Genomic DNA, 72,089 nt, shown 5'->3' on the forward strand with positions numbered 1-72,089 from the left:
TGGCAACACTGGCCTGTGTAGCTGTAAATGAAAATGTTGATTTAGTATATACATAGAAATTCAAGTATGTGGTTGTGTTACACTCCAAATAAATCAGGCTTACAAAGTGCCCATCACACACCTCTAGTTTTGACGTTTTTGTGCAGCAGAGTGTATCTTCCAAGCTGTGTGCCAACAGTTTGCCTGTCATGTTTCAGGGGATCAGTCTGGCAACCCACCTCACAAGTACTCTTCTGAAAGACATAACAAATATTTCTAAGATTAAGCCAGTCAGTCAGTCAGGGAACAAACCAACCGACCAGCCAGTCAGTCATCTAGCCAGTCAGTCATGCCATCTATGGAAGCTGGCAGATAGATAGAAGTGGGTCCTATTTTAGAATAAATCTGTAAAACGTAACAAAATGTTAAAGTGAAGGGGTGTGAATACTTTCCAGAAGCCCTGCATGTCTAGCCTCATCTCGTTACCTGTCTAGCAGAAGTTGGGTTCAACAAGGTAGGAACCGATCCTGGTCTAAGCCTCAACAACTTTGCAAACCCAGAGTTGTACTTCATCTGATTCTCAATGCAGTCCAGCGTGAAATGGGCAGTAGAGATGCAGGGATTGGCTGACATTCTCTGGGACGCTGTCTGGAAAGATGAAGTTGAGCCACTCCTGGCGCAAAGCTGGGTTCAAAGGAAGGTTGTGCAAGGACACATTAGCGGCAGTGCAGCCAGCCACTGCACAGGTTAAATGAGGCTTGCTCATTATATGAGGAAGACAGAAAGAGTAAGAGATGGGAGAGAGTGTGAGATGAAGAGAAAAAAGGTGGAGTGAAAGACAGGCAGAGAATGGCGCTTAAAAGGGCCTTTGTGTTGAGCTCTTAAAAGAGCCTTTGGGTCAGAGTGAGTGAGTGAGTGAGTGAGTGAGTGAGTGAGTGAGTGAGTGAGTGAGTGAGTGAGTGAGTGAGTGAGTGAGTGAGTGAGTGAGAGCGAGTGAGTGAGTGAGTGAGTGAGCGAGCGATGGAGAGATGGATTTGAAAAATGTGTGACAGCTAAAGTAAGTGTTGGAGATATATGCTGCAAAAGGAGAAAAAAATACAGTATATTAGTAAAAGTGTAGCTCTTTTGCATCAAATACATATAACATAAATGGCATTATAACAGTACCAGACTGCCAGGTAGACCTACTAACCTCACTAGCACCAACATGACCACACACAGGTCAAACAGACCCTTTTCTAAGCAGCCTTGTTGAGGTGTCATAGCAGGGTAAACACAGGTGCAATTAATAACAAAATGATGGCCCTGTTCCATTTAGGATTTAGGAGAGACATGATCCTGCAAATGTGCATAGTGGCTCACTGGAATGGCTGACACAATGAACAGAATGGGACCACAAATAATTTTATCAATTACACCTGCGTTTTTCATACTATGACATCAACATGGCTACTGGAAAAAGACTATTGGTTTAGCGAGCGGGAGACTAAATGAGCGGGAGAACACACACAGCTAACCACGTCCACATAATCCATTCCAAACAGCTAATATTAGCTTTGAAAATAAGTTTGGTCATCTTAGCTAGATAACTAAGGTTAGTTAATATCAGCACTAACGTTATATAGGCTCTGATCTATAATGGCTAAAAATAAACCGTGTCACGACTGTCACCTTAGAGACCAGTTATTGAGAGATAACGTTAGCATGATAACTAACACAGCTAAGCTAGTTACCATACCTGACATTAGGCTAACGTCAACATGCTGGATAAAGACAGATAGCTAGCTGGATCAGACAGCTTTTTAATAACTGTTGCCAATTACAGCTAACGTTATGGGTCGTTTATCTAACATTAGCTAGGTTGGCGAATCACGGAGAACATGGTAAAAACGAATTTGTATGACAACCACAAATACAGTTATAAAACGTATGTACAAATGACATTAAAATTAAAGGTGGGCATGATTGAGACTGCAACTATTCAATAATTATTATTATTCTCAAGATGAGGTGAAAAGGTTCAGAGCTGCCTTACCGTGTTCGATAGATGGTGAAATGGCGCAAAGACAGCAGGTGCGCGAGCCAGACAGGTTTCAGTTGGAGGCGGGTGCAGGGGAGTGGAGGCGGGATTTTCAAACTTTAGGGTGACGTCAACAATGGGAAAAACGTCACGAATTCGGAGTATTTTTACCCCGAGTCAAATTGGACTGAAAATGTTACGCTTCCAGTTTCTCAAAAACGACAAAACGGATATATTTAATGTTTTTATTGTGTTTCTTCAATGTCCTATTGTGCAAATAGCACGTTCAAACTCAAAAAAAGTGAAAATCACCATGTTAATCCTTTAAGGGAGTGCATCAGTCGTGATCCTTGACAGTAGGCTACCAGCCTGCGCTGCACTCAGCACAAAGTTGGATGAATGGATGGACTTATTGGAATCCTGGAAAATGTTGATTGCGCTCTAAAATCATGAAAGCATAAATGAGAAATGCAGCAACAGAAGTAGTCTAGATGAGATGGTTTTTTAAATGAATGGCAACACGTAGCCTAGAGGAAAACATAAATTGAGACTGGTGATAATGCTGATAATCTACAGTAGCTAGGGCTTACCTCTGGCGTAGTTCATGGTAACAACCATTCATCTCTTACACATGGGCCTATACAATACTTGCACAATCTACTTTGGACGTTAAATCCATCCATCTATCAATCAAACTAGCGAATTCAATCCAACACCTGTGGAATGGCCGGTCATGGCAAAGCACCCGCTAACGTAGGCTACCCCCCTCCCCCACGATCCAGGGCTAGGAAACCGGTCCATCCAGTTTATTTGAATATAAAAGAATTTGTGGGGGGGGGGGGGGGGGTTACAATAGTCTAGTCCAGGTTCGCTGGCGAGTGGCGAGCTAGTCAGATGGCGCATGCATGTGTGGACATTGTAGGCCTGTTCTCTAAAACCTAATGAATGAAAGTAGGCTACGTTCAACATTCATTGGAGTGGTCCAGTTGGATAGGCTAGTCTAATCTAAATAAATTGAGGACCTGTATTTTCAGTGTTTGCTGGTAGCGAATGCCACAGACAGACGGGGAGGAAATCTATTCGTTTCATTGTTTCATTGTTTGTGCTCTGTATACACAAGATAGTTAATGTTCGGATATAATTGGCAGTAGGGCGGGGAAAAACCCTATCAAAGGCCAAGATTAGAAGGGATTTGAAGATGTAATTGGTCATTTTAAATGGGCCTACTTTATCTTTTGATGCCTATTTGAACGGACTGCATCGATCAATGCAATGACATAACATGTTTTTCAGTTTTACCCTTTTCATCAATAAAACATCATTTTTACAACCATGTCTCATTGATTGGGAAGGCATTAAGAGCTGCCAGTCTATTAGCCTGCTTATTCGGACTCAGAGGATGGCATAACTGTTTATTGAGAAACAATTGATAGGCAGGCTGGGCTATATAAAGAAATACCACAATGCATGTAGTCTAGATATATTACATTATGGTTAGGCTATAGCCTACACTTTATGGTAGACTGCCCTCTCGCTCACTAAGCAGGCTACATTGTGGCTGTTTCGTTCATCGCAGAAGCCTATAGCCTAGGCTACACATTAAAAAAATGTTTTTTTTATATACAGTAGGCCTAGAAGGAATCAGAATATGTGGAAATTTAATTTTAGCCTATTTTAATACAATTCAAATTCTGCTTAGAGGGAATTATTTTCAACGGACATTATGACCTGAGCATAATTAATAATTATCTAAGTTAATATAGGCCTATGAGAACGCAACGCTTTTTACGGTAGGCTAGGCCTATGCGTCTTGTGATTGTACTGTAGCCTAGGCTACAACTTAAGGCTTATTAGGCCCTATTGAATTCCTTTTATAGCCTACTAGGCTACTCATTATTATCGAATTATCTAGTTGATATATGAATAAAACAATAAGCCATTTTAATGGCTATGGGCTACTAGTTGTAGCTATACACGAGTTGATGCGCTCTGCTCTTACGCACGGTTGAGGCGGCAGCTCAAATACACTTCGCACATATCCTCTGCACCTTGGCGGGGGTATTCTTCTGTGGACACTGCGAGGGGCGCCGCCGGTGGCTGTTTGGACGCCAGAGCGCGCAGCTCTTCAGCCAACTGGAGGATGTTGCGTCTGGGAAGGCTCTGCGTCTCTCCACCAGTCCCCAGCGAGTCCAAGCTCCCCCAATGAATAATACTTATTTATAATAGCCTACATAGCGCGAAACTGTGCATATAATAGGCTGTAGCCAGCGCGAAACTGCGCATTCCCTATAGCCGTTCATTGAACGGCTGGCAGCCGGTATAAATAAATAAAAACATACACGATATTTTGTTATGATCTTGAATATATATATATTCAAGATCATTCAAATAACAAAATATTGTGTATATTGTGCATTTGAACGCACTCACTGTCAAACCTGCCGCTATCTATGCACAAGATAGTTAATGTGCGGATATGATTGGCAATGAGTGATCTTTACTCATGGCGACTATGTCAATTTTGTATGGATCCACAAGTCGATCAAGCTTATTTTTTCTTTGTATCGTGCTGAAGCCATATAGCCTACTGCACTCAGACTTGGCTACATTAGCTGGTGCCCCGTCTTCAAATTTACTTCCGGGGTTTACGAGTAGCCTACCAGTTGAATGCGTTCCAGAAACAGAACGCAAAACCCCCACGTTCACCACATCTTTACTAACAAATATATTTACAATACTGTTATTTTGCGCATTTGACCTAAAAGCCACCACGTCTTGACCCAACGTCAGTTACCGAGATAGATAGGCTACTGTAGGCCTAGATATAGGTGTTCGTAATAATTAAATGACATCCAGATGGAGAAAACATGTGTTTGAGAACAAGGTAATAATAACAATTAAACGTTATTTGTATAGCACATTTCATACAGATAAATTCAGCTCAAAGTGCTTTACAACAGAGCATTTAAATTAAAGAATGTGAAATTTAATGATGCTTCATTCGTAGACTGTAGGAGAAAAACACTGAGCCCAGCCTGCTAAATCTACTCAAAGACGCCACCTGGTGGTGGTGCATCACTAAAACGAAATAACACCCGTCTGAAATCCCACGAGATTTCCAACGGGATTTCCCTGCCAAATACCGCGAAGGTGAAATGCTGCAGCATGTGACATTTCTAACTTCCCACATCTGTAGGTTATCACCGTTATCACTCTTCTCAAAAATTGATTCTGGAAACGTGAGAAATACTTGTATTGTAGATCGCTGACGCCACTTAATTGGTTCATGTTCTCCATGTCTCCATTCCAGATATCTTCCGTCAACACTCTTGTAGTGGTTTGTACTGTGGGGTTCAACTCTCTGTTCTTCTGCACCGTCAAGGTTGATTGTCACTGTCACTAATTTCGTTGTTTACTTTCTTCATGCACCTGTAGACTCCTGCATCACTGTCCATCAGACGTTGTATTTCCACAGCACAGATCCTTCTTTGACCTTCAAGCCATGTTCACTTCCTGCTTGACTTCTCCTTTCCTTCAACTGCACACGTCGATCTTGGGGACTGTCATCATCATCAGTCCCACTCTGTTCTTTATCCTCTTGATGGTAATAGGCGCTGTGCCTATACAGTCACGATAGTAAGACTGTACTCCTCTACTCAGCTTCAATGGAGTTCAGCTGTCTTTTCTTCTGGCTACAAATAGCCATTTCCACTTTGCACTCCATTCATCTTTCTGTGATTGATCTCGGTGACTCATCCAAACAGGGGTAGACAGAATCTCTCGATTTTCTCATTGCACCTTGTTAGATTGACCTGCTTAGCGGCCTAACTCCCAGCACAAGAGGCTCTGAGGCGAGGTAACAGTGCAACCAAGGGTGTAAATATTTACCAAAAAACAGGACATGACAACTAGAAAAATCATAAAGACATTAAAAATGAGACATGACTGTAGCTACGATCACCTAGGTCCAACATACAGCAGCGTCTGAATGGAACTGGCAGCCTTTTAAACTACTGCTAGGCAATTAACCTGGACCAAACAATGTCCACGGGGAATACTAATAACATTATCTAATTCCATATTACCACTACACATTCCACATCTCTATAAATTACAATACATCAACTACATAATCATACAACATTACATTTACTTCAATACATCAGCTCCTATGAATAATCTAAACATTCCCCTCAAACAAACACTCTACCCCCCCTCTACAATTCTAGCACATGGTTCCCACCTGGAACTATAAATACAGGTGCTCGGAGCTTTGGGGACTCTTTTGCCAAACACCTGCAGAACAAAGAGAGCATGGTAAGTGCTTGACCAAACAATTCTAAAATGTGTTCAGTTCAACCACTATATTGCACTAATCCCATTTTATGATACTTATGACATCTTTTGTTTGCTCTTCTCCAGTGAAGTTAACAATCACCAATACTGCTAAGCAAGACAAACATGCACCAACAAACAATTCAACAATCAATAAATACTATAAGTATTGGCTATGTCTCATCATTATATTGTGCAAATGTATGCTTGTGCAAATATTGCAGTTATGATAAATATGCACTGTGTATAGGTAACAAAGTACCACAAGTACCCCTTTGTTACATTTCCTCCCTCCTCTCCTGGCTTAAGCACAGTACCTCAATCCTCAAACACGAGACAGACAATCAGCCACGACGTTGGACTTCCCCGATCTGTAGCGGACAGTGAAGTCATAGGGCTGGAGGGCGAGGTACCAGCCTGCGATGCGCATGTTTGCGTCCCTCATACGGTTCAGCCATTGGAGGGCACGATGATCTGTCTCCAGGATGAAGTGCCGTCCCAGCAGATAGTATCTGAGCGTGTCGATAGCCCACTTCATTGCCAAGCACTCCTTCTCCACTGTAGAGTACCTGGTCTCTCGGTCCAGCAGCCTTCGGCTCAGGAATGCAACAGGCTTCATCTCTCCTTCCACTTCCTGCAACAACACAGCTCCAAGGCCCACTCCAGATGCATCGGTCTGCAGGGTGAAAAGCTTGTCAAAGTCTGGACTATGGAGAACTTGGTGGGAGCAGATTGCTTCTTTAAGATCTCAGAATGCTCGGTCACACTCATCAGTCCAGCGCACCTTGTTAGGGGCAGAGGCTTTTGTGAGGTCATTCAACACTGCTGACCTGTCTGCAAAATATGGGATGAACTTCCTGTACCAGCCGACCAGGCCCACAAAACCCCTCACCTTCTTCTTGGTCGTTGGGACAGGGAAGGTACGGATGGCTTCCACCTTCCCCAGCTGTGGTTTGATCTTACCAAAGCCAATGACAAACCCCAGGTACTGAACTTCCCTCTGGGCGATCGCACACTTCTGAGGGTTGATGGTCAGCCCAGCTGCTCGAATGCAATTCTGGACTGCCTGGAGATGGGACACATGCTCTTCCCAGGACTGGCTGAAGATCACCACATCGTCCAGGTATGCTGCACAGAACTCAGAGACATCCCTTAACACAGTCCATCAATCTCTGAAATGTTGCAGGCGCCCCGTGGAGCCCAAATGGCATCAGCCGAAACTGGTACATACCAAACGGAGTCTTGAATGCAGTTAGCCCCTTTGCCTCTGGTGCCATGGCCAACTGCCAATAGCCTTTGCTCAAGTCTAGTGTGGTAATGTAGTTCGCTCTGCCAACCCTCTCCACCATGTCATCAATTCGGGGCATCGGGTAAGGGTCAAAGGCAGACACAGAGTTCAGATACCTAAAGTCAATGCAAAATCTCAGTGAGTCATCCTTCTTGGGTACAAGCACTACAGGACTGCACCACTCACTCTTGGAGACCTCAATGATCCCCCATCTCCAGCATCAACTTCATCTCCTTTTTCAGCTCAGGGACCAACCGCTCAGGAATTCTGTAGCTCCTCTGCTGAGCTGGAGCATTCTCCTTCAGGCGAATCTTGTGCTGCACAAGGGAAGTGAAACCTGGTGTCTCCCTGAAAAGCTCTGGGTCCAGGAGGGGCCTGACATCCTTCTGCTGAGTCTGTGACAGGTGAGACAAATCCACCGGGCTGGGCCCTGCTTCACTGGTGGGAAAAAACTTTTCATTCACATCCTCATCCTGAACTGCACGTATAAAAAGCTGCTGCTGCAGAGTCTCTGGACGGACATGGAATTCTTTCAACAGGTTAACATGAAAGGTCTGATGCTTCCTCTTGCGTTCTGGCATAAACAGTTCGTAGGTCACCTTACTCGTTCGTCTGGTGACTTTGTAAGGTCCATGCCATCTGGTCAGCAACTTACTGTCACTGGTGGGGAGCAGTAAGAGTACCTGCTGGCCTGGACTGAAGACTCGCTCCCTGGCCTTCTGGTCATACCACGTCTTTTGGCGTTGCTGCGCCATCTCCATGTTCACCTGTGTTAATGCCGTCATCCGCTCCAGCCTCTCCCTCATCTTGACCACATAGGCCACCACATTCTCCCCTTCTGGCTTGGGGCTCTCCCAGTGGTCCTTCAGGAGGTCCAGTGGCCCCCTCACTTCGCGACCATACAACAATTCAAATGGCGAGAAGCCTGTGGACGCTTGTGGGACCTCTCAGTAGGTGAAGAGCAGGTAGGGTAGCCATTGGTCCCAGTCAGCACCTGTGCTGAGTCCACAGGCCCAGTAGTAACTTTAGAAGTTAATGGAGAGCAACTCATGTTTTTAGCTGACACCGGCGCACACTCATCAGTCCTAAGCTCCTCAAAAATTAATGTTGTTCCTAAACTAACAAATGAAGTTGCAAAAACCATTGGTGCAGCAGGTATTGAAAAATCTGAGAGAATGACTACGTCACTTCCTGTTGTGTTGGATGATGCTGAATTCCAACACCAATTTATCTACTCTCATTGTTGTCCTGTTAACCTAATGGGGAGAGATCTGCTGTGCAAACTAGGTTTTCAGATGTGCTGTGACTCAAATGGGGTCACCATTATCCGGCCTAAACAGGTAACACCACTGCGCGACCTCATGTTTATAGAACATATGACAAGTTGGACATATTCCTGGAACATTGAAAATAATGATCAGATGTCACTCCAACGTTCTAAGCTGTTCTCAAAAATTAACTCCTGTTATTCATATGACACCCCTCTCACACCACATACTTCATTACACTGCACTGCAAATGTATCCCCACTACAACAAGATCATGATTTTGAGAAAGTCTGGTTACAACCACAAAGTAGTGAGGTTCTTGAATGTGCTATGCTGTATGTAGATCCTGACCATGCAGCTCTCTCTGTGTGTCTGACAGAGACACAGAAACAGCTGTATGATGAAAAACAAGGTGTCCCACACATTTCACTGGGTGTCTCTGAGTTTGTTACCAAGGAGGAGACAGGCATGTGGCTGCAGACGGCAATGGAAGCTACTGACTGGGTTGGAGATCCACACCAAAGTGAGGACCGCCATTCCTGAGGCTAAGGAGGGGTTCCTGCATCACATCTCTCCAGGGGATTGGGTCCTGGTCCGCGACCACAGACGAAAGAGCTGGAACTCGCCGAGGTGGCTCGGGCCGTACCAGGTGCTACTCACCACGCAGACAGCGGTCAAAGTAGCTGAGAGGACTTCGTGGATCCATGCAAGCCATTGCCGACGGGTCAAAGCAGCAGACGACGGTCCACCAGGGGATCGCCAACACCAGGAGATCAAGGATGCAGCTGAACCAGAGGGCTCAGAGGCCAAAACCATGGGCCATCACACTGTCCTCTCCTCTGACGAGGAATCGGAGGAAAAATGACCTTGCTGGTCACCTCCTTCTCATGGTCGTTATAATGGCAACATGGAGAAACTCCACAGCCATGACCTCACAAGATGCACCACACACGCACACACACCTGCACACACTGCAACTAACATTGAACATAACTGATTCAAACAACGCGACATTGAAGTTGCGATCCAGAAGAGAAGACGCCTTGCATTCCCCAGTGACATTCTATTGCCCAAAAGAGAAGTGTCACCTAAATGACTGTTGGATATACACTGTGAACAAGAATGACTGGACTCTGTTACACTCTACAGATGTCAAAATCCAAGACGATGAGAAGTTCCTTGGATCTACCCTGGTGACTCTGACCAATGCTGATTGGAGAATGCCATATTGGTGTGTTTTAAGCAGAGATGTGATTAATGTAGCTCGAAGCAGAAACTATGGTGCTGATATTTGCAAACCTGTCCCAGATTATCCCTCTACTATGGTAGTTAATTGTAACCAGTATTTAACCAGGTCATCCAACTCAGATCGGAAGACCCATCCTAACACTGCTATAAGTATGGTACGGGAATTTGCATCAAAAATGAATTATGATGATTGTTGGATTTGTCAACAGGTCCCCTCTAGTACAACATCACCTATCCTATATCCTATTCCCTTAACAAAGGCTGAGTGGTTACAATATGACTGGCAAGGGTTAGCAACCCATACATTCTCCACTAGGGAACAAGTCTCATCTTGTCAATTTCATGCAGGAGTAGATAGATTAATTAATTCCTACAACGGTATAGAGAATAGCATTTTAACAGAGTTAACTATGCAGGTCAATCAACACCAGAAACCAAGAGAATTTACTCGACTAGAACTAGCTAGAGTTATACATTTTTCCAGAGTACCTGGACCCCAGTTAATTTATAATATTCAAGCTGTCTTCACACAGATATATACAGTTCCTTTAACTGCACAGTTAGTGTGTACTGGCTTATCCACAACTGTAGAATGGAGAAATTCAATTGTATTTTCCGGATTAAAATGTCAGATTATTGATTGTTTTGTCCAGTCTCAGAGAAAACTATTCAACCAAACTAATCTTAGGGTTCAAACAAACACTGATCAATTCAAAATCGTCCCTCTCCAGAAGGTAACAGGTTGTATTGACGTTTTTAGGAAGAACTTAGACTCAGCCATTACTGATTTAGGAACCAGCTCTTGTATAGACCCAGTTTTTGAGTATCTGTATCGAGGCAAGGAAATAGAACTCCCTGAAGGCATTTTCCTAGTCTGTGGAAACACTGCATACTCTAAACTACCTGAAGATAGTATGGGACGTTGTTATTTAGCTCATTTAATTCCTATGATCAGGAAAGTTACTCAGGAAGAGATGAAAGTACTCCACAAACAAACTACTATTAGACATCGTAGGAATCTCGCAATTTTCAATGCGGCACTAGGAATAATGATTCCTAGTTATGGTTTTCTTCAGAATAATGCTGAAATACAAATTTTATCGTATGTCCTACAAGAACACATAAATGCATCTGATAGAGTTATTTCTGCCCTTGGCCAAGAGGTAAATGAAATAAAGAAAGTCGTTCTCCAGAATAGGTTCGCATTAGATACAATCCTAGCCTCTCAAGGAGGTACATGTGCAATCGTAGGGAGTGAATGCTGTTCGTACATTTCTGACCCAAACGTCACACTAGCTGAATTTCATGAAGCAAACAAAAGAGGACTTGAGACCTTAAACAAATTACATACCTGGGATATTTGGGGACAGGTTGATAATGCATTTTCAGGTTTTGGTAATATTTTTAGGACTATTATTATTGTTCTTGTGTGTATTATTTTTGGGTTCATTATCATTTCAGTGATTATCAAATGTGCTACAAAGTGTTTAGTGGATATTCCAGCTCAAGCACTAATGGTCCAGACTTCAGTACCGAGCGGAGAAGTAGATGACCCCTTTGAAAATTATCTCGATGAAATGCATAATATCTATCTACAAGACTTACTGATAGATGATTTTGAAGTTTTACTTCTTTGGGTTTTTTTTTTCCTCTAAATTGACCAAGAGGTTTTTGCCCTTCTTACACTGGTAACCATTTATCTTTTTGCCTTGTTCAAAATTTAAATCAAGGGTTTTTGGTGAATGGTTGTCCACTCTTAGACTATACATGTTTTTGTTTACCTTGTTTCCTGTCAAATTTCTGAAACAAGGAGTTTTAAAGCGTAATTTGCATTTTTGTTCTTGCTCCACCTAGTGGAGAGATTACTTCCTTTCCACATGTATAGCATAGAGTTTTTGAATTTGTGTTTATAATTGATTTTTTTATTATTTTTTATTATTTTTTTTGATTATGCTTATTTTATATCTGATGTATATATTTTATGTGGCTGTTTCAGCCACAGATGAGGGAGTTGTCATGGAATTTAACACACAGTCTCAAGACTATTCAGATTCATATCTTTTCTTTCAATCATCAAGTCCCCTGCAACCTCTAGTTTCAATCTATTGTAAACACCTCAACTCTCCCTTTTGTAATTGTAAACACCTCAACTCTCCCTTTTGTAAATGTAAACACCTCCTCTACCTCGCTCTTCCTCCTCTCTTTGTTTAAGTCAGAAGGGCCACACCTTATGTCCTTCCGCCCTGGCTCAGACCTTTTGTTTTCTTTGTCTATATTCAAAGTGATATTCAAAGTGAGTTTCATCCCCCGCCCACTGTGTGGCCAATCAAATGACGCCTGTACTACCTCGTTGGCCTGAGCAAGATATAAGGAGAAGAATTGGCGATCTGATTCACTTCTCCTGATAGAATCACTCTGTGTTTTTACTTTGAGGTCCGTTTGCAATCGTATTGTTTTCTTAATAAACCTGACTGAACATATTTTTGAGCGAACCCAGGCTTTGGCAAATACTTTCATTTTTATTCAACTACAAGACATCGAAATGTCCACACCACTTTGCCTATCCGCAAGTCGAGTCCTATTGTCCGTCCACTCACAATCCTTTCACTCCACACACACACAATATGCAAAGCGTAATATATGTATGTAGGTATATATCAATCTACTAAAGCAAACCCTTAAACCAATGTGTATTCTATCAAAAACCAAGACACCTTTAAACCACATATCAAACAGAGCACCAATCACTCAAGAACCAAAGCTCAACACCAAACCATCTACATCCATTTAACAATTAAACACCCTCAAAACCACTTATATCCAGTATCAAGTAGAATTATTATATATATAATACTTATAATAATAAAAAGTTGAATAACTATAAATAATTAATCAAGTAATCAATAACATATTGAATAATTAATCAATTAATGAACTAACCATTTATCCTTAATATCAAATCAAGTAACCAAACCAATCAATCACCTTATCATAAAACACCAAGCCTCAAATGCATATCAACCACTCCAAATAATTAAATCAGGTGATCAGTCTAGTTTAATTAATGAGCATTAATCAGCAATTCAGGCTTACTTTTTGATGAATGGATGGATGGTCTGGAATTGGTGACATTATATTGATATAACTGCAAACATATTTACTCAAAGGGGAAAGAACAATTAATCACAAAGCAATGATAATTAAAAATATATTTGCTATCACAACCCATTATTCTAAAAATCAAAAGACTGTCATGTATGATAGTAAACACTAGATGACAGCACTAGACAACCTAAAATATTATACCTGCGATATACTTATAACAACCACTAGTGGGCGACATTGGACAACAGAGGTGAGAAGGATGAAAGATTTATTCATATCCCTAAAAAACTAGTCTTGTAATTGGTCAACAGGTCACTGAGCTCTGCCCCCCTCGGACATGGGGCTATTTTGGGTTCTTCCTGTGTCCTCCTAGGATCACGTTACAACTGTAGGCTAACTGACTTCAGAGGTGTTATATTTATTGACTCAGGGACAAAGGAATGTTTACTCAGGACAGGACATCTGTTGTAACCCACATGTTACCCACTTGTAACTACTTAAGTTAACACAGTTTAACCTAAAGTTAAGTTTATTAATAATTCTTAATAAAATGATTACTACATGAGAGTAATGCAAATGTATTGATGTAATACAGTATAATACAGTATAAAAATATACTACAAGCCTTTTAGGAACTTGAGCGGGTACGTTGCCATCAAAAATAAACATAATCCACTCAGCTCATCTGTCCACTGAGGTTGGGAGAAGATGTAGCAATTTATGCTGGTTATTACACCCAAGAACAGAGCATTTAAGGTATGCAGACATTATGCTAGCATGCGAGGCCAGCAACACTGCGAACCTTTATAGCCAGGTGAGGCAGGTAGGCGGAGATATTCAAACGAGGGCGGGATTATTGTAATGAGTCTAAGCTTCTGACGTCAGAAGCATAGATTGAATTGAGTCGCCCACTGGGAGCTGGGTTTTCTGCATTTCGCCAACCACAACAAAATGAATGGGTTGTCTTACCTGATCGTTTGTGTATTAGTAGGGCCATCAGAGACACAAATATATATGCAAAAACACTGAAAAAGGGTGTTTAGCTTTTTATGTGTCCTAGAAAATAACCGTTCTCTATCATGGCAATTAACTAAGATAAAACATGTTGACTGGGCTTTTCTGGTAGGCATACAGGCACTAACCATTCATTCTACTGGATTGTAGGGTAACGCTCGTGACATAGATTTTCATCAGTGACAGCCTACAGCCCCTGTAACCCTAGCCCCCTAATGCTAACTGTAGGCTACACAGTTACACAGAGCAATGAAATGCTCACTTGCAGCCAGGTAGCATAAGATTATGAACAACAACAGTAGGCCAATAAAACAATAAAAAATAATAATGCATTATACAATTACTTCTAATAATATAATAATGTAGTAAGTAAATTAATCATTCTGGTGCCTGGGGATAGATGCTGAGGCTAAATTGCATGATGTCTTCCAAGACTCAGTATTGTGATATTATGTGAATTGGCACTAATGTGTTGGCACAAAGATGAAAAACAAAATCAAAACAAAAACATCATATATCACTCACAGCTAAATAGGATAAGCAGCTACTGTAGGTTGTTAGCTAGCTACTGTATTTATGGCTAGTTGCCTATTTTGTTTATTAATTTACACTACATATTCTGGTACATAGAGTAAAAAAAATGTCTGTGCGTGCTATGCACACATACATCTAAGGTGACCTTTTCCTCCTTTGGGCCCATGCCCCTCTAACATCCTCTGCACGTCCCTGCATGGCCTGGTGGTTTTGGATGACGAAACGGTGACATGGCTCCTGGAGGTGTGCCCGGATATATAGCCTGGGTGACCCCTCACCCAGGCTCGCCGTGGTAAAAGGATAGCCCCTCGACCCCGAGCCTGGTGGGGAGAGGACAATAACAACCAACCCATATGAAGAAGAAGATCCTGCCCCTCCCACTCTCATTTGCCGATATTAGGGGTGGCCCAATGCACTTGAGTTTGGCGGCAATAGTTGGATAAACTTGGTCACGTGACTCATAATGACCTCACAGTCTTACTTTCCTCAGGTGACAGCCTTTTTAATTTGACAGAATTTATGCGATATTTATGCTTTACAGCTCAGATTCTGTCTCTTTGACCCTTCCGTGTCGAGATTTCGCTCCTGAGCCTAAATCCAAAAAAATGAATGGAGGTGAATGGTCGTATTTGGGCGTCTCATGAACCCGCCCTGTGATTTGGATCCACTCCAAAGTTTAAGGGATTCCAAGTTGGCCCATGGCCACACCTGTCGCTGAGCTTTAAAACACAATTTTTTCACACTATGAGCGGACTGTGAAATGATATGGTATTCTTGAGCATTGCAGAGTGGAAATCAAATGTTTAATTACTGATATCATTGTGAGTTTACTGCACATTCACATCTTTACATTACTGTACAGTTTGAAAAATAGCTGCATTCATAAAGGCACCAATTGGCTTATCTCAAGGATTACTGTTTGGTGGAGCAAGAAAGTTCAATCGTTCACCATTCAAGACATACTCAGATGGCATAAGTAGTTAAAAAGAGTGTTTCGGATTGTTGACTGGCCCTTGTTACAGTAGTGAGATGCTTCTGCTTGTCTCGTTGAGAGAGGTCAGGGAAGAATTTTTACAATTCACTTTTTTCAACCCCTGGGTGAAGTTTTTTTATGCTTCCCTCTGGAAAATGTAGGGGTATGATCTATGTATCCCCCCCCCACTGCTCTCTGTAAAGCTCATTGTGTTGTCTCTGTGTATGAAATGTGCTATACAAATAAAGTTTGATTTGATTTGCTGCTGCAAAAAGTGTTGTCTTGATCCATCAGAATGACGTTCAGAAATGGGCGATTTCATCCGTGGCTGCCTTTCTAGATGGGAGAGAACAGACAAGACAAGAGGGAGAGAGCATACCTTTAACTAGCTGTAAGACCTTCATGCTCTTATTCTCGATCATGTTATGGAGTTATGGTCATAATGGATGGATTTGACTTGACTCCCAATGAAGAGCTTGCAATCTCAATCTGCAAAACATATCATTCACAAAAAATGATACTTACCTTTTGTTTTTCCTGTTGTGGAGTATGATCGCTGCTGTCATTGTGATTAATGTTAGAGCTCCAATGACTGTACCAACAACACTTCCTGTGACATTATCTGTAATCCAACAAAGACCATTCATGTATTGTAACCATAGTGAATCTTGGGAGGAAGACAGCTCTGATTGATGTGATTGGCTGTTATTCAAACCCCTTTTTCTTTTCATTGTTTGAATAAAGAAGCAGTCAGTTTGTCACAATAATTGTCTCACTGCCAGCTGTCCTTTATTTGTTTGTCTTAGCATGAAAGGAAATAATGTAAATCATAGATCATGTTCTTTGATCAGCAGTCAAAGGATATATTTTTATTATTTTATTTTGGGAGACAAAGCAAATGTAGGAAATAGCACAGAAGTGCAATGGATATCAGAAGACCTCAGAGACCTCCATAGACTGAGACACAGGGGAAACCAAGACCCTAAAACTTTTTGATTCATGGAAGATAATAATTTTTTGCCATGAAGACAGATTCAACCATTAGATTCAAGTAAAGAGTGCTACGTTTGGTAAAACGACGTATCCTTTACCAGACACACAGTAAGTGGTTTCACCGGACCACTGGCCGCTCCCCAGGCAGGTCCGCTCCCCTGAGCCATCCAGGAGGTAACCGTGGTTACAGGACAGCTTCACCACAGATCCCTGCAGATATCTGGTCCCCTCCTTCTTTCCATTGTTGGGCGGACCAAGCCAGCCGCAAGACACCACTTAAGATGATGAGATGGGTTTCATTGTACTGTATCACCAAAAACCCAAAGCACTAACATGGTACAATAAGCCTGAGTGTGACTGATACTGAATGTGAGAGTTGTGAGAACCACATGGTTGTTATTTAGGAGTCATCAGGTCACCTACCTGGTTTAAGGTCCTCCACTATAGACATGTGGCTCTGAAATGATACCCTGCTGGCATTGCCCATTCCCAGACTTTGAGTCATCAGAGTATCATACCTGCAGCACAGATCAAAGCATTGATATGACTGAAATTACTTATGCAAAATAAAAATAACTTGAGCTGCAAAGAACAGTGTTTCCAGTGCTGATGGTACCTGCAGTACAGAGAGCCCTCTCCAGAGCACAGTTCAGAGGCCTGACTGACCAGTGGATCATCGGGATCCTCAGGGGCAGAAAATGCTGGAATGAAACTGAGGTCGTGTTTGGCAGCATGTAAATATGTATTCAACAAGTGTTCTGAGTCATATGTGAACAGGGAAGACGTGTTCAATATTGCCCCTAGAATACAAAGAAAAAAATACAGAATAAAAGGAACAGAATTATAAAGAATCAGGAAGGTCTAAAGTAGACTTACAATAGGTTGAAGCAGAAGCTTGGAACATGCTATTCAGCATATATAATTTGCCAAACGTTTTACTCACAACTCCCCCCAAATTGAAAGACCTCCTCCGCATTGTTTTGATTTGACACCAGTTGACCATCACTGTCAACGAGGTCATCTTTAGGGTCATCATTTATCTTTCCCAAAAGGCCGACAGTGGAGTTCATAAACTCTTCTGGCAGAAGCACGGTGGTTGTGATGGTTCTCTCTCTCAGTCGCACTTCAACCCCCGCTCCGGTGGGAAACATAACTGACACATTTTCCGGGATAGGCGAAAACACGAAAACACCTGGAAGGGTTCAATAGACACGTTCAATGTTCAGTAGAAGAGTTCAATAGAACTACACAGTGGCGATTTTAGCATGGCATTTCTGGAGGGGCAGTTTTATATTATGTCACCATCACAAGAACTAAAGGTAGCCAATTAGTCTACGGTAGGTAGCCTACATCAGAGCAGAGGCTACAACACACAAAGTTAACGACACATTAACACACGCAGAGTTACGTAATTAGACCCATAAGAGAGCACATGCCCGGTCTAGGGTTCTGAAAGCAACAAGTGACAAGTGTGCACCCATCAGACCTGGGCACTACGCATAACCTATTAGTACTCCACTTATATCACAGCCAAATAGTCTACTACAGTGAAGGCGCACTGTCCACATTAGTCCCCCTCACACATCGTCTCAAAAATGCACCGAAAAATGCCTGGGTTCAGTGAGTTCGCTGACTCGTCGTGACCAGGCAAACCCATTTCGCACTTCCCACAGAGTTTAATACAAGTGATCAGCCTCCCCAGAACATACCGATTCTCCTCGGTCTGTTTGTTGTGCTCCGCGATGGAATGGCGAAACGCATCATCTAGTTGTGCCTGGACGTTGAGCTGCCCCAGTAAACCCAGCTTCGTGGCACAGTTCAGATGTTCTTTCTGACAGATGTTTAATGTCTTTGAATCCAGACGATCCCCAAACAGAGTCTCCACCAAAAAGAATAAAAGGGAAACAGAACAGCGCACTTTTCGAGGTGCTAGCAGTTAGCCACTTCTTTTTCTCAAACCATTCCTTTTTGAAGGTACGGGTTACCTTATCTCCAGCCTGAAGCAGCACCAATTCTTCTGGTCGTGTGGCCCTAAACGTTTTATTTCCAGTTTCTCTTCAAGTTTCAATGTACTAAACCGCACATTCAACAAATAATCTACACTATTCATTGTTGCACCTGAAAACACTTTTAATTTCTACAAAACCTTAGATAGCAGCATTGGCTAATGTAGATCGACATCGACAATGACCCAATAGTTCAACTTTGATCAACGTTGTTTTATTATTCCCTGGCTAAACCTGTTGCCAGGTAGATTTCGTAGGGGAAGAGACTTTTCTGCCCCTCACCCAATTAAATCTGCGTGATATTTTTTCACATTACTCCCGACCACGCTCACATTGTCGCTATAGCAACAGTAGGGGAGAACGCTTCGGTGCCCCTCTGCCGAGTCAGAGCAGTCTGTGACACACTCATACAAAGGGAATTACTGCAAAACAGCACTATACATAGTGTCAGTCAGGTTTATTATATTTATACATGCTATTTTCATTTTCACCACTGAATCACTATTTTGTATTAATTATAAAATAGATTTTTCCGAAACACAGTTGTAGGCTAAGATGCATCTTGCACAACAGCGCCACCTGGTGGGGCACTGCCCCACCTGCCCCTAATGTAAAATCGCCACTGGAACTACATCACCCTTTTTGCATCTCCGTCTGCAGGACTGATTATTATGGTTGTCAATCCTTTCAAATGCTTGTATATCATCTAGGTCAGGGGTGGCCAACCAGTCAGAGACTAAGAGCCACAAAAATTACTGTGGTACCACCCAGAGCCACACCATATATACCAGCGTTTCTCAAACTTTTTTTCAGTCACCGCACCCTTCATAAGTACTTAAAATCCCAAGGCACCCCAGTCTAAAATAAGAAGAAAAACATTATTGTCCATTAAATATACATTTAAAGTTAATTTATTTAAAATTAATACATACAACAAGATATTTTCTGACATAATATATTTTGGACTGGGCTGGGTTAGGCTGGACTGGGCTGGGTTAGGCTGGGCTGGACTGGGTTAGGCTGGGCTGGGCTGGGTTAGGCTGAACTGGGCTGGGTTAGGCTGGGCTGGACTGGACTGGGCTGGGCTGGGTTAGGCTGGACTGGACTGGACTGGGCTGGGTTGGGCTGGACTGGGCTCCAGATTTGAGGCTTTGAAATGTCCCAATGATGTCTGGCATATCAGACAGAATGGCTTACCATTACGTTCTATGAAGATAAAATTACTCTCCCCACTCGGGTAAAAAATGTCCTGTGTTCGTCTTCATATTTTCTTTTAGCTGCCCATTTCTTTCCAGCCATTCTTTGGTTGTGTACAGTAGCCTAGGCTATGTTAGCTTTTGTCGTAAAAGAGAATGACTCACGCAAAGCAAATTATTTTGTTTACAATAGGTGCATTTACATGACAAATATTTTTCAATCTGGTTGATTTCAAGCTGATTTCAGCTTGAGCATATACATGGGATACAAAGTAAACTGGTTGGATGTTTACATGCGACAACGAAACAAACATTTAATGTTTCGAACGCGCACGCAGCCGTGACTGATTGCGTTACGATGGTTACAAACAGCTGACTACGGAACTGTCGAGCATGCCTTGATTACCCTACTAACACAGTACGTAAAACTGACGGGACACATTGGTGGTATTGTGGTAACTTTGCGACGGTACCAGCAGCGGACCTAGCTGACACCTAGCTGCCACTTGCCTTTTCAGTCGCAAAATAACCAAAATAGCCGTCCTCAAGGACACTGTAAGGGAACGTAGCCGCCACTGCTGCTTAAATCCATAACTACGATGTAATTAAATAACGTGACAATGTGGTTACATCACAGTCCCAATCTGACTTTATTGGAAATGTGTTACAGTGGGTCAGAACATTTGTAAATTACTTAGGTTTTAAAATAAATTTTGAAGTCATACAGTTACAGAATTGTAATAATGAGGAGAAATCCTGCATGTCTGTTTTGTGTGTAATTTCTCATTTACAGTTAATATAAACACTAAAGATTTGCAGTCTAGGCCTGATAAAAATAATGATAAAAAATATGCCTATGAATAAAGTCCTAATTTTGCAACCTAAATGTGAGCAATGAACGCTGAGCAGTGAACGTAAAACAAAGAATGCAAGGCATTGGGCTACTTTCTTAGGTGACACAATTGAAGAACTAGACAAACAAGTTACACACTCTGGTACAGTAGGTGGCTGTATGCACATTAAAGTTGTTTGCGATCCGCCACTAAACCCAGCGAAGAAGAAGAAAACGACGACGGGTTATACTTCCGTTCGAAACAGAAACGATTGAGAAAGACCAACACGCTGTCTTTGTCCCCGCGACAACACAGATCCTGTAAGTATCTCAATTTCAATGTATACATAGCTAGCTATGTATTTTGGTATCGTCCCAGATAAAACACCAACGTTATGTGCAAGCTACCCTTTTGTAATGATTAAATATATGGAGATGCTCTCTTTCCAATGTTAGCTAACTAGCTAGCCAGCTAATGTGATTAGCCTTTTTCTGTACATCATGGCTAGCTAAGTAGCCTACGTAAAATTACTCTGTCGCAATTATTGTTATAACTTTCGCTTTTGTGTAATTGTAGCTTAAATTATAATGTTGGCTTGGCAACGTGAGAATATTTCAGTTGTGTACACTATAACTTTTATGAAGTGTTGTCGTGGGCCATTGTTTCCTAATTACGGGCAATGGTGGAGTCTTCTCAAGTCTAGCAGGCTCGCGCGAGCTCCTGCACGTTCGTACTGTTTCATCGCTTGGAATAAAATGCGATAATTAGCTTACTCATTGATTTTGCATTAACCCACGACACCGTTAGTATGTGTTTGTTTTTAGGCATTCATTTTTCCGAAGTTAACGTTAACAGAATACTAGAAGCCCCAACAACGGAGCTAGGCTAGCTAGCAGGATTTGTTATAGCAGCCATCTTGGCTTTTTTGGTTCCAGCAGCCATCTTGGTGGTTTTGGGATGTGATTTCATGTTACTCTTAACTGTTGAAATGGTTGCTCATGCTGTCAAACGGGTAAATAATTGTGTACTACATTTTCACTCAAAAACAAATCCAAATTTTACATAATAGGTACTCATGATGTGGACTACTAATATAGTGTCTTGCAAAATCTATTTAATTACTGAGTGTGAAGGGTGGTAGACATGTTGCCCTGTTCCTCTAAACGTGTCAGAAATCACGTGGTCCTGTGGAGTGTGCATGTCAGCCAACGAGAGGGTCACCCACCCACTCTCTCTCTCTCTCCCTCTCTCCCCTCCCATGCTCTCAGTTGCCAACCTCCCAGTTCTTGTTTGAACTGAGCAAGAAGCAGGTGAGCGGGTCAGGAAGAGGCGCTAAGACCGGGACAGGCGTGGCCAGGGGCAGTCCTGGGACAGCACCACAGGCTCTGTGAGTCTTGTTCAGTTGAATGCCCTCATGAGTATTAACAGAAGAGCACCATATACATATGCACACATACACTCTAACATGTCGCTCTCTCCTCAGCTCAGCCCAATGGTCTCTGATGGTTCTGTCTGGACAGCCCTTAGGTGGAGAAACACCTGATCATCAATATAGGCAGGCACACGTACAAATGCACATACGTTTCCATAGACGGGATAAACAAATGGGAATATTGATATTGAGTTAATGTTAGCGGTAGACATGTGAGATTCATAAGACGCATCACTGACGCCAGTGACGCCACAATATCAGGGAAATTGAGCAATTGCTTCCCTGTAGTGCAAACTTGCGAGATTCGCTCAGTTATTAACCCTTCTTGCCTTTTTTGTTGTTGGTTTTCTCTCTCCTCCTTCCTCTCTGTGCAGTTCTCCTGTGTGCTGAGCCGCTATCCCATGTATTGCCACTGCTGACAGGGTAGAGCTCAGCCCCATGCAGAAGTGAGTGATGAGGAGAGGGAAGATCATTTTCCCGTTTTTTTTCCCTCCAGTTTTAGGAACCGTCTCAAGAATGTGTTCCCCACTTTTATGCCTTTAAATCAGGGTTGGAGTATTCCAGGTGTGTGGCCATGGCCATGAACACCAGTAGAGGAGGGAACCAAGTGTCTCATTCTCTCTCCACAGTTGTGTGGTTGAAACCCCCCACTAGCTACATATTCATTCAATCTTTATTTAACCTCGTGAATCAATTGAGAGTAAGCTCTCATTTACAATGACGTATAATCACTCTATATTTGAACTTGTACTACAGGTGAGATAATCCTTTTTAATGGTCTCTCTCATTCGCTCTCCTAGCTGTGATGTTAGAGTTGTGCAAGACTTGGGTGTTCTCCTGCTCTGAGTGCCCATTCTCCTATACCTCCCAGATCTACCTCCACAAGCACATCAAGAGGAGCCATGACAAACTCTGTCTCTGCTGAGGAACACACAGAGCATTATGAAGTAGCCAGTGCCTTGGCGAAGGTGTTTGAGCAGCAGTCATCAATGGATTAACTCCCAAGACACAAGGAAGAGACAGCACAACACGCGCTATGACTCCAGTGACGAAGGTAATATAATAAAGTGCATTCAACAGTCCCAAAAGAGTACTACTTAGGTTGACTAATCTGAGCTAATTTACCTCTACTATATGTTCCAGTGCCCAGGCAGCCGGTCGGCAGAACTCAGACCAGACCAGCTATGCCAGGTGCCAGAGCCGGAAGGCCTGCTCTGCCAGTTATCAATGCAGGTATCCATGCATGTTTGTGTTGGTGAAATGTCTATGCATATTTGAACACTTACAGTTAACTCAGGACTTTCTGAAGACTCATGTACTCAGTTCACTAATTCGCTCATCTCACATCTCACTACTCGGCAGTAGATGTCCATCGCCCGGGTCCTTTGAGCCAAGGCGCTGTGAGCCCAGGCCCTTCAGCCCTTCAGACGTCCAGGCACGAGCAGCATGCATCAGCGATTAGCACCCCGGCCAGACCAGGTCAGGGTCTGACAAGTCTCATGTCGAGTTGATTCTTCCCCTTATGCCAGAATCACTACGCCGCCAGCACCATAGTTTCCTGCTCATCCCTTTATCCTCTGGTTTTCAGGTAGTTCTCTGATGCCATCGCCTGTGAGACCAACAGCTCCAGCAGTGTTGCCATCAAGCTCTGCAGATGCTGGTATGCTGAATTTTGTGAACTACTTCATGCTGCATGTAGGGATATACTTTGAGTTGAATATCCATTATGGGACCGTACAATTACTTATAGCCACATCTGTGTTTAATATCCAGACTTCCAGAGGATGATGTGTCAGCAGTTCTCCAGCGTCATGCAGAGTCTGACGGAGATGGCACAGACAATGATGAGGCTGGAGCAGAGACTGTCCGGCGAGTCTGCAGACAGCTATCGGGGAGCAGTACTGGATGACCTGCACCCTGCTAAAACGGAGGAGGAGCTGCTGGTCTTGGAGGAGCAGCTGAAGGACAAGGATCATCAAAGGAAGATGGTGAGTAACTTCAGGGCAGAACTTTGTTCCTTATTTTTGCAGGGAAGTGTTAAGGAAATGTAAAAGTAAATGATTGTCTTTATGTTTTGCAGACACGATATCTGAGTTCCATTGGCGGCAAAGATCTGCCAGATGTGGTCCGGCGGGTGCTGTCAGCCATTGCCATACACAGAGTGTGGTGTGTCTACAGCGTCCATGGGAAGAGGGGGAAGAAGCCTCTGAAGAATATGACCCTCTACAATGTCATATTACGTAAGGGATTGTTCATATTTTCGCAAAATAATACATTGTCTTTGCTTCATGCCATGTGCATTGAAACCATTCCCTTTTTGGTTAAAAGGTGCAGTTATGGCCTGTAAGCCAAGCACCACTGTGACAGAGGTGTCTGCCCAGCTGCAGGATATGCTGAAACATGCCCCTGCTCGATGCAAAAAGGTATGTGATGTCAGGCAGTTAATTTTCTCGTATCCAGTGACATGGCACGCTTCCAATGAACGTATGCGACTTGCTTTTACAGCCATTTCATTATGTCCTTAGGCGTCTGCTCCAGCCCAGCTGACCTCCCCAGCCCAGCCCCTGACCGCAGCTCCAGCCCTGACCACAGTGGAGTATTCAGATGAGGATGACCTCTTCTGCCCAGACCCTCGATTCAGATGTGGGTGACCCCCAGCCCGTCTCCCTAAACCTGCCTTTCCAGCCTGCCAGGATGGATGCCTTTTTTGTAAATAGTTTTTGTAAATTTAACCTTTTTTTTGTGGGATACAACGGTCTGTTCCCGGTCTGCCTCATTTTTGTTTTTAGAACTTTTGCAATTGTCAGATAATGGGTTGCTATCCAGAGCTTGTACATACTTTATTTTGCTTTTCTGGCTATGCGTTATGTGACAGACCGTAAACCTCATCCTTGTAAATATGTATACTTTTAATTTGTAATGTACTTTGTGTAATAAAATGTTCTAAACTGTTAATGGTGTTCAGTCTTATATTGGTTTGTATCATAATGCTTGCTGCTATATCCCCATATAGCATTAATTCGTTTTTGTACTGGTAAATGCTAAATATAGCCAGTGGTACTGCAAATGCTAAATATAGCCAGTGGTACTGCAAATGCTAAATATAGCCAGTGGTCAGGGTTTAGTAAGTAAGTGACCATATTTGCACCGTGCGAAAAAGACGTGCAGACCAAGTCATATAAATACCTGTAAATCTAGTGTCATCCAAGTGAGTTTATTACGGAAGTTCCTGCCCACGCTTTTTGCACGCGGCCGCAGCCATATTTGCACCGTGCGAAAAAGACGTGCAGACCAAGTCATATAAATACCTGTAAATCTAGTGTCAGCCAAGTGAGTTTATAACGGAAGTTCCTGCCCACGTGATCACGTGCGTTCTGTGCACCCAGCCGCAACTTCTGAATGACGTGTCGTTCTAACGTAGCGGCTACTAATCGGCAGATCTCGCGTTTCCGTAAATGGCCGCGTAATTTCCGCACGTGGCGCAGATGAATCGTCACCTATAGCGGCCGTATGTAGAACGTTTGCGCAACCTGCGTGTGTTAGTAGGGTAGTCAAGTCTTGAACATGCGCAAAATGAACGCAGAACGCAGCATCAATCCGTTTCAAGGTAGTATGACGGACCAAACGGTTTCGAAAAGGTTTAAACTGCCTCCTTGAAAGCGATTGGAATTTCAATCGGGTTGGGGCATTTCAGTCGGATTGAGGTGTTTATATGACATATTTTCAATCGGTTTGGTCTTCCAAACCTATTTGAAACCGATTCAAACTGTCCATGTTAACGCACCTAATAATTTTGTTACCAGGGTGATTTGCTACCTATATGATTGGTTTGAAGTGGTTCTCACGCGACTTCCTCACTAGCGAAACGAATCATGATTTTATGACAAAACTGCAATAAACTAAAATGGGCGGGAAGAAATGCACAGCGAAACTAGAGAGAGAGAAACGTTCTAATGGAATGAATGAATTTATTTTTTAATGAAAGGATGGAAGAGCCGCAAGCCAACTTTTTGGGGGGGATGGATGGAGGAGCCGCACATTGACGGGCAAAGAGCCGCATGCGGCTCGCGAGCCGCGGGTTGGCCACCCCTGATCTAGGTGGTTAGAGTTTATTAGGTTTTTCACAAGACCTTTGTGCAGGCTGTTAACTAGTCAACCACACACACGCATACTCAACCCTTAAACTTTATCTCTACATCGATCCATTATCAGCAGAACTAACAGCAAAACTGTTATCACTACATCGTATGAAAAATACAGCCATCCAAGTGAACAGCTCCAAGGTATATGAGGCAATACAAATGTGTCATAAATGTACTGGAGATTGAATCAGACTTCAATTTTGAGAAGTAGCTTCACAAGTCAAACTGAAAAACACACAAGCAGAGGAATTAATGAATAGATAGATAGATAGATAGATAGATAGATAGATAGATAGATAAAGAAAGAATACTTTAATAATCGCCAATGGGAAATTCCCTTGTAGCAGATGAACAACATAGAACAAATGGGTTAGCCTAACACTAACCATAACGCTCAATAAAAACAGTAAAAATATATCACACAAGGACATTAAAAGACACAATCAACTATCGCTATCAAAATAAAAAAGATCCTGTGCGACAGACGCGCCTTGTGCTGATGCAGAGGCCGATGGAAACGGACCTCAGCTATTGTAGAGACCGGTGTGTAATAGGGCACGGCATTCCAATAGGCTGTCAGCTCACATCATGGTTTTCACGGACGCGTCTCTAGACGCCCAGGCCACAGGTGATTTGTGGGCCGACGGGGAATGGCGCCACATCAACCTACTAGAGCTAGAGACAGTGTCGCTGATGTTGTGCCACTTCGCCCACCTGGTACAGGGGTGCAATGTGATGGTGCAGTCGGACAACCAGACTACAGTGGCTCACATCAACTGGCAGGGAGGAGTCCAGTCGCTTGCTCTTCACTGTTTGGCGGTGGAGCTGTGGTGATGGGCTCATGTCAACCTCCTGTCTCTGACGACGGGGCACGTAGACGGCTGCCTGAATGTCAGGGCAGATTTGATGTCCCAGGGCGGGCCACAACCAGGTGAGTGGAGCCTACATCCTCTGATTGTGGCTCAACTCTGGGCTCAGTTTGGAACGGCCGAGGTGGATCTGTTCGCTTCGAGAGAGAATGTGAAGTGTCCCCTCTGGTTCTCCCTGAGTCAGTGGGACCAGCCTCCACTAGGAGTGGACGCGTTCACACATGCCCCTTGGCTGAAGGCGCTGCTGTATGCTTTCCCACCAGTGGGTCAAATCCTACCGCTGGTAGTAGGGATTTGCACGGTTAACCGATTTCTCGAGTACCCGAGTAGGCAATCTGCTAGTCGGAAAATAAACACTACTCGGTTAATCTAAAGGCTATATAATATGGCATGTTTGGCCGTGAAAGCGCGCATTTCTGAGCGCCTGTGCCATTGTTACCAAAGCGGATAGAGCGTTGGCGGCTGCCTGGAGAAAAGCGCTGTATATACGGAGTATTTTTTCGAGCGCTCCGGCGTTTTGAAAACATTGCCGTCTCAACTTTTCAGAAAGGTGCTGCCAACGTCACTAAGCGGCTCTTTCAGGACCAATGATCAGATATTAGATAGGGCATGACTCGTCAGCTGTCTGGGGATCCCGGGGGAACCCCTGCCTGGCTATTAAACGGAATATCTGAAAGTGCACCGATCGTAAAAATAATAAATGCAGCCAGTTGTCAGGGGCAGTGATGACTGCTTACTAGTTGATTACTGTCTAGCCAGCTAACTGGTTACGTTTTAAAAGCTATATTTATTTACATGGACACAGTTCTTGGGTGCAAAGTTACGTGGTCACAAAAACTAGCAATAATTAGCCCATGGGCTTGCTAATGCTAGCTGTCCATGGTTCGGTTTTCCATACTGTTAAGCATTTTCAGATCAAACTACACCGTGGTTTTGCATAGTGTTAAAGCATTTTATGGATCGAGCCTCGGACTTTCAAACCTGTTACAGCGTAGGTAGCCTATGAGAGAACTATAGACTTAAGCCTATATACAGTATATGCCACTTCATTTGTTTTGTTTTGACAATTAAACGCTGGTACCGGGTCTCTGATTTTGTTTATCTGCATACTGTGCATAGTAGGCAGTGGTGTGAGTGGACTTTGTACTCTGGCTCCAAGCAGCACTCCCATCATTTTGCGGTAGGCTAATCATGTTGGTAATGAGGTGGTGCTGAAAAAGACAGCGAGTACCAGCACAGGTCCATGCGCGTATAGCCTACTCGTATAGTTTTCCAGCCTGCTATAAAGAAATATTGAATGAATAGGCCTGTTGTTCAATAAATCTATTTAGTTTTGCATGGACATTTCTCTAATGAAGGCTTGACGCCGAAACATCCATTATTGTCCAATAAATTGGAAATAGGCAGTGAGTGCCGCGGTGCTTTTTAGATAACGCTAAAAATTAATTCACTTGTTATCCGGCATCGTCAGTAAAGGCTTGGTTTAATACTTAATTTATATTAGTAAATTAGAGGTCTGGTTGCATATTGTAGGCTTAGAGTTTTCAGAGTAGCCTAACGATAGGCTTAATAGGCTATGAGCTGGGCAGTGCATCCACATTAAAAGGCTGCGTTTTTCGATTCCGATAGCTTCATGAAAACCTGTGGGTTATTCAATCTGATAAGTAATGCATCCAACCACACATCAGCTTTTAAATATGTTTATTTGCAAGGGCATGGACGAGACATGAAAGCACCGCCACGGTAATAACGGCGGAAAAAAACGTATTCCCCTCCGAGGGGCCGGGGTTAAATGCGCTCTGTCTGGACTGTATCTTTTTTTGAGTAATCTTTTTTTTGAGTAATCGGTTACTCGAGTAGGATCAGGTTAGGTTACTCGGTTTTAAAATTAGTCGAAATTCCCATCCCTAGCTGGTAGTGAAAGTGCAGTCGGAGGGTTTATCAGTGATTCTGATAGCGCCGAACCAGCACTGGGTGGGGTGGTATGCAGAGGTGATAACGACTGTGAACCCGTGGCTCATACCTCAATAGCCAAATGCGATGTCTCAGGCAGAGGGCGCAATTTGTGTGCCTCTGATACTGGGGCGGCCGCTGGTGGCCTGGCTCTTGAACAGCAGAGATGGTCTCATAGAGTACTTTCCGCAGCAATGATCAATTCTATTCAGAGTACACGGGTGGCTTCCACTGCTACAGTTTACTCTGGCAGGTGGGCCACTTTTACGCGCTGGTATGGTGAGAGAGATGTCGCCCCCAAGTCTTGCTCAGTCAAGAAGATTTTGGAATTTCTCCAACACCTGGTAGATCATGAGGACGGTCTAGCAGCATCCACTATTAAGGTGTATGCATGCGCTATTTCTGCGTGTCGTGAGGGGTTCGCTAAGACTACGGTCTATGGGAATTCCCTAGTCAAGCGTTTTTTTGACCGGCGTGCACCGTCTTCGCCCTGTACGCAAAGCTACGGCGTTTGCCTTGGGATCTGCTTTTGGTTTTGAATGCGCTCTATGAGCGCCATTTGAACCAATGGGGCAGGGTACCCTCAAGTGGCTTTCTATTATGACAGCGTTGCTCCTCACTTGACGTTGGGCGGATCAGTGATCTGAGAGCACTGACAGTCTTTCTCATCACGGGTGATGGGAGCAAAGCTGTTTTGCGCATGGATCCATCTTTTGTTCCAATAGTGGTCCGGAGCGCATTCAGCGCACAGGGTTTGGAGCTGAGCGCCTTCTATCCTTGTGTCCTGTGCATGCGCTGACTTGTTATGTTCAGCACACGGCTGCAGTCTGGACTACCCCATATGGGTGTTGGTTTGCCACAGACTGGGGAAGGTGGGTTCACCGCTATCCAAACAGCCCCTCTCCCAATGGATTTATGAGGACATCTCCAAGTGTTAGGAGACTGCAGATAGCCCTCTGCCTGGGAATGTTTGGACACACTCTACGAGGGGCGTGGCCACATCGATCTCCTTTTGTCCGCTATTATCTGTCTGCTATTATTTGTCCATGTTGTCTGTCTCGGTGGCGGCGTCTGTGCTGGGCACAGCTGCCAACGGGAGTCAGGTGCACCGAACCTAGTTGGGCACAGGTGCGTGTATGTTTTTTGTTTTCAGTCAATGTAGCTGGCTAGAGTTTCTCAAGCCAATAGGAGCTTGCCCTGTGGGGCTCCTCTCACATAGAACTAGGGTTACGATACGCAACTATCGTTCATGTGAGTAGACAATCTTGTTGTTGTCCATTCTATATGCTAGTAGGCTATACAGCGGTTATGCCGAAAAATAAGATAAGAAAAGGACGAAAACACATACAGGACTCAAATACAGAAACAAAACAAACAGCTGCTACAACTTGCTGCTACTTGAGTGGCGCCATGTCAGACCATGAACGAATTGAACAAATTCACTGTGCTTGCCAGATCATTGACACATTCTCACCTTTCAGATCCATCCAGCTCTGCTCGGTGAAGGAGAGAGACTTCTGATTGTGCAGCACCTCCAGTTGGTCCTGTCCACTGCTAAGACGCACCTCAATGATATCAGAGGCCCCCTCTCTCATGGCAACAGATGACAGCTTTGTTGCTTTCACCATGGTGCCTATCAGATGTAATGGTAATCATCGAATAATTAGCAATTGGAAAAGTGCTTGCTTTCCTGAATGAGTGAGTCTAAGGATTTCTTAAACCCACCATTGTTCAGAGTTATTGGCTCAGTCCTGCCCTGCACTGTGAGCTGCTTGCTCTCTGAAGAGACCAGGGTGTACTCTCCCTTTCCATTAAAAGAGTAACTGATGCCATCAAAGGTTACAAAGTGTGGGTCTCCAAACACTACACCTAGAGACAGAAATAATTTATATTACTGTGAGGAACATGAACATTGCATAACTTAACAGTACCATCAACCCCATCTAGTAGGCAGTTGTTGAGGCCAGCAGCTGTAACATCAATGGAAGCCAATTGTCTATTGAAAGGACACTGAAAGCATAATTGCAGTGATGGTATTGTACACCATTTTAATTCTCTGAATCTGCAGTGTCACAATAATGACGGATTGGAGCCCTTCTCTCACCAGCTGTTGGTGCTTGGTAGGTCCTGCAGTCGCTGGAGGGCCGGTGTTTGAAGTAGTAGTGACAATTGTCCGACCACAGGCAACAGTAGTAGAAGCTAAGGACATCGTAGACCCAGTGTGATGCCCCAGGGACCCTGGGGGGCTTCATATAAGGGGGGGAACCCCAGTCATGGCCTCTGTCTGGGGTACTACCTCCTATAGAGTCTGCTGTTAGGATCTGGGCCCCTGTGCTGTCATAGCAACACTGCTGCCCTGCTGCATATTTGGGGCTGTCGATAGTAAATACAGATTCATGCAGTTGCAAACAGGACCGTAAAAGACATTAACAAACGGTCGGGGAGAGTGGTCAGGGACTCACCTAGCTTGAATGGCCCTCACACAGTGAACACTTCCAGGGTGGTAGGTACACACACTCCCCTTCTCCATGTCACAGCCATAATCAGTCTAAGTGGAAAGGTTCAGAATTACTAATGGGTCAACATGAATACATGATTTAATAATGACAGTGTCTGTCTGTCTATCTATCTATCTATCTATCTATCTATCCATCCATCCATCCATCCATCCATCCATCCATCCATCCATCCATCCACCCACCCACCTACCCACCTACCTACCTACCTACCGACCTACCTATCTATCTACTGTATCTATCTACTGTATCTATCTATCTATCTATCTATCTATCTATCTATCTATCTATCTATCTATCTATCTATCTATCTATCTATCTATCTCTTCTTTATTCTGTATTTTGTATTGTATTGTGCTATGGACCTTCCATGGGGTGTGTCTGGAATGAAGTGTGAATTTAATTGAATATCTATTGAAGGTAAAAATTTGGCCCTGGCCAAGTTTCTGTAAGTTACTCACGTGAAACCTTCCGGTGTCTGCTCTAGCTTGGGCCAGAGTGCACGGGCAGTCTATTGTCTCGCTGATGAAGTTGGGCAGCTGTTTCTCCAGCTGGTCCCATGCCAAGCATTTATCCAGCGCCCATGCTGCTGAGTCCTGCCTGAACCTCTCGTCTAGGTGCCAGGCTAGAGCATGGTCCTCACTCCATACTGCGTGGACATTCCTAGCTCATTCACACGACCCATACACACACAAACGCAAGCACACACACACACACGCACACACAGTTTATGAGTCTGTTTATATGACACTCTCAATCTGCCTCTAACCAATGTGGTTTGCTGTCAGTCTGTAGAACTTTGAACTGGAGTGTTCACAACAAAGTTGTCTTCTTTTCACATGTGAGCGTGTTGTTCTCTGGCTACTACTGTACCAAGTGCCTTCTGGGTGAGAGCTGGGGCTGACTCGTACACAGCCAAGCTCCCAGTCTGAGAAGGGCTTATTTGCTGGTTTGGGCACAAAGCTGAAGTTGCCACTGTTGGGCTGGTCCCTCCCCAGAGAGTACAGGTACTTCCACTCAGACTGCCAGGATGCTGAGTAGGGCTCTCCTATAGAATGGCATATAACAGAAACCACTGTTTCTTCAGTATGACTGACAACATTGCTAAGAGGACAGCGGACGCTGGGCAGACTCAGCAGGATATACCTGTCTCCATGTAACCCCAAAGCTCCACATTGACCTTCTTTGCTCTGACCAAGGAGGAGTTCCATTTCATACGTAGAGATCCTCCAACATTGGGGGTGCCATAATACTGCCATTGGGTTGAGTTGACCAAGGTCACTTTGAAACGAGGGTCTGACCTGCCTGAATGGACTGTTATGAAAACATTAGTTGAGTATAAGTGGGTTTCAGTTCAAGATGAGGTATTGTTTTGGGATGATTGGTTGGTTATTATATTGTTTTGGCTATTGGAATTGCTTTTTCCTGAATAATAATGGTGACTCATCTATACTGAAATGTGCCCACTGTACCTGACAACCAGGTTCCATGTCTGCTGAACGTTGTTCCATTGTCGGTAGAGATTTGCAGGGGAACCCATCCTAATTCGTACAGTAGAGGGGAGATGCAGTGCCCTCTGTTGTTTGTGTCCACATACCCAACAGTCTGGATTTCGCCATTAAACCTGCTCTTAAGAAAGTTCGATCAGCTTTCCTGAGTTTTTGTATTAAATTACTTGTTCATAAAGAAACAAAAAAAGCTTATTGGAAGTTTGCCAGTTTGTTGCAAACTGACATGACTTTTATAAGATTCCAGAGCTTGTGTGGTTGTGAGGTAAAACAGACTCACCTACAGATGATTTGGGACATCTGATTAAAAGTTGCATTGAGGATAATGAAGTCAGTTCCACCAAATATTGTTCCGGAATATGGAGTGACCTCCACACAGTACTGCCTGTAATCCTCACAGCAGTTCTTGAATGAGACACATGTAGTGTGACAGGAGCATGAGCCTAATTTGTCACCACAGTGTCCCTCACATGTCTGCCCTGTAAAAAGGATACATACAAGATCATTAAACACACTATTCAATTCTGAAGGATGAGTAAAACTGATGTAGATGTAGATGTGCAGTATAATAGGTACCTTATAATGTCCCTTTGACAGCAACATTTTCAATACCATTTCATGCTAACCTTTATTCTACTTACCCAATGTCCTGCATATGATTGAAACCAAAAGGACGCAGACTCCAGCCAAGTAAGAGCTTCTTCCCATTCTGAGGCTGGACTGTTGAAAGTCTGTCCTTGATCTTGTATTATATCATATAATGAGACTGTTTCCAACTAAGTGTTTAGAATAAAGTTAAGGAGTCATGCTCAACACTCTGTCACGTCTTAAGTATTTTGGACCTCAACATTAACAAACACATCTGTTGGGAAATGGTAGCAAAGGTCATTATGATAACACAGGCATGCAGTCTTGTCATCAGCTGACTAAACTCCTTCTGCCTAGGTTATATCCCTGCACACCCCACCCAGGCTGCAGTGTAGGAGTTGTACCTGCAGATGGCCCTAAATGGCCTATTTAGACATTAGTCCGTTACCACTAGATGGAGTGTACGGGTATATCTGACATTGTCCTGTGTACAAAAATCAGAGAAATGTGTGCAACATTTGTGAAATTCACATTTGTTTGTAGGAAGTGGCCAAAGATCCATGTATTTGTTATTTTTGGAAGTGGGCCCGTGGAAATCCTGCTTCTTGTTCTTCTTGTTCTTCTTCTTGTTCTGCTTGTTCTTCTTCGTGTGGGTGTCGATGTTTCACTCCCCCCCCCCAGACTCGGGGCTGATGGGCTATCCTTTTACCACCCCGAGCCTAGGTGAAGGGTCACCCGGACTATATACCTCCAGGAGCCATGTCACCATTTCGTCATCCACAACCGTCAGGTCATGCATTCCATCGTAAGTTGACAAGAGTATTGTGCCTACAGAAACCATTTTTTAGGTTTTATTTCTGATTGAACCAAAATGCATACTAAAGATGTATTGATTTACGTACTTGATTAATATGCCTTGAAGTAACATCTGCTAACTCACCTCTATTTATTATCATTACCTAAGGCTGAACATTTTATGAACAATAAAAGAGAAATATCGGTGTAAATCAATTATAGATATAATCTACTGTACTGAATTAAGAAATAATCAAATGATTCATTCCCATACTATGCAGTCATGATCCCATCATTGCAGGCTGTGTGGGTGATGCTTAACTGTTTCTTCTCCATCTCAGATGTCCTCTCACTCTCCCTCATCACATTGTATATTGTGAATGTGTCTCCTAGGCCTTTTTACTTGCCTTCCTGCTGCTGACACTTCCCTTCCTGTCCAGCCCCCTGGAATCCACACCATCTTGTTTCAGTCATCAAAGCATGTTTTTCACAACCCAGGCTGACACCTCTGAATCTCCGGTCCCCCGGGCCAGACCTCTGAATCCCCCCTCCCCCAGGCCAGAGGACAGTCAGATGGACACAGTCTCCCACAGACCCCTTCCCCGGGCCAGAGGACAGTCAGATGGACACAGTCCCTCCCCCAGGCCAGAGGACAGTAAGATGGACACAGTCTCCCACAGACCCCTCCCCCGGGCCAGAGGACAGTCAGATGGACACAGTCTCCCACAGACCCCTCCCCCGGGCCAGAGGACAGTCAGAATGGACACAGTCTCCCCCGGGCCAGAGGACAGTCAGATGGACACAGTCTCCCACAGACTCCACAGTCTGTGCTCCAAATGACGTGGCCCCTCGACCTAATGTCATCCGCAATGCTCTGCACACTCTCCACTGGCCATTTGCACAGTATAAGTGTAAAGCTCTGGCATATTTCCCATAAATGTATAAAACTGCCCCCACACAGAGAAGAGCACCAAGAGTGTTTCATACCTGTTTTGATTTTGTATTGCTTTTATTCAACATCAAAGAGATAAAATGCATTGAAATTGAAAGGTATGCTTTGTTGATTTGTTTTGTAGCATGGTCCTTGTAACTCAGAAAAAACAAATGAAAGTATCTCAAGTCTTGGAATCAACCATTTGTCTGGATTATACTGCTCAGCTTCATTTAGCTACCCCCATTGGAAACAATCATGACATTATTAATGTACAATAGTCTACACAATGTACCCAGTAAAAGTAAGCCACGCTTATGGTTATTATTACAGTCACTCAAGATCAGCAAAAGCAGGATACACAATCACACAACATTTGTGTCAAAAACATAAGCTTTGTCAGAGACATGCTCTGAGGTACATGCTGCAGGTCTAATCTTTTGAATGTATTAACGTTTGACCCCTGGGGTCACTTTGCAGCCACCTGCTCCTGCTTCATCTGAACAGGGATCACAATCTCACTGCTGGAGTGGCTGCTGATGACTGGAGTCCCGGGAATGGGGGCCTGGACACACAGAACCCCATCACCAGACAGAGAGGAGCTGATATGCTGCATGCTCACACCCTGTGGTAGCCTGTATGATGATGATTTAATACAATAATCAACTTCACTGACTGCGTCTAAATCAAATGGATTACTCATAGCAGTGTCAACAAAACTGAGAACCAACCCTTTCAAGTTTTAACATTGTTATCTGACCACGTTTGGTAATCAATTAGTTAATGGTTGTTTTCAATGACCCCATGTTAAGGAGTCACATTATTTCTATTAAAACCTGGGACACTCTATTACTGTAAGTCTGAGAGTTTTTCCTAAGTAATGAGCCTATTCTGCATTGGTTTCTTACCTGTATTTCCTTGTGAAGCACCGTGAGACTGTTCCTTGCTCATCCTGCCTCTCCTCATGTTTTCCTGAAGGCAATAAAATCATTAATGTACTCCATTCCGCACAGCACTGTAAATGTCTGTCAGCAGAGGGCGGTGGATGGGTGAGGGTTAGGGTCAGCAGAGGGCAGTGGATGGGTTAGGGTCAGCAGAGGGCGGTGGATGGCTTAGGGTTAGGGTCAGCAGAGGGCGGTGGATGGGTTAGGGTCAGCAGAGGGCAGTGGATGCTACATTTGAACACTGCCTTACTGTATTGTTTATTCTATAAATGTGAAGAGTGCACTATTTCATTGTGACAATAAACATTTCAGCTTGCTTACCGCACAATCATTTTTACCTATCAACACCACAGAAACATTTGCATTGCTGTACCTGCTATCTCCAGGAAGCCCCCCTTGATTAGGATTGTTATTTCCTCTGGAGAGAACTGATTGACATCCAGACTGATCTTCCAGCTGTCCTGGCCTGTCCTGATCTCTGACACCCCTCCTGTCAAGTGTCCCTCCAGCCTGGGACCTGCCTGGGCCACTGCAGGGGGGTGAGCAGCAGAGGGGCTGAAGCCGGGGGAGCGCATGTATCCCGGCCAGGGAGAAGACGCCAGCCTTCTCTTGGCCCAGTCTATCCAGCTCAAGTCACTAGGCTCCATGAAGGGAGGGCTGCTGAAGTCCTGCTCAAACATGCGGCTGGGCTCAGTCCACTCACGGAAAGGATCCCAGCTAATGTCTCGCCGGAAAATAGGACGCTGCAAAACCTTACCGTCGTCGCTCATGGTTTAGTATCACCTTGAAGCGGTAGAGGATGGAAAATATTACCAAAAGAGTCAACACTTTACCTCTTTTCCTTCCCCTGACAGGCGAATGAGCCTCTGTCTGTCTAATCCCAATGCTCCGGTTAGGTTTGATGACTCGGTCACCACACCCAAAGCAGCTAGATTCCTAAACAGTTCAGGAAGACCACAGTGGGAAGGAGTTCCCTGAACAATCAAGCTTTTGTTGAGCTATGAAGCATCACTCACACCCTTTATATACCCAGCTGATCTACTTTAGCACTTATCAAGCAGTAAGCATTATCCATGGGACGAGAATGAGCTGATGTGAACTGGGCAGTGATATTGCTCCTCTGTTGCCCCGGGACCAAGAGAGGATAATGCTAATCATCTATATTTATAGCTCTGGGGCATAGATGGTAAGTAGTTGGTGGATGACTCCAGCTGCAGCAACCATGGGGTTTATTCATCGATGGCCTCTGCAGTCTTGTCACATACTGGTGCTCTTTGTCCTCTCCATAGTAATCACAGCCCTCTGCTATGTGAGGGAACAGCATGCCCATTCATCACAGAGGCGGCACCAGGGAAAACAAGCACTTTCAGCCGTCCCATGAAAATCCAAAACATGACCTTTACATAACCCCCTGTTGATCATATATCCTTAGATATACCTTATATTATTATCAATGAGCATTTTGCTCAATATCAGCATGTTTGCTCCTCTTTTATCATGAATTCAGCCTTTATATATACTATCAACCAATGTGATATGGTCCGTGATTTATCATGCCATGTAATCAGCCTCATGCACTGTGATATCTCAGGCCCTGGATCTTGAATCTGAGGGGGGTGACGAAAAGTCTAATAGAAAGTCTGACGCTCTAGTGAGCTAGTGAGAAATTCTGATATGAAGGGGCTTGTGTCTTCATAGTAGCTCTGCTCTACACAAGAGTGGGTCAGGCTGTCTACTCTAAGAAGAGGAAAACAGCTAACCACTGGCTGTCAGAGGTGAGGGAATCTAATGGGACCAGGTCATCAGTGTCTCGACAGGGTCATGGAATTATTACACCATATGATCTAATCATGCCATCTCAATTCATCTGTCTCCATTACTTTTCTGGTGACAGTCCCACTGGGGTTTCTGCCACATAACGGATGAGTTAATCTTATTTGTTTGCTATATATGTCAGCAGGAAGGGAAACATGACATGGGCAAGACATGAACTCTGGCCTTGTGCACATGTCACACTTTTTTCAATTCAATTCAACCTTTATTTATACTTTCCTTATACTACTTATTACCAGAGCTCTGCCCTCACGGAAAATCACTGTGTGATTTTTCAGTAATAAAGTATGGTGGCCCTGAAGTGCAAAACACAATGACATTTCGCAAAATCTTCTTCTTTTGACAAAACGAGTGGTTACAGTTTCTGCCATGCGGAAAAAAACGAGTCAGGTATGTCTGCGGAATGGAGCCCCCACCCATCTCGATGCTCATGCAGCTTGATGCTGGTGCAGGTGCGTGTACAATGGCAACGACGGGAGAAGGGGACAAAACACGAATTAATTTAGCAACAGGTGCAATCTATAAGAAGGCAATCTCCCAGGCCATAGAAGCATCATGGAGTCACGGGTAAGTCACATTATTATGTGCAGGTGTTTGGTACACTTTGCGAATAATAGGGAGGGAAAGTGAAAACATGAGATTACTTTCCCTCCCTATAATGTTTAACTTTATTTGTATAGCGCTCTTCACAGCACGGATGCACAGAGTGCTGCACAGGGATTAAAAGGCAGATTAAAAACAATATAAGAAAGCAAAGTACAAGTGCAATGATATAGAAAGTGTGATGCAATACAAAGTGCAGTGCAGTAAGAGATTAATACACCAGTAACTTTTGTCTACAAATGTAGACTACATTAGTGAATATTAGCTAGCTAGCCACGTGATAAGGTGACGTTAGCCGATGAATATTAGCTAGCCCATTATAAGAATTTATGGTTGCGGACATTGATGGTTTGTTTGATTAATTTCTTTAAGGTGCACATAACTGTTTTCAAGAAAGATCATATCCCCCAAGTGACAAGATGCACAGCCTACTGCAAATTATTTCATTGTCCGTTTTGCCCAAGCACAAAATTCCAGCCTTGATACGAGGCGCATGTTTTGAAGCACATGGCACTCCATGTAAATGGTGCTGTTCAACATGGTTAGTTGACCCTCTCAGTTTTGTGTTATCATTTGTTTGTTTACTACGAAGTAAGCTTAACCAACTAAGCTCACCAACATTAACTTTATTTGGTAATAGGCCTGTTGCACAGCAGCCATTTTGACATGAGTCCTCTACAGAATTTTCAGAACTCCTGTCCATCATCCATACAAATTATGATAAGATTATCATCATCAGTGAGATTTCAACATACACATAGACACTGAGGCGGACTCGAAAGCTAGGGACTTTATCAACCTCCTAAACTCCATGGATTTTACCCAACATATCTCTGAGCCAACCCACAACCGCGGCCACACCCTTGATCTAAGGGCCTGACTATCACTGTTTCCTCTATTAGTGACCTCGCCCTCTCCGACCATTTCTGTATCTTCTTCACTGCATTGGTTCCTAAAGTCAAAAGTAGTACTGAGCGCTTTATCAAGAAACGTTATCTTACCTCCGCAGTAGCTGATAGTTTTAGAGAAATAATGACCACAAACAATTTATCAACTCCAGAAGTGGGGCCCTTAGGAACTATTGAAGACTTGGCAACCACCTTTAACACCAGAGTTAGGGCAGCCTTGGATTCTGTAGCACCTATTAAACTGAAAAGGATCACAACCAATAATAAAGCTCCATAGCGAAATGAGGAAACATATCAACTAAAGAGAACCTGCAGAAGTTCTGAGCGTATATGGCGAAAAACCAAGCTACAGGTCCACCATGATATTCTCAAAGAACATCTCTCTGCTTTTAATAAAGCAATAAGAAATGCAAGAAAAGACCACTTCTCAAAATTGATATCTATCAACCGAAATAATTGTGCTCTTCTCAACAATTGATAGCCTAATAAACCCTGCCGTAAAAACACCTGATAACCTGCTCTCTACCTCCAAATGTGAGGAATTTGCAGCTTACTTCAGAGATAAGATTATGAATATTAGGAGGAATATCACCCAGGAAAGGCCATGCATCCCGTTCACAGATCCTCTCCCTCCATGTAATGGACATATGAGCCTGTTTACACTGATGGACACAGAAATGTTGAGAAAAGTAGTATCCAAACTCAAAACCTCCACATACCTGCTGGATCCCGTCCCCACCGATTTTTTCAAAACTATTTTTGACTCTGTATCCTATGACATTTTATCCATTGTTAATGACTCCCTATCTACAGGTGTCTTCCCACCAATACTTAAAACTGCTCTGGTGAGACCCGTACTGAAGAAAAACAACTTGGACACTTAAGTTTTTAGCAATTTTAGACCAATCTCCAACCTTCCCTTTTTGAGTAAAATTCTGGAAAAAATTGTTTTCAAACAGATTTATGATTTCCTAGCTACAAGTTGTACCCTTGACCTTTTCCAGTCCGGCTTTCATGCCCACCATAGCACAGAGACGGCATTAGTCAAAGTTGTAAATGACCTCAGAATTAATGCTTACTCCAAAGAGCTTTCTGTTCTCGTCCTCCTGGACCTGAGTGCAGCCTTTGATACTATAGATCATGCAATCCTCATCGAAAGACTGGAAAAGTGGGTTGGCCTCTCTGGTCCAGTCCTAAATTGGCTTAAGACCTATCTAACCGGTCGTGATTTCTTCGTTGCCCTCGGTGAATATAGCTCAGGAAAGATCTCTATGACCTGTGGGGTGCCCCAAGGATCGATCCTAGGACCTCTACTCTTCAGCCTGTACATGCTGCCCCTTGGCAGTGTCATCAGGAGGCACAACATTAGCTACCATAGCTACGCAGATGATACCCAACTCTATATTTCCGTAACACCCAGTAACTACAGCTTGATTGACTGCCTTGTCAAGTGTATTACAGATATAAATGTATGGATGTTACATAATTTCCTCCAACTAAACCAGGACAAAACAGAAGTACTGATCATTGGAGAAAAAGCTGAAAGAGAGAAACTAGCTGCACACTTAAAAACTCTGGAAATTGACACCAATTGCCAGGCTAAAAACCTAGGTGTCATACTTGACTCAGATCTTAATTTCGAAAACCACATCAAGAATATTACAAAGACATCCTTTTACCACCTAAGGAACATGGTGCCAAGGTGCAACCCTTTCTCTCTCAGGCTGACACCGAAAGATTAATGCATGCTTTCATCACAAGCAGGCTGGACTACTGCAATGCTCTACTATCAGGCCTACCAAAGAAAGCAATCTCTAAGCTACAAATGATACAGAATGCTGCAGCACGAGTCCTCACTAAGACTAGACGAAGGGCACACATCACACCAGCCTTAAAATCACTACACTGGTTACCAGTCAACTCTAGAATAGACTTTAAAATACTATTACTAGTCTATAAATCTCTCCACAGTCACTCACCAGAATATATTTTCAGACATGCTTGTTAAGTACATGCCCAACAGACCACTCAGATCCTCAGGCACTGAACTTTTAACAGTTCCAAAATCCAGGACCAAGAAACACGGAGAGGCAGCTTTTAGTTTTAGTTTCTATGCCCCCAACCTCTGGAACACCCTACCGGAGTGCCTAAGAAGGGCCGAAACAACGGAGGTCTTCAAGCAAGACCTCAAGACGTACCTTTTCGACCTAGCCTACAATCACTAGCTTTGACCTTGAGACACAGAAAGGCAGCCTCAAACCTACCTGTGAATCCTCTGTATACATTGGTATCCATCCTGCTATGCAATGTATGTATATCAAATAGTGTACAGAAGCTGGTTATCCTGAAACAGGCTTGTTCTGTTCTGACAGCTGTGTTGCTTCAATGACTCAGTGTGCTACTAACGGTTTTCTGCCTCCCCTAGTGCCTCTCTCTCTCCCTCCTATCCTCTAACCAGGTCCAGTGTCAGCTGTGGAGCTGTGGATATCGTAGTATTTAGTACACACACACACGTACACACAGACACACATCAGTCCACATCCGGCTTAGGCCTGGACCTGATGCTCTTAGCCTTTCTTGCTCTGAAAATTAAATTTAATGTTATTTATTGTTCTTTAAATGTTCTTAGCCATTAGACAAATATATTCCAGGAGCTTGCCCCAGGTTGCCTGTTTCAATATCTGTGTGGTCTGTATGGCTCTATGTGCTACTAACCCTGTTCTGCCTTCCCTCTCCCTAGTGCCTCTCTCTCTCCCTCCTATCTTCTAACCAGGTCCAGTGGATGCCCCACTGTCACCAACAGACCTCCCGGAGTCCGATAGATACCCCCATGTCTGCTGTGGATGTCGTAGCATGTCCGTAGAATGTTCTCTCTCCTATGATGCTTTTAGCCTCTCTCACTCTGAAATGTAATTTAATGTAATGTATTGCTTTATAAATGTTCTTAGCCGGTAGACAAACATACTCCTGGAGCGTGCTCGATCGCCTTGTTGAGAGGAGTCAGGGAAGAATTTTTACAGCTCACTTATCTGGCCCCCGGGTGATTACTGTTTTTTTGCTTCCCTCTGGAATATGTAGAGAGTGGGTCGTATGCCAACCTCCCTTGTTCTCTGTAAAGCGCATTGTGTTGCCTCTGGGTATGAAATGCGCTATACAAATAAAGCTTTGATTGATTGATTGATGAGTTTATAGTTGAATCCCAATCTGAGTGCGCAAACCACCCTTGCGGCCCCTCGCACTTGCGGCCTGAGCACTTAAATGACGTCAGCTGGAAGGGCCAGAGGGTGCAGGGCCGTGAATTAAATGGGACAGCACTTCCAGCTGCGCGCCAACGATTCCCAAACCAGTTTAGCTCAATGCCCCTCCCACTTTGTTTTCATTGGCTGCCGCGTCCCTCCGAGGCAGAGGCTGCTCTGACGCGCTCCTCAGCTCTCCCTCGGCTCTGCAAATTGACCGACTGACGTCTGTTTTAATTTAATAATAATAAAAAAATTATGTTGGTTGGGATATGTTTGCAGCATGTGGATTTCAAGATCAATGTTGTGTTATCGGCAAATGTCATGATTTATGTGTGATGCACTCGGATCATGACTCGGATGCACTCAAGCACTGTGTCACATGAGACGCGGTGGACTGTGGGTATTTTCTGCTCCTAAGTCCGCGAAATTGCGGACTTTCGGTAAGTGCGGTTAAAGTGCGCAAAATGGCGGCAGTGGCGCACTTGTGGACCTAGCAATTCCGTTTTGGGACTACCCTGAGCCCTTGTGGACTTAGCGGGAACGCGCGTGTAAGGCCACAAGGCCGCGAGTGCTCTGCACTTTCGCCTAAGTGCGCGATTTGGGATTCAGCTTATGTCATCTTACATCCTGTGAGCTAGACTGACACAGGTGTAATTAATAACATTGATCATGGTTCTGTTCCATTGTAACAGGGCCATAATCAATGTTATTAATTACACCTGTGTCAGTCTGGCTCACAGGATGTAAGATGACATACACTCATGTCAAAATGGCTGCTGTGCAACAGGCCTATAGGCCTAATTTCAATTCAGTTTTATAATAGATCTTAAGTACTTGAAGTGGGCAGAACATCACCAGTTTCAAACCTGTTAATTCTTGCTTTAGGCTGGTGACTCTGATACCAGTGTATATTTAGATGAGCTGCCCAGCGTTGATACCAAATAGGTCATAGAAGATCATAGAAGGTCATAGAAGGCTAGAGAAGGATTTCTGGACTGACCCGGTCAGCAGAACGCTGTCAACAACAGCTGTAAAGTTGCTTAATCGGACATTAGATATGGTCAGTCCCCTAGTCTAATCTGGAGCTGGCACCATATTCATGCGGCATATTCATTGCCAGAGCACTGCGGCATAATATGATTTATGTCACTAGACCTGTCTCTCCCAAGATGGGAGCAACCTAGAATGGCCAATCACAAGTTGGAACTGATCAGACTGACCAATGAGAAATGCAGGCCTGCTGGCCGAACCTATTGTAACTGATGGGATGTGATGTCCCACGATATATAAAGTGGAGAAAACTGATGTGAATGCTAGCTTTTCAGCTTTAGCTTTTAGCTTTAGCTTAGCTTAGCATGTTAGCATGCTAGCTCACACCTGTTTTGTTTTACTTGGACGTGAACTTCTGCTGCTCCCACGCTGTCACGGTATTGTAATTGTCTATAACTGTTACTTAACTGTCTTTGTCATAAGCTACTTGTCAGAACTGTATTTGACCATGCCTGAAGCTTGGTTATTGTATTGTGTATTATATGTGCTTATTCTTTGTTAAATAAACTACAGAAATGGTAAATGGACTGCACTTATATAGCGCTTTTCCTCCTTAGCGGCACTCAAAGCGCTTTACAATGGCCTCTCATTCACCCATTCACACACACATTCACACACCAATGGCGGTAGCTGCCATGCAAGGTGCTAACCTGCTCATTGGGAGCAATTTGGGGTTAGGTGTCTTGCTCAAGGACACTTCGACATGTGGACAGTCGGAGCTGGGATTCGAACCACTGACCCTTCGATCACTGAACGACCCACTCTACCAACTGAGCTACAGATCTCTCTTCTGAATAATTATTGATCAGTAATGTGTAAATTAAGTTTCCACCATCATTAATGGCGTTGTCGGCAAGAATTGAATATGTGACAGCGGCTGGTGATTTGCTCCGCAACTCGGCAAACCCCGAAATGCGCTAGAGGGCAAAATAAATAAAAAAAACACGTTTTTTTTCGTTTTTTGTTTTTTTTTGTATTACGAAAGTTGAAGTTGTGAAGAACCCACTTACTATAACAGACAAGTTTTAGGTTCACGAAATACGTATAATTAGTCTGCAAACTAAGCTCGTTTTTAGCTGATTTCGAGTCGGGTTTGGGGGCGGGCAGATCGATTAGCATGATTTGGTTTCATTGGCTATTGCTTCCGGGTTCTCTGCCCCCACACCCTTCCCCAACACGCCGGCTTTGTTTACATTCAGTCCCAAGTTTAACCATGGATGCTACAGCTTTTGCTAAAGAGAAGACGGGGATGGCATCCAGGACATGGAAAGAGTTTTAAGAGCAGCTAAAACTCCAGCAGAGCAGGACTCGTTCGTACACAGAGTTTTATTCTTGATGACTGTATCAACAAAGCAAGTTGCTACCAAGCAAAAGTTGCGTCGAACGACGTACCAGATTCACACCACTGTTGTCTGCCGCCAAGCATTCTGCTTTGCTTTGGGGTAAGCTATCTTTATACTATCTGTGCTGTTTACATTAACGTTAGTCATTTAGCAGTAGCTCCTTTCTAAACAAGTGACTAAGTCTAGCTAGCATAACAAAGGCACTAGCACTAACTAACAAAGGCTAGCTAGCTAACCTTAGCTAACATGCTAGTAAGCTGAGCTGTCCCTTCGTTCCTAAACTAGCCAGCTACCTAGCACAGGGACATGGCTATAGCTAGTGAGCTATCCCTTTGTTCCTAAACTAGCCAGCAAGGCAGCTAATATCTAGTCAGCTGTCTAGCACAGGGACATGGCTAGCTAGTGAGCAAGCCCTTTGTTCCTAAACTAGCTAGCGAGGCAGCTAATATCCAGCCAGCTGCCTAGCACAGGGACATGGCTAGCTAGTGAGCTAGCCCTTTGTTCCTAAACTAGCCAGCGAGGCAGCTAAGATCTAGCTAGGTAGCTATATTATAGAGAGAAACAGAATGAGAGAGCATGAGAGGTATGGTAGTCTGCAGGGTTGGGAAGATTACTTTTAAAAAGTAATCCCTTACAGTTACAAGTTACTTGTGAAAAACTGTAGTCAGTAACGTAATCCGATTACCACGATTTAAAAGTAAAGTAAGGGATTACTTTCAGTTACTTTTGGATAACTTTAAATAAAATGTACTGTGTATTTCACCAGATATAAAATGTACTGTGTATTTCACCAGAAATCCTACATTATTTATTATTTTTCTGTGTTCAACTAGCAGTTGCCCAGCGCCCGCCCAGTTAGAGCAAGTGTTAATGCCAAGAGGTTAGGGTGCGTGTCATCTTGCCTTGGCTAGTTAATTGCAGTCTGCAAAACACGACACTCTTTGCTAATGTAGCTTACGTTAGGTGTAAACGTCGGAGCCAGCTCTAAACTCAAGCTCTAATGCATTCTAAGCAGCTGTGATTAGCGCTATTCAGCTATACAGCTTGCCAGTGGACACACAGCCTTATATATTATGGATAAAGCACCCACTGACCAGTTTTTCCAGGCAGTTAGTTATAGCTCTTGAATAATGGTGCGTTCGTTTATAACTGGGAGGTGGCAAATTGCGACTTGCTAGGCATGATTAAATAAAACGCTGCATGAACTCGCACTTCCTCGTCGCAAATTTGGATATGTTTCTCAGCCTCCAGTTGCCGGCTGATATCATATATCTTCATCGTATCATTCGCTATAGCTCGAATGCACACAGGTCGGAGGTAGGTATTTTGCCACTTGCGACTTGCCACCTCCGACCACAAACGAATGCACCATAACACCGACAGGCACTATTGAGTGAAAATAATCTGAATGGGCGCTTGGGTCTGGTTTTCTGGTTGAACATTAGTGCTATACTGTAGAAGCCTACTGCTAGCTAATTTAGCTGTCAGTGTAAGTAAGGTTAACGTTAGCTACCCTAACGTTTGACATTAGCTAACGTTAACTTACTGGCAAATGTTTTTTCAGGTTGGACATTGAGTCCTTGGCCGTCGAGGCAGGTGGCTGGGAGGCATAGTTTACACTGTGCTGTAATATTGTTGTGGTTCTGTGACAGGTAAATAAAAAAATGCTGGTATTTCCAGGATTTTAACACTAGCAGCGCCAAGCATTTGAAACTTACCAGCCTAGCTGGGGGGTGGGTCAAATGCCCCCGCAGTCTTTAGAATGGGAGGCTGTTATTGACACACAATGGCCGCTAGATGGCGCTCGTGTGTGTGTTTGTGACACCAAATGCGGCTGTATCGGCTTGGGCTACAAATAGATACACCTGTCTAGAAATAAGATGGTCGTGTCTGGGACTACGTTTTCCCAAGCCCTATTATCAAATAGAAAGCATATCACTGATAACACTTGAAAAATAAGAACACATTGGCGCAGTATGATGTAGGACTATTCACCTATTGAGCAATTTATGGATAGATTTATGGATGAATTCTATGTTTACTCAGGCCCGGTCGGATTTCTGGCTAAGCCGCTGGGTTAGGCTTGTGTTGCAGTTTTATTTTCGGAATTTGAGCTGAAAAGCATTTTTCTTAACATGTATTATGATATATAGATATATATTATACTAAATAAATATATAATATTTGGGCGGGTTTTTATCGCATTGGGGGGATTTGGAGCACTCGTTGGGGCTACAGCACCAATCTGGCAATCCGGCTTGTTTACATCCGGACGTGAAGTATGTAGCAACATTCTGTGGAGGGCAGTAATAGTTGCATCGACACTGCTGGAAAGCCGTAAGAAGAAGTGATTGAATACATTTTCCGCATGTTTGTTGTATTCTATTTGACATGTTCCTTTGCCTCATTTAGCACCAGCTGCAACAATCTCCTCCAAATCCGTTCTCTCCGTTAGCAGGGCTAACGTTGCACTCAGTAGCTTGTGCTTATTAGCTAGGTTTGGTAAACAGCTTGTGCAGTGGAGGGGTTCTTTTGGGGGAATTATTGGATTATGCCAGCTACGTTAGTTCCCAAGCTTGTTTGATAACTATTCGATGCAGTCTGCCAGGTTAGTGCCTGTCGCCGTTATGAATGAGACGGCCCCAGTTTATAGACGGCCCCAGCTTTTGTTAGCTTTTAACTTCAAATGAACGTTTTTGTGTTTTGGGGCAAACTCTTAAAATAATATAATACGGCATGCATAGCTAGCGAGAGATATGCCCCCGCATCATTTTACAACCTGTATTGTTCGACTTTGCAACTGCTTGCTTGCTAGCTAGCTTAGCTAGCCTAACGTTGGGTGTATGAAGCTGGATAGTGGCCATGATTGCACCACCCTCATCCCACGATGGAGGCTATCAACTGGGCTTGGGACTTTGCCTCTCATCGCTAACTGGCAACTGTCCCGGTTGAGCTAATGGTAGGTAACGTTAGCTAGCTCAAACATAGTTTTTTATTAGGCTATTATTAGCCTATCCAACCAATGTTATGTAGTTGTAGGTGCTGCTGTATGGGTGGGGTTGGTATTTGCAGAGGGCTACAAACACAGCGTGACACATGAGCACAGTTTTCTATGCAATATAAAGGCTACTGAAAAATAAATTGACTCCAACAATAATCTGATTCAGTTAACACTTTATTTTTGAATAAGTGGCTCTTGTGGCTTAGAATAAGGGTCTGCAAGTGCAATGGGAAAATATCGACTATTCTAGTAGGCTAGAGTTTGTCCATGTTGCACATTAAAATTCAGGTATTGCTTAGCCTATATTCACATTTACTGTAGCTTCCTCAATGGGTCAAGACAATATACAATGTAAAAATTTACTCTGTACAATAAATATCACAGCCAAGAATAGATGTGAAAGTTGTGATCAAGATGCATTGGACTTGGCCGGCTTGTGGATTTATAGATCTTTCAAACCTTTATTTATGCTCGAGAGGCACTGAGGTTGCCCTCATTTACAGTGACGACGAGCGATCTTGCACCCAGCCACTGCAAAACTGGCAGCTAGCAGTCTAAAACTGGCAGCTAGCAGCCTAGCCTATTTGCAAAACTGCTGCAAAAGTGTCACCTACCATCCTAGGCTATTTGCATGTCAATGTAGGCTCATTGAGAATTCTGTGAATGGTGGGGGTTGTAGTGAGCCTGCCCACTGACTGTGCAAAACGTTGGGTTAGTGGACGAGTGTGCCTGACAAATGTGAAATTAGCAGAATCGTATTGTCTAACTCAGTAGTGGCGACCGCCCATGACTGTTGCTCTCGATGTAATTTTGTGTGTGGAAAAACGAGACAGTGCCAGTTTCCAGTGCAATGTTGTTGTTTTTAGGGGCCAGGCAGCGTAGCTGCCGGAACCCTATTGTATTTGCCTATATTATTATTAGGGGCCAGGCAGCGTAGCTGCCGGAACCCTATTGTATTTGCCTATATTATTGGGGGCCAAGCAGCGCAGCTGCGTAGGCCACCATTAAGTTTCTACCTTTTCATATTATTATTATTCTTCTGCCATTGGAGTCTATGGCAGCCCATAGAAGCATATGGTAGAAAGTTATGAAAATTGGCACACTCATTCAGGACAGTCCCTTGAGTCTCCTCACCAAGACTCATGTCCACAGCTCGAACCCTCTAGCGCCACCAACGTGTCAAATTTGGCAATGCTTTTATGCATGCAACTTTTGACCTGTAAGTCTGATTTTGAAAAACGAGGTACCTTTGGAATCCTTGGTTCAAGCCGAGTTCAAAGCACCTCATGACGTCATTGTCTGCCATATTGGATTTCCCGCCATTTTGTACTTTGTGTAAAACACTTAAAATGTATCTCCTCCTAGGTTTTTTCACCAATCTGCACAAAACGCAGTATGCACAATCTCTAGACCGATGTCCACAAAAAACTTACAGGGATTTCTGATTGTCCATTGCGTTCGCTCGTGACAGCCAATCAAATTTGGCAGAAAAGCTGCAAAACAGGAACTGGGGTCATATCTCAGTAATGTTTTAATCTATCAGAACCACATTTAGCACACTCATCCGGTACACACCCATGACATCTGTCACCAAGCCTCATGTTGACATCTCGTGCACTCTAGCGCCACCAGCGTGTCAAAGTTAGAGTTGCGTTTATGCCAGTAACTTTTTAACTGTATGTCCAATCTTCAAAATGATGGTAGCAATGGATTCCCTGGCTCATGCTGAGTTCAAAACACCCCATGGTTTCATTATTACTTCATTTGTTTGATTGCAGAATGCAAGGAACACCTTTTGTCTTCTGCACAATTTCACCACTTTCAGAGTGGTGAAAGGCGCATTTTGGAAAAAGTCACAAATTTTCTAAACTGCCATCCCTCTTCCAATTCTCACAGCTCATATACATTTTATATATCAAAACGTTCACACGACTCTTGGGATTCATAAAATCAAAAAAGCTAAGCCCTCCGATGTATATTTTTCACTGTGTGACAGTTGGAACGACGACTCCCCCCCTCCATTGAAAACAATGGATCCACACTCTAGAAAATGACAGAATCAGTGTTAATGTTTCTAACTCGTCACCTCTCCTACACTTCTGAAGACCGAACGACATATAATACATGGAAATGTTCGCATGATTGTCTGGATTCTGAAGAAGTAAATAGTTGAGCTATGCTATATATACTTTTCGCCGTGTGCCAATTTAAACGACGACACCCCCCCTCTCACTCAACCGAGAGGAAGCGACCCTTCCAGCTGACATTAATTAAGTGCTCAGGACTCAGACTCAGATTGGGATTCAGCTAATAGGTTAGCGAAGGCTAACATGCCTTGTGGACTAGGGTGATTCACATCTGTAACATCCGGCGTAGCACAGTGGTTAGCATGTTGGCCTTGCAAGCAGCAGGTACAGAGATCGAATCCCGTTCAACCATATGTCTGACTTCCGAAAATCTCGGGCCCCTCCTTGACCCTTGTCAAACATGTCACCACGTCAGTCTAGCTGATTCCTTGTCTGCTTGCAGTTAAACTGCTTGGCCCCCACATTCCTGCTTGCAGGTATATTTATTATTATTATTATTCTCCTTCCACTGAAGTCTAACTTCCCGTGGACAAAAAATCACCAAAATTTGCACATAGCTCCAGTACTATACCCAAAGTCCTCAACCTGCATTGTAGGTCAAAAAACCTGAAGGTGGCGCTACAGCAACAGTCTAAAGTTTAAAACTTTAAAAAATCATAACAAATCAGCCATAGGTGCCATCACTGTAAAACCACCACGTGAATGTAGTCCCAAGTGAGACAAAACTTTCATACGCTTTGAGCTTGCAGGAATTTTGAAGTCCATCACTCTGATTTCTTCATAAACTGTAAAACCTATCAAACATATCTCCTCCCACATTTTTTGTTCAATTGACACCAAAATTAATATACTGTATCTACAGACTGTCCTTACCAAAGGATCCTCACATATTTTTGAAATATGAAAAATTGAGCCCATAGCACATCAAAAAGTTTCACTGTTAACAGTTTTGTATACAGTTCCAATAATTCTCGCCAAATCAATGTCTGATCATCCTCATAAAAAGTGACAACATTGGCCACATATCCAAGATGTAGTATGATTTTTTTCAGAATTTTATCTCAAAAATTGAATTTTTAAAAATATGTTTAATTCTGTCCTCTGAAACCAACACTTCATACAGAGAAAACTACGTCACCCACAATCCAACGCAAGCTCCACGAATCTGAGACATCGCTGTTGGCAACCCTACCCAACCCCCGCCGAGGATTACAATGACTAAATCGATTGATTGGCAACTGACTGAGTACACAGCTGAAGTTAATGTTCAATTATGAAAAAAAATCTAACAAAACCTGTAACCCACATTTTTCAATCAATTAACACTAAAGTTGCTACACTGGATCTTCAAACTGTCATTCACAAACTCATTGACCAGATTATTGAATTATCAAAATTGATCTTACAATGCATCAAAATGTTTTACTTATTATTATTATTCTCCATCTTCCACTCGAGTCTAACTTCCTGTGGACAAAAAATCACCAAAATTTGCACATAGCTCCAGTACTTTACCCAAAGTCCTCAACCTGCATTGTAGGTCAATAAAGCTGAAGGTGGCGCTACAGCAACAGTCTAAAGTTTAAAACTTTAAAAAATCATAACAAATCAGCCATAGGTGCTATCACTGTAAAACCACCACGTGAATGTAGTCCCAAGTGAGACAAAACTTTCATACACTGACCTTGCAGGAATTTTGATTATTGGGGGCCAAGCAGCGAAGCGCTAAGCGCTGGCACCCATTGTTCTTGTACCTTTTCTTATTATTATTGGGGGCCAAGCAGCGAAGCTGCGAAGGCACCCATTGTTCTTGTACCTTTTCTTATTATTATTATTATTAGGGCCCGAGCACTGGCGGTGCGAGGCCCTATTGAAACTCGAAGGATTATTATTATTATTATTATTCTTTACTCCAAACAAATGCCTTTTAGGCGGCCTGAACATCGATGAAAACGGATGAAACTTTGCAGATACGTCAGTCCCGGTGAAAAATTTGATAATTCATGGGTGACGGAAATGGGCGTGGCAAAACGGCTCAAGAGCGCCCCCTGGAAAGTTTCAAATGGCGAGCCCCACCTTTCAGTTTGATGTAGGCGAACGAAATTCGGAGGGCATATGTATTTCATCGAGCCACACTTAAATGTCTCTTGGAGCTATACCCAACATGCAACAGGAAGTCCGCCATTTTGCTCTTAATGTGCCATTTTGTCCTTGTTTTGACCATTTCCATGCCTCGTACTTCGACGAACTCCTCCTACAGATTTCATCCGATCAACTTCATATCGGGTCAGCTTCATCTTAAGACCTTTGTGATCAAAAGTTATCAAAAAAATTGAGTTTTCACCAAACACCCTTGCCGTGGCGCCCCGCCAAAGTTTGACATTTCGCCATAAAACACGAAGTCCTCATAACTCCTCCATACATTATTCAATTTGTCCGATATATGTCACGCTTCATGACGGTTCTGTCCTGAACACATCTATGTGTCAGTATTGCGTCATACTTATAGCGCCACCTATTGGTGAAACAGTACGTCCTCATAACTCATCCATACATTATCCGATTTGTCCGATATGTCTCACGCTTCATGACGGTTCTGTCCTGAACACATCTATGTGTCAGTATTGCGTCATACTTATAGCGCCACCTATTGGTGAAACAGGAAGTCCTCATAACTCCTCCATACATTATCCAATTTGTCCGATATATCTCACGCTTCATGACGGTTCTGTCCTGAACACATCTATGTGTCAGTATTGCGTCATACTTATAGCGCCACCTATTGGTGAAACAGGAAGTCCTCATAACTCCTCCATACATTATCCAATTCGTCCGATATATCTCACGCTTCATGACGGTTCTGTCCTGAACACATCTATGTGTCAGTATTGCGTCATACTTATAGCGCCACCTATTGGTGAAACAGGAAGTCCTCATAACTCCTCCATACATTATCCAATTTGTCCGATATATCTCACGCTTCATGACGGTTCTGTCCTGAACACATCTATGTGTCAGTATTGCGTCATACTTATAGCGCCACCTATTGGTGAAACAGGAAGTCCTCATAACTCCTCCATACATTATCCAATTTGTCCGATATATCTCACGCTTCATGACGGTTCTGTCCTGAACACATCTATGTGTCAGTATTGCGTCATACTTATAGCGCCACCTATTGGTGAAACAGGAAGTCCTCATAACTCCTCCATACATTATCCAATTTGTCCGATATATCTCACGCTTCATGACGGTTCTGTCCTGAACACATCTATGTGTCAGTATTGCGTCATACTTATAGCGCCACCTATTGGTGAAACAGGAAGTCCTCATAACTCCTCCATACATTATCCAATTCGTCCGATATATCTCACGCTTCATGACGGTTCTGTCCTGAACACATCTATGTGTCAGTATTGCGTCATACTTATAGCGCCACCTATTGGTGAAACAGGAAGTCCTCATAACTCCTCCATACATTATCCAATTTGTCCGATATATCTCACGCTTCATGACGGTTCTGTCCTGAACACATCTATGTGTCAGTATTGCGTCATACTTATAGCGCCACCTATTGGTGAAACAGGAAGTCCTCATAACTCCTCCATACATTATCCAATTTGTCCGATATATCTCACGCTTCATGACGGTTCTGTCCTGAACACATCTATGTGTCAGTATTGCGTCATACTTATAGCGCCACCTATTGGTGAAACAGGAAGTCCTCATTACTCCTCCATACATTATCCAATTTGTCCGATATATCTCACGCTTCATGGCGGTTCTGTCCTGAACACATCTATGTCAGTATTGCGTCATACTTATAGCGCCACCTATTGGTGAAACAGGAAGTCCTCATAACTCCTCCATACATTATCCAATTTGTCCGATATATCTCACGCTTCATGACGGTTCGGTCCTGAACAGATCTATGTGTCTGTATTGTGGCATACTTATAGCGCCACCTATTGGTGAAACAGGGAGTCCTCATAACTCCTGCATACATCATCCGATTTGCACCAAATTGCTGACCCTTCGTGAAGGTCACCTTCTGAACACATCTATGCGTCGGTATTGAGTCACACTTACGGTGCCACCTACTGGTGAAACAGGAAGTACTCATAACTCCTACATACGTTATCCGATTTACTCAACATTTCTCACGCTTCATCAAGGTACCGTCCTGAACACATCTATGCTTCGGTATTGAGTCACGCCTAGAGCGCCACCTACTGGTGACAGGAAGTTTCTCTCAGTACTGCACACCGAAATAGCACAGCCTTTAACGGCGCAGCACCCCGACACGCGTGGGGTGCGAGGGCCCGCTCACTGCTGCTCGCAGCACTAGTTATTATTATTATTCATCTTCCTCTGGCATTGGAGTCTATGGCAGCCCATAGAACCATATGGTAAAAAGTTGTGAAAATTGGCACACTCATTCATGACAGTCCCCTGAGTCTTTTCACTAAGACCCATGTACACAGCTCGAACCCTCTAGCGCCACCAACATGTCAAAGTTGGAGGTGCGTTTGTGCACACAACTTTTGACCTGTAAGCCCGATTTTCAAAAACAAGGTACCGTTGGATTCCTTGGCTTAAGCCGAGTTCAACGCACCCCATGACATCATTTTCCGCCATATTGGATTTCCCGCCATTTTGGATTTTGTGAAAAACTCTCAAAATGTATCTCCTCCTAGGTTTTTTCTCCAATCTGCACGACACTCGGTAGGCACAATCTGTAGACCGATGTCCACAAAAGTCTTACAGGGATTTCTGATTGTCCATTGCGTTCGCTCGCTGCAGCCAATCAAATTTGGCCTCTAAGCCGCCAAACAGGAAGTGTGGTCATATCTCAGCAAATTGTTAATGTATTAAAGCCACATTTGGCACACTCTTCGGGGACAGTCCCATGACCTCTGGCAGCAAGTGGCATTGCGACAGCTCAAACCCTCTAGCGCCACCACCATGTCAAAGTTGGAAGTGCGTTAATGCACACAACTTTTGACCTGTGTAACCGATTTTGAAAAATGAGGTACCGTTGGAATCCCTCGCTCATGCCGAGTTCATCGCATCCTATGATGTCATTTTCCACCAATTGGATTTCCCGCCATTTTGTATTTTGTGTAAAACACTTAAAATGTATCTTCTCCTAGGGATTTTCACCAATCTACATGAAACTGGCTGTACACATTCGTTAGACCAATGTCCACAACACTCCTAGAGGGATTTTCGATTGTCGAAGGTGTTCGCTCGCTACAGCCAATCGAATTTGGCGTCCAAGCCGCCAAACAGGAAGTGTGGTCAAATCTCAGTAAGGTTTTGATGTATCATAACCACATTAGGCACACTCATCGTGGACGGTCCCGTGACCCCTGTCACCAAGTCTATGTCGACACCTCAAAGTCTCTAGCACCACCAACCTGTCAAAGTTGGAAGTACGTATATTCTGAACCGTATGCCCGATTTTCAACACTGCGGTAGAGCTTTGAATGCGGCTATGACGTGTTTCGCTTGTTGTCTTTGATGCGCTGGTCGCATGTCCTGCTTGGCCCCCACATTGCTGCTTGCAGCTATATTTGGGGGCCAAGCAGCGAAGCGCTAAGCGCTGGCACCCATTGTTCTTGTACCTTTTCTTATTATTATTTGGGGGCCAAGCAGCGAAGCGCTAAGCGCTGGCACCCATTGTTCTTGTACCTTTTCTTATTATTTATTATTATTATTATTATTATTTATTCTTCTGCCATTGGAGTCTATGGCAGCCCATAGAACCGTATGGTAAAAAGTTGGGAAAATTGGCACACTCATTCATGACAGTCCCCAAAGTCTTCTCACCAAGACCCATGTCCACAGCTTGAACGCTCTAGCGCCACCAACCTGTCAAAGTTGGAGGTGCATTTGTGCATGCAACTTTTGACCTGTAAGCCTGATTTTCAAAAACGAGGCAGCGTTGGATTCCTTCACTCAAGCCAAGTTCAACGCACCCTATGACATCATTTTCCACCATATTGGATTTCCCGCCATATTGGATTTAGTGTAAAACACTCAAAATGTATCTCCTCCTAGGTTTTTTCACCAATCTGCACCACACGCAGTATGCACAATCTATAGACCGATGTCCACAAAAGTCTTACAGGGATTTTTGATTGTCCATTGCGTTCTCTCGTGACAGCCAATCAAAATTGGCCGAAAAGCTGCAAAACAGGAACTGGGGTCATATCTCAGTAATGTTTTAATCTATCAAAACCACATTTGGCACACTCATCCGGGACACACCCATGACATCTGTCACCAAGCCTTACGTTGACATCTCATGCACTCTAGCGCCACCAGCGTGTCAAAGTTGGAGTTGCGTTTATGACAGTAACTTTTGAACTGTATGTCCAATCTTCAAAATGATGGTAGCAATGGATTCCCTGGCTCATGCCGAGTTCAAAACACCCCATGGTTTCATTATTACTTCATTTGTTTGATTGCAGAATGAAAGAAACACTTTTTGTCCTCTGCACAATTTCACCAGTTTCAGAGGTTTTTGGAAAAAGTCACACATTTTCTAAACTGCCATCCATCTTCTAATTCTCACAGCTCATACACATTTTATATATCAAAACGTTCACACGACTCTTGGGATTCATAAAATCAAAAAAGCTAAGCTCTTCGATGTATATTTTTCACTCTGGGACAGCTCGAATAATGACTCCCCCCCCTCCATTGAAATCAATGGAGCCACGCTCTAGAAAATCTCTCTTCGCTCTAGAATCTCTAACTGTTTCTAACTCTTCACCTCTCCTACACTTCTGAAGACCGAAGGACATTTTATACATGGAAATGTTCGCGTGATTGTCTGGATTCTGAAGAAGTAAATAGTTGAGCTATGCTATGTATACTTTTCGCTGTGTGCCAATTTAAACAACGACACCCCCCCCTCTCACTCTACCGAGAGGAAGCAACCCTGCCAGGTGATATTAATTAAGTGCTCAGGACTCAGACTCACGGGGTTAGGGAAGGCTCACATGCCTTGTGGACTAGGGTGGTTCACTTTCGCAACATCCTGCGTAGCACAGTGCTTAGCGTGTCGGTCTTGCAAGCAGCAGGTACAGAGATCGAATCCTGTTCAACCATGTCTGGCTTTTGACATGTTTTGCTTGTTGTCTTTGATGCGCTGGTCGTGCGTCCCGCTTGGCCCCCACATCGCTGCTTGCAGCTATATTTATTTATTTATTATTATTCTTCTGCCATTGGAGTCTATGGCAGCCCATAGAACCGTATGGTAAAAAGTTGGGAAAATTGGCACACTCATTCATGACAGTCCCCAAAGTCTTCTCACCAAGACCCATGTCCACAGCTTGAACGCTCTAGCGCCACCAACGTGTCAAAGTTGGAGGTGCATTTGTGCATGCAACTTTTGACCTGTAAGCCTGATTTTCAAAAACGAGGCAGCGTTGGATTCCTTCGCTCAAGCCAAGTTCAACGCACCCTATGACATCATTTTCCACCATATTGGATTTCCCGCCATATTGGATTTAGTGTAAAACACTCAAAATGTATCTCCTCCTAGGTTTTTTCACCATTCTGCACCACACGCAGTATGCACAATCTATAGACCGATGTCCACAAAAGTCTTACAGGGATTTTTGATTGTCCATTGCGTTCCCTCGTGACAGCCAATCAAAATTGGCCGAAAAGCTGCAAAACAGGAACTGGGGTCATATCTCAGTAATGTTTTAATCTATCAAAACCACATTTGGCACACTCATCCGGGACACACCCATGACATCTGTCACCAAGCCTTACGTTGACATCTCGTGCACTCTAGCGCCACCAACGTGTCAAAGTTGGAGTTGCGTTTATGCCAGTAACTTTTGAACTGTATGTCCAATCTTCAAAATGATGGTAGCAATGGATTCCCTGGCTCATGCCGAGTTCAAAACACCCCATGGTTTCATTATTACTTCATTTGTTTGATTGCAGAATGAAAGAAACACTTTTTGTCCTCTGCACAATTTCACCAGTTTCAGAGGTTTTTGGAAAAAGTCACACATTTTCTAAACTGCCATCCATCTTCTAATTCTCACAGCTCATACACATTTTATATATCAAAACGTTCACACGACTCTTGGGATTCATAAAATCAAAAAAGCTAAGCTCTTCGATGTATATTTTTCACTCTGGGACAGCTCGAATAATGACTCCCCCCCCTCCATTGAAATCAATGGAGCCACGCTCTAGAAAATCTCTCTTCGCTCTAGAATCTCTAACTGTTTCTAACTCTTCACCTCTCCTACACTTCTGAAGACCGAAGGACATTTTATACATGGAAATGTTCGCGTGATTGTCTGGATTCTGAAGAAGTAAATAGTTGAGCTATGCTATGTATACTTTTCGCTGTGTGCCAATTTAAACAACGACACCCCCCCCTCTCACTCTACCGAGAGGAAGCAACCCTGCCAGGTGATATTAATTAAGTGCTCAGGACTCAGACTCACGGGGTTAGGGAAGGCTCACATGCCTTGTGGACTAGGGTGGTTCACTTTCGCAACATCCTGCGTGGCACAGTGGTTAGCGTGTCGGCCTTGCAAGCAGCAGGTACAGAGATCGAATCCTGTTCAACCATGTCTGGCTTTTGACATGTTTTGCTTGTTGTCTTTGATGCGCTGGTCGTGCGTCCCGCTTGGCCCCCACATCGCTGCTTGCAGCTATATTTGGGGGCCAAGCAGCGCAGCTGCGCAGGCACCCATTAAGTTTGTACCGTTTCTCTTTCTTTCTTTATTATTATTCCTCTGCCATTGTAGTCTATGGCAGCCCATAGAAGCTTATGGTAGAAAGTTATGAAAAATGGCACACTCATTCGGGACAGTGCCCTGACCCTCCTCACCAAGTCTCATGTCCACACCTCACCCTCTCTAGCGCCACCAACGTGTCAAAGTTGGAGGTGCATTTATGCATGCAGCTTTTCTTCAGCAAGTCCAATTTTCAAACTTCAGGTGTCCTTCAATTCCTTGGCTCAAGCCGGATTCAACGCACTCTATGACGTCATTGTGGCCATCTTGGCTTCTCCGCCATTTTGAATGATGTGCAAAACCCTTAAAATGTATCTCCTCCTAGGAACTTTCACCAATTTGCATGAACATCGGTGGATGTCATCTATACACCAATGTCTACAAAGGATGTACAGGGATTTTTGATTATCCATTGTGTTCGCATGTGACAGCCAATCAAAATTGGCAGAAAAGCTGCAAAACAGGAACTGGGGTCATATCTCAGTAATGTTTTAATCTATCAAAACCACATTTGGCACACTCATTCGGGACATACCCATGACATCTGTCACCAAGCCTCATGTTGACATCTCGTGCACTCTAGCGCCACCAGCGTGTCAAAGTTGGAGTTGCGTTTATGCCAGTAACTTTTGAACTGTATGTCCAATCTTCAAAATTATGGTAACAATGGATTCCCTGGCTCATGTTGAGTTCAAAACACCCCATGGTGTCATTATTACTTCATTTGTTTGATTGCAGAATGAAAGGAACACTTTTTGTCTTCTGCACAATTTCCCCAGTTTCAGAGTGCTGAAAGGCGCATTTTGGAAAAAGTCACACATTTTCTAAACTGCCATCCCTCTTCCAATTCTCACAGCTCATACACATTTTATATATCAAAACGTTCACACGACTCTTGGGATTCATAAAATCAAAAAGGCTAAGCTCTTCGATGTATATTTTTCACTCTGTGACAGTTCGAATAATGACCCCCCCCCCTCCATTGAAATCAATGGAGCCACACTCTAGAAAATCTCTCTTCGCTCTAGAATCTCTAACTGTTTCTAACTCTTCACCTCTCCTACACTTCTGAAGACCGAAGGACATTTTATACATGGAAATGTTCGCGTGATTGTCTGGATTCTGAAGAAGTAAATAGTTGAGCTATGCTATGTATACTTTTCGCTGTGTGCCAATTTAAACAAAGACACCCCCCCCTCTCACTCTACCGAGAGGAAGCAACCCTACCAGGTGACATTAATTAAGGGCTCAGGACTCACTCTACCAAGAGGAAGCAGAAGCTGACATTATCCACTCAAATCTGCGACGCACTTTGTAAGATCCGTTGTGGCATAGCGGGTAGCGCGTCAGTCTCGCAAGCAGCGAGTTCAGGGTTCGATTCCCGTTCATCCAAAGTGCATTCTTATAATTATTGTAATATGCTGCTGTGGAAGTCAATGGCAGACAACAGAATCATTGTAGGTCGCTCCTGCCAGTTAAAAGTTGTGAAATTTGGCTCACAGACCAGGGACTCGTGTGCCTATTGTTTAGAGTAAGTAATATGTGTGTATTACAAATGTTTGCCATGTGGGGGAGGCATCTTACAGTACGGTACATCATATTCATGGGTTTTGTTGTAGAGACGATTATCCAGACAAGCACATACAGTAGAGACAATCACATAGACAAGCTCATACAGTAAAGATAATCACATAGACAATTGCATACAGTAGAGAAAATCAGACGGAAGCACATACAGTAGACAATCACAGACATACAGTACAGCAGAGAACATAACATACAATAGACACAATTACATAGACACAAGCACATACAGTACAGCCAATCACATATAGTACAGTAATGCGCTCCTCTTGTGTAAAATGCAGCAGACGGAACTTGGTTGCGTATTGTTTGCCATGTTCATGGCCGTGTACAAATAGTCAAAGTGGGTAAAGGAAATGCAGTGAGTGGGTGTAGACTTCTGTGGAGTAGGGGAAGGTTTTGAAGATTCCACGTGTCGCCACGTCAGTCTAGCCTTGTACTTGCACCATTATGTTTCTACCTTTTCTTATTATCATCCTTTTTTTTTTCTTTATTATACTCTTCTGCCATTGGAGTCTATGGCAGCCCATAGAACCGTATGGTAGAAAGTTATGAAATTTGGCACACTGATTCGGGACAGTCCCATGACCCCTCTCACCAAGACCCATGTCCTCAGCTCCTACACTCTAGCGCCACCAACATGTCAAAGTTGCCAATGCATTTATGCACGCCACTTTTGAACCGTTAGTCCAATTTTCAAAATCAAGGTGCTATATGATTCCTTGGCTCAAGCCGAGTTAAACAAACCCTATTACGTCTTGCATACTATATTGAATTGTCTGCCATTTTGGATTTAGTGAAAAACACAATATGTAGACTAATCCTAGTCTACAAAGGTTCAATATGATTTTTTCTAATTTTCCAATGCGTTCGCTTGTGACAGCCAATTGCATTTGGCGACAATGCCGCTAAACAGGAGTTGTATCAGAAATGCTTTAATAGCATTTAATTCAGGGCCCTTGCACCCTCTGGCCTTTCCAGCTGACATTAAGTGCTCAGGACTCAGGCTCAAGTGTGAAGGGGCGGAAGGGTGGTTTGCGCACTCAGATTGGGATTCAGCTAATGTATCAAAACCACATTTGGCACACTGGTTATGGATCCCCTGTCATCAAGTCACATGTTGACAGCTTGAGAATTAGTTACCATTCATGTCGTTTTAATCTAATATATTTTTATACACTTGCCTTTTTATATAATAGCCTTGTTCTATTAAAGCTGTAAATGGAATGCATGCATTCTGCAATCATACACACTATCTCAAACAGAAATACCATTAAAGTTATTAAAGTCGAAATTCCTTTATAAACACAGAAATAACTGTACTTAAACATGACTGTTACAACAGCAACTATATCACACATACATCAATTATACATAGCCTACAGTATAATATCTCTACCCAAGGCCTTCTACAGAAATGCACACTTTTAAAAATGGGCCTCCATAACCTTAAATGAGTAGATGGCTGCCTCTGCTGCTTAGGGGCCTTTGCAAAAGAGGCCTTTCTATGAGGCCTGTAGTGTTGTGGGTGGGCTTCGGCAAGCCCTGCAACTGGTTGATGGAGTTTGTGGCTGGTGATGGTTGATGAGCATCAGCAATAATAATATTTTATTTGTAAATACACTTTACATTGAACAAACAAAGTGCTACAGGACAAAACATAAAAAAGCTACAGCAGCTAATGTAAAATAAAAAAAAATATGACAAGACAGGCTACACAGGGCTAGAACTAACACAAACAATCTGACACAATCTAACAAAAATCTTTCATAAAATAAGGTGGGTTTTTAGGCCTTTTTAAAAAGCATCCAGAATCTGTGGCGCCCTCAGATGGTCAGGGATAGCATGGGAGCGGCGGAGCAGAAGGCCCGTCTCCCATTTGGAGCTTGGTCCTCGGGGGCTGGAGGAGGTTGGCCTGTCCCACTGCTGGTGAAACTGAATGAAATTCATCAAGCCCCACTACTGGTATGTGCCACACAAGATCAATGCTTCTTTATGACCGGTAAGCTCAGAAAATTTTAAAACAGACTCATTTGGTGATCAATTCAATTCAAACAACTTTATTAGTCCCACTAGGATTTTCATAGTTTGCAGTGGTTGAAGTTTACAGTGGTTATAACGTTTGCTGTGTTTACCAAGTCTGCAGTGTAGTTGCAGTCTGACAAACATATCTCTAAAGCCTTCAAAACATCAGTCGTATTTGCTTCATCTTTTGCGTGGTCAGCTTGGCCCCCACAACGCTGCTTGCAGCTTTAATTGGGGGCCAAGCAGCGAAGCGCTAAGCGCTGGCACCCATTGTTCTTGTACCTTTTCTTATTATTGGGGGCCAAGCAGCGAAGCGCTAAGCGCTGGCACCCATTGTTCTTGTACCTTTTCTTATTATTTATTATTATTTATTATTCTTCTGCCATTGGAGTCTATGGCAGCCCATAGAACCGTATGGTAAAAAGTTGGGAAAATTGGCACACTCATTCATGACAGTCCCCAAAGTCTTCTCACCAAGACCCATGTCCACAGCTTGAACGCTCTAGCGCCACCAACGTGTCAAAGTTGGAGGTGCATTTGTGCATGCAACTTTTGACCTGTAAGCCTGATTTTCAAAAACGAGGCAGCGTTGGATTCCTTTGCTCAAGCCAAGTTCAACGCACCCTATGACATCATTTTCCACCATATTGGATTTCCCGCCATATTGGATTTAGTGTAAAACACTCAAAATGTATCTCCTCCTAGGTTTTTTCACCATTCTGCACCATACGCAGTATGCACAATCTATAGACCGATGTCCACAAAAGTCTTACAGGGATTTTTGATTGTCCATTGCGTTCCCTCGTGACAGCCAATCAAAATTGGCCGAAAAGCTGCAAAACAGGAACTGGGGTCATATCTCAGTAATGTTTTAATCTATCAAAACCACATTTGGCACACTCATCCGGGACACACCCATGACATCTGTCACCAAGCCTTACGTTGACATCTCGTGCACTCTAGCGCCACCAGCGTGTCAAAGTTGGAGTTGCGTTTATGCCAGTAACTTTTGAACTGTATGTCCAATCTTCAAAATGATGGTAGCAATGGATTCCCTGGCTCATGCCGAGTTCAAAACACCCCATGGTTTCATTATTACTTCATTTGTTTGATTGCAGAATGAAAGAAACACTTTTTGTCCTCTGCACAATTTCACCAGTTTCAGAGGTTTTTGGAAAAAGTCACACATTTTCTAAACTGCCATCCATCTTCTAATTCTCACAGCTCATACACATTTTATATATCAAAACGTTCACACGACTCTTGGGATTCATAAAATCAAAAAAGCTAAGCTCTTCGATGTATATTTTTCACTCTGGGACAGCTCGAATAATGACTCCCCCCCCTCCATTGAAATCAATGGAGCCACGCTCTAGAAAATCTCTCTTCGCTCTAGAATCTCTAACTGTTTCTAACTCTTCACCTCTCCTACACTTCTGAAGACCGAAGGACATTTTATACATGGAAATGTTCGCGTGATTGTCTGGATTCTGAAGAAGTAAATAGTTGAGCTATGCTATGTATACTTTTCGCTGTGTGCCAATTTAAACAACGACCCCCCCCCCTCTCACTCTACCGAGAGGAAGCAACCCTGCCAGGTGATATTAATTAAGTGCTCAGGACTCAGACTCACGGGGTTAGGGAAGGCTCACATGCCTTGTGGACTAGGGTGGTTCACTTTCGCAACATCCTGCGTGGCACAGTGGTTAGCGTGTCGGCCTTGCAAGCAGCAGGTACAGAGATCGAATCCTGTTCAACCATGTCTGACTTTTGACATTTTTTGCTTGTTGTCTTTGATGCGCTGGTCGTGCGTCCCGCTTGGCCCCCACAACGCTGCTTGCAGCTTTAATTATTATTATTATTCTTCTGCCATTGGAGTCTATGGCAGCCCATAGAACCGTATGGTAAAAAGTTGGGAAAATTGGCACACTCATTCATGACAGTCCCCAAAGTCTTCTCACCAAGACCCATGTCCACAGCTTGAACGCTCTAGCGCCACCAACCTGTCAAAGTTGGAGGTGCATTTGTGCATGCAACTTTTGACCTGTAAGCCTGATTTTCAAAAACGAGGCAGCGTTGGATTCCTTCGCTCAAGCCAAGTTCAACGCACCCTATGACATCATTTTCCACCATATTGGATTTCCCGCCATATTGGATTTAGTGTAAAACACTCAAAATGTATCTCCTCCTAGGTTTTTTCACCAATCTGCACCACACGCAGTATGCACAATCTATAGACCGATGTCCACAAAAGTCTTACAGGGATTTTTGATTGTCCATTGCGTTCCCTCGTGACAGCCAATCAAAATTGGCCGAAAAGCTGCAAAACAGGAACTGGGGTCATATCTCAGTAATGTTTTAATCTATCAAAACCACATTTGGCACACTCATCCGGGACACACCCATGACATCTGTCACCAAGCCTTACGTTGACATCTCGTGCACTCTAGCGCCACCAGCGTGTCAAAGTTGGAGTTGTGTTTATGCCTGTAACTTTTGAACTGTATGTCCAATCTTCAAAATTATGGTAGCAATGGATTCCCTGGCTCATGCTGAGTTCAAAACACCCCATGGTTTCATTATTACTTCATTGTTTTGATCGCAGAATGAAAGGAAGACTTTTTGCCTTCTGCACAATTTCACCAGTTTCAGAGTGGATTCTAAACTGCCATCCCTCTTCTAATTCTCACAGCTCATACACATTTTATATATCAAAACGTTCACACGACTCTTGGGATTCATAAAATCAAAAAAGCTAAGCTTTTCGATGTATATTTTTCACTCTGGGACAGTTCGAATAATGACTCCCCCCCCTCCATTGAAATCAATGGAGCCACGCTCTAGAAAATCTCTCTTCGCTCTAGAATCTCTAACTGTTTCTAACTCTTCACCTCTCCTACACTTCTGAAGACCGAAGGACATTTTATACATGGAAATGTTCACGTGATTGTCTGGATTCTGAAGAAGTAAATAGTTGAGCTATGCTATGTATACTTTTCGCTGTGTGCCAATTTAAACAACGACACCCCCCCCTCTCACTCTACCAAGAGGAAGCAACCCTGCCAGGTGATATTAATTAAGTGCTCAGGACTCAGACTCACGGGGTTAGGGAAGGCTCACATGCCTTGTGGACTAGGGTGGTTCACTTTCGCAACATCCTGCGTAGCACAGTGGTTAGCGTGTCGGCCTTGCAAGCAGCAGGTACAGAGATCGAATCCTGTTCAACCATGTCTGGCTTTTGACATGTTTTGCTTGTTGTCTTTGATGCGCTGGTCGTGCGTCCCGCTTGGCCCCCACATCGCTGCTTGCAGCTATATTTATTATTATTATTCTTCTGCCATTGGAGTCTATGGCAGCCCATAGAACCGTATGGTAAAAAGTTGGGAAAATTGGCACACTCATTCATGACAGTCCCCAAAGTCTTCTCACCAAGACCCATGTCCACAGCTTGAACGCTCTAGCGCCACCAACGTGTCAAAGTTGGAGGTGCATTTGTGCATGCAACTTTTGACCTGTAAGCCTGATTTTCAAAAACGAGGCAGCGTTGGATTCCTTTGCTCAAGCCAAGTTCAACGCACCCTATGACATCATTTTCCACCATATTGGATTTCCCGCCATATTGGATTTAGTGTAAAACACTCAAAATGTATCTCCTCCTAGGTTTTTTCACCAATCTGCACCAAACGCAGTATGCACAATCTATAGACCGATGTCCACAAAAGTCTTACAGGGATTTTTGATTGTCCATTGCGTTCCCTCGTGACAGCCAATCAAAATTGGCCAAAAAGCTGCAAAACAGGAACTGGGGTCATATCTCAGTAATGTTTTAATCTATCAAAACCACATTTGGCACACTCATCCGGGACACATCCATGACATCTGTCACCAAGCCTTACGTTGACATCTCGTGCACTCTAGCGCCACCAGCGTGTCAAAGTTGGAGTTGCGTTTATGCCAGTAACTTTTGAACTGTATGTCCAATCTTCAAAATGATGGTAGCAATGGATTCCCTGGCTCATGCCGAGTTCAAAACACCCCATGGTTTCATTATTACTTCATTTGTTTGATTGCAGAATGAAAGAAACACTTTTTGTCCTCTGCACAATTTCACCAGTTTCAGAGGTTTTTGGAAAAAGTCACACATTTTCTAAACTGCCATCCCTCTTCTAATTCTCACAGCTCATACACATTTTATATATCAAAACGTTCACACGACTCTTGGGATTCATAAAATCAAAAAAGCTAAGCTCTTCGATGTATATTTTTCACTCTGGGACAGTTCGAATAATGACTCCCCCCCTCCATTGAAATCAATGGAGCCACGCTCTAGAAAATCTCTCTTCGCTCTAGAATCTCAAACTGTTTCTAACTCTTCACCTCTCCTACACTTCTGAAGACCGAAGGACATTTTATACATGGAAATGTTCGCGTGATTGTCTGGATTCTGAAGAAGTAAATAGTTGAGCTATGCTATGTATACTTTTCGCTGTGTGCCAATTTAAACAACGACACCCCCCCCTCTCACTCTACCGAGAGGAAGCAACCCTGCCAGGTGATATTAATTAAGTGCTCAGGACTCAGACTCACGGGGTTAGGGAAGGCTCACATGCCTTGTGGACTAGGGTGGTTCACTTTCGCAACATCCTGCGTAGCACAGTGGTTAGCGTGTCGGCCTTGCAAGCAGCAGGTACAGAGATCGAATCCTGTTCAACCATGTCTGGCTTTTGACATGTTTTGCTTGTTGTCTTTGATGCGCTGGTCGTGCGTCCCGCTTGGCCCCCACATCGCTGCTTGCAGCTATATTTGGGGGCCAAGCAGCGAAGCGCTAAGCGCTGGCACCCATTGTTCTTGTACCTTTTCTTATTATTATTATTATTATTCTTCTGCCATTGGAGTCTATGGCAGCCCATAGAACCGTATGGTAAAAAGTTGGGAAAATTGGCACACTCATTCATGACAGTCCCCAAAGTCTTCTCACCAAGACCCATGTCCACAGCTTGAACGCTCTAGCGCCACCAACCTGTCAAAGTTGGAGGTGCATTTGTGCATGCAACTTTTGACCTGTAAGCCTGATTTTCAAAAACGAGGCAGCGTTGGATTCCTTCGCTCAAGCCAAGTTCAACGCACCCTATGACATCATTTTCCACCATGTTGGATTTCCCACCATATTGGATTTAGTGTAAAACACTCAAAATGTATCTCCTCCTAGGTTTTTTCACCAATCTGCACCACACGCAGTATGCACAATCTATAGACCGATGTCCACAAAAGTCTTACAGGGATTTTTGATTGTCCATTGCGTTCTCTCGTGACAGCCAATCAAAATTGGCCGAAAAGCTGCAAAACAGGAACTGGGGTCATATCTCTGTAATGTTTTAATCTATCAAAACCACATTTGGCACACTCATCCGGGACACACCCATGACATCTGTCACCAAGCCTTACGTTGACATCTCGTGCACTCTAGCGCCACCAGCGTGTCAAAGTTGGAGTTGCGTTTATGCCAGTAACTTTTGAACTGTATGGCCAATCTTCAAAATGATGGTAGCAATGGATTCCCTGGCTCATGCCGAGTTCAAAACACCCCATGGTTTCATTATTACTTCATTTGTTTGATTGCAGAATGAAAGAAACACTTTTTGTCCTCTGCACAATTTCACCAGTTTCAGAGGTTTTTGGAAAAAGTCACACATTTTCTAAACTGCCATCCCTCTTCTAATTCTCACAGCTCATACACATTTTATATATCAAAACGTTCACACGACTCTTGGGATTCATAAAATCAAAAAAGCTAAGCTCTTCGATGTATATTTTTCACTCTGGGACAGTTCGAATAATGACTCCCCCCCCTCCATTGAAATCAATGGAGCCACGCTCTAGAAAATCTCTCTTCGCTCTAGAATCTCAAACTGTTTCTAACTCTTCACCTCTCCTACACTTCTGAAGACCGAAGGACATTTTATACATGGAAATGTTCGCGTGATTGTCTGGATTCTGAAGAAGTAAATAGTTGAGCTATGCTATGTATACTTTTCGCTGTGTGCCAATTTAAACAACGACACCCCCCCCTCTCACTCTACCGAGAGGAAGCAACCCTGACAGGTGATATTAATTAAGTGCTCAGGACTCAGACTCACGGGGTTAGGGAAGGCTCACATGCCTTGTGGACTAGGGTGGTTCACTTTCGCAACATCCTGCGTAGCACAGTGGTTAGCGTGTCGGCCTTGCAAGCAGCAGGTACAGAGATCGAATCCTGTTCAACCATGTCTGGCTTTTGACATGTTTTGCTTGTTGTCTTTGATGCGCTGGTCGTGCGTCCCGCTTGGCCCCCACATCGCTGCTTGCAGCTATATTTAGGGGCCAAGCCCCGAAGGGGCGAAGACCCTATTGTTATTGGTAGTTTTCCTATTATTATTCTGCAATGGAAGTCTATGGGAAGCCCTATAGCCGATTGGTAACTTTTTACGAAACTTTGCACGATGGTAGAGGCTTATAGCCCGAAGCCATGGAGCAAGTCTCACATCGATTGGCCAAAAGGGGGCGCTATAGCAGCCGACTGAAGTTGCGAACTTTGAACAGGCATATCTCAGGCCCCGTTTGACCTACAGACATGACACTTTGCACACATATGTCTCTCCTCATGATGAACAAATTTGCCTCAAGGACCTATAACTTCCGGTTATATAGATTTTCCGCCATTTTGAATTTTTTGAAAAACGCTAAAAATCTATCTCCTCCTAGAGACTTTGACCAATCTGCATGATACTGGGTACACACAATCTAAGGACCGATATCTATAATTCCATCTCGGCAAAAGTAGAAAAAGTTACATTTAACAGCAACTATGAGCCAATGAAAATGGCATGGGGCGTGGCTTTTCACATAAAGGGGTATACTTTCTTAAGGGTTGTGCAGAACACCACGCCACTTATAAGACATCTGTGCAGATATAACCTGAGGCGGCCACTGCATTATTGGCCCAATCAAACCAAATGGGGGCGCTAGAGAGCTCATTTTCAGTTTAGGCCTAACCGCCATGCAGAGCTTTCCGAAACACGGTACAGAGGTACCAGGGTAGGTCTAATGGTCACTGGAGAGAGAAGAGCCTGATTGGCCACAGGGTGGCGCTATTACAAGCCAAAATACATAAAAGGGGATAAAATGCAAACTTTGAATGGTCATATGTCATGCCCCGTTGGAGCTAGAGTCAGGACGCTTTGGAGGCATATATGTCTCATCAGGGTAAACAAATTTGCCTCAAGGAGCCATAACTTCGGATTATGTTAATTTGCAACAATTTTGCATTTTTTGAAAAACACTTGAAATCTATCTCCTCCTAGGAAGTTTTGTTCATCTACATGAAGCACAGTATATAGAATCTAGCAATGAATATCTAAAGTTCCATCTCGGCATAATTTAGAAAACATAATGAAAATAGCCACTGTGAGCAATTGAATATTGCAGAGGGTGTGGCTTTTCACAAAAAGGCATAATACTTCTGAAGGAATGCATGGAACACCACAAAACGTTGTGTTCATATCAACAATGTCAGCCAGAGGCAAAGCCTCCATTACTGGGCAGATTAAACTGAATGGGGGCGCTAGAGAGCAAATTTCCTGTTCAGGCCTAACCGCTTGGATGGTATTTCCGAAAACAGATATAGTAGTACCAGACCATATCTTGAGGTAACTGAAGAAATATGAAGCAGTTAGGCCAAAGGGTGGCGCTATAACGAGCCGAAATTCTTAAAAGTGGCTTAAATGCAATTGATTGCTGTAGCGCCCCCCGTGGCTAAATGGGGTTCATAATGCTTGTATGCGTAGCTGATGGCATGCTCTACAACTTAGTAATTGGGCACAACACTGTCAGATTACATTTTGAGGTTTATATAAGCATTGTTGTGCAAAGGGACCCCCATTGCACTTTCATTGTATTTTCATTGCTAGAATTAAACCAATGTGTCGTCTCTTCTTATATGAAGAATGTGCTTGTTTAACTGAAATAATCAAGATCACTACAATTGAATGCATATGGACTCCACTTTAGTTTGACAGTAGTCATTCAGGTCAATTGGATGGAAATGTAGACCTTCAATTACATAGCCTACTTACACCAAATGTATGGGTAGGAGAGGGGCATTCTTCTGAAAACTGTGGTTAAGAGAGAAACAAGAATTGTGAGTGTTGTTCACAGATTGCTGAATTGTCAAGCTATCCCTGCAGTGATACTTGATGGTAAAGGTGGGTCTTCCAGGCAGATGGAAGGCCTGGAGAATGACCAGGTGGGATGTAGACATGCAGAGAAATAGGTCCTAAAAATATGTCCCAAAATAGAATAAATGTGTTGAGATGCTTAAAAGGACCTGACACTCACTTGACATCATCAGATGAATTAACTGTGAGTGTGGTTGTATGATGATGCTGTTGCATGAATTTAACCTGATGTACCTAGTCAGGCGACAAAGACAGTCACATGCATAGCTCAAATGTGGCTATGGCAGATGTTAGCCATGTTTCTGTTACACAAATGCTATCAGCGTTCATAAAGAATTGATGTGTGTACATCTTTAAAGTGTGCTTTAAGACTCTGGATATTGTGTAGAGCCATTATAAATGAACTGGCTTTTGTGGGAGTCTGTGTGAGAGAGGCATTTAGTGTAACGTGACATAGTTAGAGAGGTGATAGTTGGAGAAGGGTGCAAATGAGAATAAACTAGGGAATGTTATGACAGGTTTGATGGGAAGGTTAGTTGTCCAAACAGATAGGAGTGCAGTGTTGTGTATTGTATGTGTCATGTGTGACAAACTGGATGGTAGAGTGGTAAAGAGTGTCACGTTTGGAAAGTGTACCTTTTGCACTCTATAGCTTACACACTTCAACCAGGGAGAGGGTTGTAGCCTTTAGCCTAAACACTTCATCCTTGGAGAGCGCAGTAGCCCACAGACTACATAGCCTACTTACACCAAGTGTAGGGGGGAGATATCTTCTGGAAACTGTGAGGTGTAGAGAGAAACACAAGTTGTGAGTGTTCTTCATAGATAGCTGAATTATCAAGAAGTCCCCGCATTGAGACTTGATGGTGAAGGTGGGCCTTCCAGGCAGATGGAAGGCCTGGAGAACGATCATGTGGCATGTAGACATGCAGAGAAATAGTTCCTAAAACATATGT

At 43.4% G+C, this 72,089-nt stretch overlaps 2 protein-coding genes across 2 annotated transcripts; both read right to left on the reverse strand.

The window, feature by feature from the left end:
* Nucleotides 1-7,819: 7,819 nt before the first annotated feature.
* On the reverse strand, nt 7,820-34,599 carry susd2 (sushi domain containing 2; the record flags this gene model as incomplete). Its single annotated transcript, XM_084442489.1, has 15 exons — nt 7,820-8,511; nt 16,856-17,032; nt 17,181-17,275; nt 17,374-17,557; nt 17,701-17,949; nt 30,663-30,821; nt 30,914-31,057; nt 31,293-31,561; nt 31,651-31,736; nt 32,166-32,367; nt 32,578-32,752; nt 32,851-33,018; nt 33,177-33,328; nt 33,493-33,691; nt 34,536-34,599. 15 exons carry the CDS (start codon nt 34,597-34,599, stop codon nt 7,820-7,822), a joined length of 3,015 nt encoding a protein of 1,004 aa, XP_084298615.1.
* A 1,396-nt stretch (nt 34,600-35,995) lies between these two features.
* On the reverse strand, nt 35,996-37,240 carry LOC311312528 (heat shock protein beta-1-like; the record flags this gene model as incomplete). Its single annotated transcript, XM_084442490.1, has 3 exons — nt 35,996-36,161; nt 36,435-36,498; nt 36,844-37,240. 3 exons carry the CDS (start codon nt 37,238-37,240, stop codon nt 35,996-35,998), a joined length of 627 nt encoding a protein of 208 aa, XP_084298616.1.
* Between the last annotated feature and the right edge of the window lie 34,849 nt (nt 37,241-72,089).

The sequence above is a fragment of the Borostomias antarcticus genome, assembly GCF_949987555.1.
Source record: "Borostomias antarcticus genome assembly, chromosome: 8".
In the NCBI taxonomy this organism is placed as follows: Eukaryota; Metazoa; Chordata; class Actinopteri; order Stomiiformes; family Stomiidae; genus Borostomias; species Borostomias antarcticus.